General features: G+C 46.5%; 1 protein-coding gene across 1 annotated transcript; it reads right to left on the reverse strand.

Moving 5' to 3' along the window:
• Positions 1-19,627: 19,627 nt before the first annotated feature.
• Positions 19,628-34,199, reverse strand: LOC133044515 (histone-lysine N-methyltransferase PRDM9-like). Its single transcript, XM_061125897.1, has 10 exons — positions 34,131-34,199; positions 33,600-33,723; positions 33,194-33,301; positions 28,993-29,042; positions 27,085-27,241; positions 26,159-26,260; positions 25,674-25,945; positions 24,749-24,816; positions 23,486-23,679; positions 19,628-21,048 (listed from the first exon to the last, which is right to left on the reverse strand). Exons 1-10 carry the CDS (start codon positions 34,197-34,199, stop codon positions 19,628-19,630), a joined length of 2,565 nt encoding a protein of 854 aa, XP_060981880.1.
• Positions 34,200-72,089: the final 37,890 nt, after the last annotated feature.

Below are 72,089 nucleotides of genomic sequence, written 5' to 3' on the forward strand. Positions count from 1 at the left end.
GAAGGTGAAATTGAATGGTTCTATGAAGACCTACGAGACCTTCTATAACTAACACCCCAAAAAGGTGTCCTTTTCATTAAAGGGGACTGGAATGCAAAAGTAGGAAATCAAGAAATACCTGGAGTAACGGGAAAATTTAGCCTTGGAATGAAGCAGGGCAAACCCTGGAGTTTTTGGAATTCCCAAAACCTTGGAATTTAGCCTACAGAATGAAGCAGGGCAAACCCTAATAGAGTTTTGCCAAAAGAATGCATTCATCATAGCAAACACCCTCTTCCAACAACACAAGGGAAGACTCTACACATGAACATCACCAGATGGTCAATACCGAAATCTGGTTGATTATATTCTTTGCAGCCAAAGAAGGAGAAGCTCATTATAGTCAGCAAAAAGAAGACTGGGAGCTGACTGTGGCTCAGACCATGAATTCCTTATTGCCAAATTCAGACTGAAATAGAAGAAAATAAGAAAAACCACTAGACCATCCGGTATGACCCAAATCAAAACCCTTATGACTATATAGTGGAAGTGACAAATAGATTCAAGGGATTATATCTGCTAGACAGAGTGCCTGAATATCTACGGATGGAGCTTTGTGACATTGTACAGGAGGCAGTGATCAAGACCATCCCCAAGAAAAAGAAATGCAAAAAGGCAAAATGGATGTCTGAGGAGGGCTTACAAATAGCTCTGAAAAGAAGAGAAGCGAAAGGCAAAGGAGAAAAAGAAAGATATACCCATTTGAATGCAGAGTTCCAAAGAAGAGCAAGGAGAGATAAGAAAGCCTTTCTCAGTGATCAGTGCAAAGAAATAGAGGAAAACAATAGAATGGGAAAGATTAGAGATCTCTTCAAGAAAATTAGAGATACCAAGGGAACATTTCATGCAAAGATGGGCACAATAAAGGACAGGAATGGTAGGGACCTAACAGAAGCAGAAGATATTAAGAAGAGATGGCAAGAATACACAGAAGAACTGTACAAAAAAGATCTTCATGACCCAGATAATCACGATGGTGTGATCACTCACCTAGAGCCAGACATCCTGGAATGTGAAATCAAGTGGGCCTCAGGAAGCATCACTATGAACAAAGCTAGTGAAGGTGATGAAATTCCAGTTGAGCTATATCAAATCTTAAAAGATGATGCTGTGAAAGTGCTTCACTCAATGTTCCAGCCAATTTATAAAACTTAGGAGTGGCCACAGGACTGGAAAGGTCAGTTTTCATTCCAATCCCAAAGAAAGACAATGCCAAAGAATGCTCAAACTACGGTACAACTGCACTCATCTCGCATGCTGGCAAAGTAATGCTCAAAATTGTCCAAGTCAGGCTTCAACGGAGCATGAACCATGAACTTCCAGATGTTCAAGCTGGATTTAGAAAAGGCAGAGGGACCAGCGATGAAATTGCCAACAACCATTGAATCATCAAAAAAGCAAGAGAATGTCAGAAAAACATTTATTTCTGCTTTACTGACTATGCCAAAACTTTGACTGTTTGGATTACAACAAAGTGTGGAAAATTTTTCAAGAGATGGGAATACCAGACCACCTGACCTGCCTCCTGAGAAAATCTGTATGCAGGTCAGGAAGCAACAGTTATAACTGGACATGGAATAACAGAGTGGTTCCAAAAAGGAAAAGGAGTATGTCATGGCTGTATATTGTCACCCTACTTATTTAACTTATATGCAGAGTACATCATGCAAAATGCTGGACTGGATGAAGCACAAGCTGGAATCGAGATTGCTGGGAGAAATTTCAATAACCTCAGATATGCAGATGACACCACCCTTATGGCAGAAAGTGAAGAAGAATTAAAGAACCTCTTGATGAAAGTGAAAGAGGAGAGTGAAAAAGTTGGCTTAAAAGTCAATATTCAGAAAACTAAGATCATGGCATCTGGTCCCATCACTTCATGGCAAGTAGATGGGGAAACAATGGAAACAGTGGTTGACTTTATATTTTTTGGGCTCCTAAATCACTGTAGATGGTGAGTGCAGCCTTGAAATTCAAAGACGCTTGCTCCTTGGAAGATAAGAAAGGAAAGAAAAGAAGAAAAGAATACCTAAATGGCATATTAAAAAGCAGAGACATTACTGTGCTTACAAAGGTCCGTCTAGTCAAAAGTATGGTTTTTCATCTATATATGGGTGTGGGAGTTGGACTATAGAGTAGTCATGTATGGATGTAAGAATTGGACTATAAAGAAACCTGAGAGCTGAAGAATTGATGCTTTTGAACTGTGGTGTTGGAGAAGACTCTTGAGAGTCCCTTGGAAAGCACTGAGATCCAGTCCATCCTAAAGGAAGTCAGTCCTGAATATCCATTGGAAGGACTGATGCTAAAGCTGAACCTCCAATACTTTGGCCACCTGGTGTGAGGAAGTGACTCATTGGAAAAGACCCTGATGCTGGGAATTATTGAAGGCGGCAGGAGAAAGGGGCGACAGAGGATGAGAGGGTTAGACCGCATCACTGACTCCATGGACATGAGTTTGAGCAAACTCCAGGAGTTGGTGGTGGACACAGAGGCCTGGCGTGCTGCAGTCCATGGGCTCACAAAGAGTCAGATATGACTGAACGACTTAACTGATGGTTTGGGTAGAGGAGTTCATATGGTTAAAGCTAGGCTCAAGGCAAAGATAGGTTCAAGGATCAGTACAGAAACTGAGGATGTGGCTGGTCATAGGGCTTCTTTAATAAATAGTTTGACTGCATCGCCAATAGTTTGGAGTAGGCTGTATGGTCCTACAACATTTGGGCCTTTTCAGAATTGTGTATAGCCTAGAACGTTTCATTTTACTAGTGCTAAGAGTGCTATAGCTAGGAAGATGGGCATAATAACTATTAGAATATTATGAACAGTTTGTTAAGGATAGGATTTAAATCTCTGATCATACAGGTTCAAGTTTTATGGAATTATCAGGTTCTGCCACCTTAAATAAGGCCTGTTTTTGGGTGGAAATGTTTACTTATCCATTAAGATAAAATTATTCATTATTTTAAGGCACTTATTTAACATTGGCCTTATTTCTCTTGTCCTTTCCTACTGGGAAAATTGTATAATAGATGGAAACTGACCTGAATGACTCTGGTCTGAACTCAGATCATGTAGAACTTTAATTGTTGAACAAAACAAAACTTTAATACTGGTCACACCATTCAGGTGTCCTGATCCAACATCAAGGTTGTAAACACTGTTGTTAATATGAACTCTAAAATAGGACTGTGCTATTATCCCTAGCGTTACTTGTCCCATTGATCAATTTCTTGGATCAATAACTGATAATTTGATTTGTCTGGGAGGTCTTGGCTTTAAAAGTCACTTGGAGGATCTTTTGTTCTCCAAGGTCACCCCAATCAAAATCATTATTAGCTCATGAAAAGTTCTGTTATCCCTTAATGGTTTAATTTTATTTGGGGGGCTAATTAATTAAAGTTCCATAGGGTCTTCTCATCTCATTGGTTTTTTCCCCTGACTTTATGGGAAGGTCAGTTTCACTGATGAGAAGTAAGAGTAAAACCCTTGTGTGGCCATTTATACAAGTCCTTATTTACAGAACCAATGATTAGGCTACATTTGCACAGTCAGGGTACCACAGCTCTTTAACGATTGTCACTGGGCACGCAGTGCCTCTAATACTAGTGATGCTAGAGATGATGTTTTTGGTAAACAGGCAGGGTTTATGTTTGCCGAGTTCTTTTTCCTCTTTTCATCTTTGCTTGAGTGGATGCTTCTGTTGGGTTAACAGTGCAATTAATAACCTAATATTAGATTATTTTTATTTACTGTTCACCATCAAGGAGTAATACTAGTTGCTGACACAAAGTTGTGCAGGGAGTCTTAGGGAGTTTTATTGTTTTCCTTTTCAGGTTTACAAGACCAGAAGCATGGGTATACTGCGAAGACTTCGCTTCATTTTAGATTATTTTAGATAATGCTAGCTACTGGCATTGATAGTAGGATAAGGAAAAACATATAATAGATGCTAGTTGTCCAGTGATGATAAAGGGATGTTCTACTGGTTGTCCTCCAATTCATGCAAGTTTTAAGAGGTTCACTACTAGAATTCAGAATAAGCACTGGCTGAATGGTCAGAATGTCATGCATTGTTGTTTGCATGTATGAAGTAATGACATTAATACTCAGATTAGGATAGAAAAGATTTGGGCTAAAATTCTGCCTAGTTTGTTAGGGCTTGATCGTAGGACTGCATATGTGAATAAGAAATACCATTCTGGCTTGATGTGTGAAGGCATGTTGAGAGGTTTGCTGGGGTGTAGCTATCTGGGTCTCCTAGTAGGTCAGGTGAAAATAGGACTAGTATTTTTAACCCCAGAACTAGTAGCAAGGCACCCAAGATGTCTTTAAATATATAATATAGATGGAATGGGATCTTGTCTATATCAGGTGAAATTCCTACTGAGTTATTTGATCCTGTTTCATGGAGAGATAGTAAGTGGACTATAGTAAGTGCTGCAATAAATGAGCTTGTAGAGAAGGGGAACCAACCATGTTACTCGTTGGTCATAATTAATTGTTATTACAGAAATTACTTGTGTAAATTTACATTATGCTGATGAGTAAGGTGATAAGGAAAGAGGAAATACAGTGTGATTAGCCCCTTTTGATCTGATACTAATATAGACATTGTTATTTGATTGAGGGAGGTGGTTTTTGGCAAAATATCCTCTCCTCAGATTCAGTCTAGAAGGGGGATGCAGACTTTTGGCTGGTTAACTTTAAATAAGGGGTCAGGCGGTGTATGATAGTGGAAAAGTATCCTTGAATACATTTGAATAGTTGAACTTCAGATTTTGTGTTACTGCTAGTTTTGAGTGCCAAGATGAAACCTAGAATATTCAGGGCCAGGGCAGTTCTTTTGAGGTAGTAAGGTATGGTTATTTGTGGAACTGTTGTTGGGGGGAATATTGTTGGAGATAATAAAGCCAGCAAAAATACTTCCAACTAGTAGGCATTTAATTGATTAGGAGGGGGTTGTTCTTGTTAATGATAATCAGAGTAGAGAATTGAGGCCATCCTAGTAGGATGAAGAAGATAGTGAGGATGCTGGAGACGGCTGTGAGTGAGGTAGCAGTTTGTGGATGGGATCAGGCATTGGTATAAGGCATATTCACAGTTTCAATATTTAGGTCTTTAGAGTAGAATCCAGTGAGGAAAGGCATTCCTGTCAATGCTAAGCTGCCAATGATAAGGGCGGTTGTAGTAAAAGGCATAGCTTTTAACAGGCCTCCTATTTTTTGAATATCTTGTTCATCATTTAGGTTATGAATAATCTGGGTTACATAAATAGAATGGCTTTGAAAAAGTCAAGAGCATTTTTTTGGAGAAAGAGGAATGCTGGGTAGAGTTGGTTGATGCCAATTGTTACTATCCTGAGGCCTAATTGATTGGAGGTGGAGAAAGCAATGATTTATTTTGATATCATTCTGGGTAATGGCACATATTGCTATAAATGTTCTGATAGCCCCTAGGCATAATGTAACTGATAGGGTACATTTATAGCTGTCTGTCAGAGGCTAGAAGTGGATGAGTAGGAACATATCTGCTACTACTATTGTGCTTGAGTGGAGTAGGGCTGAGACTGATGTGGGCCCTCTATTGCTGAGGGTAATTATGGGTGTAGCCCAAATTGGCAAATTTTCCCATTGCAGCTAATACTAAACCTAATATAGGCAATTTGAATTAAGTTGAGCAAGAGAGTTCCAGAAAAACATCTATTTCTGCTTTATTGATTATACCAAAGCCTTTGACTGTGTGGATCACAATAAACTGTGAACAATTCTGAAAGAGATGGGAATACCAAACCACCTTACCTGCCTGTTGAGAAACCTGTATGCAGGTCAGGATGCAACTTTAAAAGTGGACTTCGAACCACAGACTGGTTCCAAATAGGAAAAGAAGCATGTCAAGGCTGTATATTGTCACCCTGCTTATTTAACTTATATGCAGAGTACATCATGAGAAATGCTGGGCTGGAGGAAGTACAAACTGGAATCAAGATTACCGGGAGAAATATCAATAACCTCAGATATGCAGATGACACCACCTTTATGGCAGAAAGTGAAGTAGAACTAAAGAGCGTGTTGATGAAAATGAAAGAGGAGAGTGAACAAGTTGGCTTAAAACTCAACATTCAGAAAACTAAGATCATGGCATCTGGTCCTATCACTTCATGGCAAATAGTTGGGGAAACAGTGGAAACAGGGCCCCAAAATCACTGCAGATGGTGATTGCAGCCATGAAATTAAGAGACGCTTACTCCTTGGAAGGAAAGTTATCCGCAACCAAGACAGCATATTAAAAAGCAGAGACATTACTTTGCCAACAAAGGTCCGTCTAGACAAGGCTATGGTTTTTTCAGTAGTCATGCATGGATGTGAGAGTTGGACTATAAAGAAAGCTGAGCACCGAAGAATTGATGCTTTTGAACTGTGGTGTTGGAGAAGACTCTTGAGAGTCCCTTGGGCTGCAAGGGGATCCAACCATTCCATCCTGAAGGAAGTAAGCACTGGATGTTCATTTGAAGGACTGATGTTGAAGCTGAAACTCCAATACCCTGGCCACCTGATGGGAAGAGCTAACTCATTGGTAAAGACCCTGATGCTGGGAGGGATTGGGGGCAGGAGGAGAAGGGGACGGCAAAGGATGAGATGGTTGGATGGCATCACCAACTCAATGGACATGAGGTTGGGTAAACTCCGGGAGTTGGTGATGGACGACGAGGCCTGGCGTGCTGAGGTTTTGGGGTCACAAAAAGTTGGACACGACTGAGCAACTGAACTGAACTGAGGATAAAAATTAGTTGTAAGTGTCATGCATTGAAGTTAAGTAAGAATCATGCTGTTGTTTTAATAAAACCTGTATCAGCATAGGGTTTGAGAAGGCAATGGCACCCCAATCTAATACTCTTGCCTGGAAAATCCCATGAATGGAGGAGCCTGGTAGGCTGTGGTCCATGGGGTCGCGAAGAATCAGACACGACGGAGTGACTTCACTTTCACTTTTCTCTTTCACGCATTGGAAAAGGAAATGGCAACCCACTCCAGTGTAGTTGCCCGAAGAATCCCAGGGACGGAAGAGCCTGGTGGGCTGCCATCTATGGGGTTACACAGAGTCGGACACGACTGAAGCGACTTAGCAGCAGCAGCAGCAGCGCAGGGTTATACAAAACAGGTCCACACCCCCCTGGCCCCTCTTTCTCACATCCACGCCCCCGTGCCCTGCATCCCCACATCCATGCAGCACAAGCCAGCCGTCTCCCTCCTCTTTCCAGTCAGTCTTTGGGCTTCGCTGAGGTGTTTTGGCCCTGGGCAAGGAAATGGCAACCCACTCCAGGATTCTTGCCTGGAACATCCCATGGACTGAGGGGCCTGGTGGGCTGCAGTCCATGGGGTCGCAAAGAGTCAGATGCAGCTGAGCGACTGAGGTGTTATACAAAATTGCCTGTAGTGCTGCCGTGTTTGCATCTGCCATCCACACCATCATCCAATGAACAGGAAGAACATAATCCCTGCTCCTTCTCAGCCAGTATGTAATTGGAAGAGATTATTAGTGGTAACAAGAATTAGTATTGTAACAAGGAAAAGGAGTATTTGAAGAATCAGTTAATGTTGGGGTCTGAGTGAATGGATCATATTGAGAAGTCTATAGTTGATCATATGACGAATAGGGCCACCAGCACACATTATTGAGAAATAATCTATTTTAGAACTAAATGATAGCTGAAGGGTTTGTAGTGTGATTCAGTGCCAGTTTGAGATAATTATCTCTTGGTCTGTATACATGAATATTATTGTTGGAGCTAAGCTAATGGTGAAGGCATATGAGATAATCTTACATATAGAGGGTATGTGGTGGTTTTATAAATGTTAGTGCTTGTTATTATGATGGATGATGTAAATAGTGAGGCTAGAGTGAAAGAGGAAATTTAATGTATTACTTTTATTTGGAGTTGCACCAATTATTTGGTTCCTAACACCAATGGAGAGTTTGAAAAAGCCATGCTGTTAGTCATGGGAGTGTGGAATCAGCAATTCTTATATACTTCTGTGGTAAATAAGAAGGTATTGTCTTCTCTTACTAGATTCACAATCAAGTGTTTTTTTCTAAACTATATATACAGTATAGGGGCCTAGAATAATTTTTGGGTTTAAGGATAGGAGTAGAAGAGGTAGGATGGGTAATAATATGAGAGCATTTTCTCAAGTAAAAGATGGAGAGATACAGTTTATGTGGTGTGTGTATTTGCCTCACTGTGTTGTAATGAGTATATATAAAGAGTATAGGGCAGCAATTACTATATGAATTCCTATTAAAATAATTGCAATGTTTGATCATGAGAAGGATATTACTACAATCAAGTAGTAGTAGCTCTCCAATCAAGTTAATAGTTGGGGGTAGAGCTAGGTTTGTTTAACTTGCTGGTAATCATCAGGTTGCTATTAGTAGGAGGGACATTTGTAGGCTTTAGGCTAGGATTATTGTTTGGCAATGGACCTGGTAATTTGAATTTTCCAGGCAGAACAATACAGAGGATGTAAGACTGTGGGCAATTATTAGGGCTGTGGCTCCTATAGAACTTAAAGGTGTTTGGGTAAGGATAGCAAAGTGCTATGTGGCTGACAGAAGAGTATGCAGTGAGTGATTTTAGGTCTGTCTGGCATAAGCAAATTGACCTGGTTATAAGTATGCCTCATAAGGACAATAGAATGAGTGGATACCCTATAAAGTCTGTTAGTGGGTTTCAAATTATTGTAATTCATAATTTGTAGTATACCATAGCATCCAAAGTTTAGTAGTGCTGGCAGCATAGCCAGAACTATGAAGCCTGCAATAGGGGCCTCTTCATGTGCTTTAGGTAGTCAAAGGTGGAGGCCATAAGATTGTATTTTTACTGTAAAGGCAATTATGCATACTAACCATATGAAACAATTGGATCAAGAGTTGGATACTGATTGGGCTCAGCATTAGACTATTTAAAGGTCCTACTATATTTTGAATGTAGACAAGTATTCCTAAGAGGGGGAGAGAACAAACTAGGGTATAAAATGAATAGAGACCTACATTAAGGTGTTCTGCTTGATTTCCTCTTTGGGTAATGATAATGAGTGTTGAAACTAGTGTTGCTCCAAATAGAATATATAAAAGAATGAATTTTATGGCAGTAAATGTTATAATTAAAGTAATTATAGTATGACTAGCAGTGATAATATTTTTTTTCTGATAGAGATTCTTTTAATATGAGGTGTTGACTATTAGTATAAGGGGTCATAACCATGTAGTTAAAATCAGTGATGGTGTCCAAAGGGAGTGGGAGAAAACAATTGAGAAATTGAGGCTGTTATCATTGATTAAGGAGGAGTAGGCTTGTGAGTCTAATTAGTAGGCTATGCATGGTGGTGTTAATTCAGATTAACCTGGTGATCAGGTTACTGGTATTGTTTCTGACCAAAATCTTGGCCTTCTCTGCCCGCTGAGCTGAATAAAAGAACATGGAGACTGAGTCTGGAGGAAATAGAAAGCTGGCTTCAATTCTCAGTCGGCAGAGAGGGGAACCCAGCAGGCTCATACCTCAAGACGTGTGCCTGCCCCCCTTGAGAAGTCTAGGGGCTCATAGAAGGAAGGGCTCACAGTCAGGAGGCAGTATGATAAACAAAAGGGACAGGACTTTGATTTCTTCCTCTTGCATTTATTCACAGTCGCATCAGTTCAGTTCAGTTGCTCAGTCATGTCTGACTGATGATGGGAAAGACTGAAGATGGGAGGAGAAGGGGACGACAGAGGATGAGATGCTTGGATGGCCTCAACGACTCAATGGACATGGGTTTGAGTAAACTCCGGGAGTCGGTGATGTACAGGGAGGCCTGGTGTGCTGCAGTCCATGGGATCGCGGAGAGTCGGACACGACTGAGCGACTGAACTGAACTGAAACCACTCCACTAGATCCTTCCAAGTGTGTAGCCCAGACCGTTCTGCCTGAGGGAGTTGAGATCACACAGGAAAAACGTGTAACAGGTCACAGGTTGCTCAGGACTGTGGAACTGACAGCCCATCCCTGAGCAGCGATGAGACCCTTGCCCCCTCGTGGTCCCCAGGAGAAGGAAGCTGATCGGCCTGCCGGCCGGTCCGAGCCACTGCGGAGAGGTACCTGTCTACCCTGACCACTGGAGTGGCCCAGGGGGCCCACCCTCTCGGGCCCCACTGTGCCCCTGCCCCACACCCATGTGGAGAGCCCTTCCAGGCCGTCGTGAGGGGAATCTGTGGTGGGAACTCAGCAGGAAGGGCGTGAGGGCAGCCAGGACCTTCCTTCACCGAGGACGTGAGATCGCCAGGTACACTGAGGTCACAGAGGTGGCGGGGAGGCCGTTTCAGATGGTGGTCTGTGCTGAGAAGGACACAGGACTCGGGGAGGCAGGGGCTGACGGGCGGCGAGTCCAGAGAGGCGCCTTCTTGTAGGAGGGGGATGCTCAGACAGAACTGCATCTGGGCCCGGAGCTCCAGCAGGGCTGGCCGGTGGGTGAGGAGGGCAAGGCCGGGGCTCGGCAACAGGACCGGTGCATCTGGCCTCTGGTAGAGTTTCTGCTCCCCAAGGACTGGGGTTATTGTCTGTCTCCTCATGGCTGTCCCGTGCCTGGAACACGACCTGGCCAGAGGCAGGTGCTAAGCAAATATCTGTGAATGAGTGGCCGGTCCGAGTGTGGAGATGCGGAGGACAGGCGGCCTCAGGCTGCAGAGTGGAGGTTAAGTAGATTAGGAGGCCGAGATGGGAGAGAGGCGTACAGGGTTTCTGAGTCCGGACTCCCAGCCCCCTTGGGCTCGGCTCCACCCAAGCCCGTCTGTTCCCCAGACACTCTGTTTTCTATGGTACATTCCCTCTGGCCTTCACGCACCTGCATGTCCTGCCCTGCATGACATAAAAGCAGGTCCAAGGCTGTTCCTACCACCTCCTACCACCTTTATGCTTAAGCTGGGGGATTAAGGGCGCCCCCTGAGATGGTGCCCCTTCCCTGCCCATGGATGGGTGCACCTTGTCTGTGCCGTGGACCCTGCTCTCTGCAGTTGTCTGCCTGTTCGGGTCTCTGCCTGACCCAGGGCCGGGAGTGTTCGTGGGTCGGTGTGTCCCCGCTGAGTCTAGCAATCCGCCAGGCTGAGTCCTGCTGGCCTGCATCGTGACACTGCCATTTACTGGTGACACGGGGCCCACACTGGAGCACCGCTGACCACGTGTCCACTGGTCTCAGCTGGACCTCGCTGTTGGGCCGGGAGCCAGATGGTCAGTGCTGCTGGTGCCTGTGGGCATGGCTGCCGTCACAAGCCTTCTCCTTGGGGCTCAGCAGCTGAGGCATCAGGGCCTGTGCAGAACGCTCTGCAGACCGGCACATGGGGCCAGCGCTGGGCCTCAGCTTGAGAGCGGAGGCACCGACGTGGGGCCTGCCCTTCGTTAGAACACTTTCCGGCCTCCTGGGCTCTGTTTTGTCCAATCTTCGAGGAACGGGCGGAGCTGCTGCGCTCATCCTGGCCCACCCGCTCCAGAGCTGCCCTCACAGACCTCCCCTGCATTGGGATCTGACCAGTACATTCCTGGTCCCAGCACCAAGCCAGGGCGTCCCGGGGCCCCTCAGTTAAGGGGTCAGGGGAAGCAGAGCCGCTTTGTTTTGAGCTGGAGGGGGAGTCGTGTGGGTAGAATTCTCATTTCCTCCAGCGACACTTGTGGCTTACGGCGCCCAGGGCTCCTAGCCAGCCTGTGGGCCACCATGGGACCCCCGTCTCCTGTCGGCCCCTCTTCTGACTGCTTGGTCCATGTTCTGACTGCTCGGGACTTGGTGCTCCTGGGTTGAGTGTCTGTTGTAATTGGCTAGTGTCTGTTTTTTTTTTTTTTTTTTTTGATCAGTATTTTTTTTTTTTTTTTTTTTTTGTAGTATAGCTGGTTTACAATGTGTTAATTTCTGCTGCATAGCTCAGGGATACACTTATACACACATATACATTCTTTTTATAAATATTCTTTTATAGTTCATCATTGGATACTGAATATGGTTCTCTGCTATGCAGCAGGGCCTTGTTTATCCATTCTACTTACAAAAGTTACATCTGCTGACCCCAGCCTCCCACTCCATCCCTCCACCGCCCCCTCCTCCTCGGAGAGCGCCAGTCTGTTCCCTCTGACCCTGAGTCCATTTCTGTTTCATGTGTGTGTGCTCAGGCGCTCAGTTGTGTCTGACTCTTTGCGACCCCATGGACTGTAGCCCACCAGGCTCTTCTGTCCATGGGATTCTCCAGTCAAGAATTCACCACTGGGTGAGGGCAGGCTCGCGATCACTCTGACCTGTCTCAGACCTCTCAGAGTCTGTCCTCTATGTGAATGCAGGTTTGTGGTCACTCTGGTCTGTCACAGACCTCTCAGAGGCTATCTGCAGGGTGAGTGCAGGCTTGTGGTCACTCTGACCTGTCACAGACCTCTCAGAGGCCATCATCTGGGTGAATACATGCTTGTGGTCACTCTGGTCTGTCACAGACCTCTCAGAGCCCATCAGCTGGGTGAATGCATGCTTCTGGAAACTCTGGCCTGTCACAGACCTCTCAGAGGCCATCATCTGGGTGAATACATGCTTGTGGTAACTCTGGTCTGTCACAGACCTATCAGAGACTGTCCGGTGGGTGAATACATGCTTGTGGTCACTCTGGTTTGTCACAGACCTCTCAGAGGCTGTCTGCTGTGAGTACAGGCTCATGGTTGCTTTAGTCTGTCACTGACCTCTCAGAAGCCATCTGCAGGGTGAATGTGGGCTCCTGGTCACTCTGGTGCACAGTTTCCACAGGGCTGTCGAGAGGCACCATGTGGCTGCCCCAGCTGGGGGCCACTTATTGCACTCTTGCTGCCCCCAAGCTATGTCTGGAGAAGGCTAATCCCCATGAGAAGCTACTTTCAGACTTCAGCTCACATGCCAGGAACTAGTCTTTCAGCCTAAGCAGGTCACTTGGGGTTTCCTGTGTTAGTGTTCACAGCTCACATTTCCTATAGGGTGGGCCGGATCTGGGGACACATGTCCTCTGCTGCTAAAAGTGACATTAGACTGTGTTCCCATGGATGGACCACAAGGCATGATGGGAGAATGTCTGCCCTACCTGCTTGGAGGCACTGTGCCCCCAGCCCCTGCCTTCTCCCCACTCAGGTATGGAATGTGGGAGAGCAGGAGGGGGAACCTGGGTCCCCAGTGAGACCCTCTCAGCAGAGCTGGGCCTGGGTCAGGCTTGGAGGGTGTGACTGAGAGTTTGCTGGACAGGACGGCACATTAAGAGGGCCTCCTGCAGTGCAGGTTTCAGGGCTAAATAGCAGCTAAGTGCAGGCCATGGTGGCTGAGCTCACGGCTGTGGATCCTGCAGGCTGAACGCTGAGCCCTGAACGTTGGAAGGTTGTCTGGAGTCACAGGACATGCTTGCTCTCTCTGCTGAGATGATCTCAATGGGGACACAGGTTCCCCTCCTACTCTCTAGAAGGTATCAAACTGAAGCCACTCCTCATGGTGAGCTCTGAGGAAACTCAGGAAAGAAAAGAATACCTGCTTTCCAGCAGCCATCAGACTGCAGCCACTCCCCACTGTGATCCCCGAGGAAACTCAGGAAGGAGAAGTCAGGATGCTGCTCCCAGGTGGTAAGGTATGTATCAAAGGGGATGATTTCAGTGAGATGGCTGGTGCATCTTCCCACACACAGAAAAGTGCTAAGTTCCTTAACTTTAGATGCTGCCCCCTGGTTTTGAAATCCTAAAAGATTTGTACTGAATAAAACAACTCTCAACACCTGTATTATAATATTATTATGTCTATCCATATGAAGTAGAGACTTTCCAAAGAACAACAAGAGACAAGTCTCAACATTCAGCACACTGGCACCAGTGGTGGGCACTCCCCAAAAGATGCAACTAGTGGGGCAATTAGAACAATCATCACCCCTTTTCCCATAAGATTGTGGAATGGACGCTGACACTGGGAATTGTTACAGGGAAGAACAAAAACTGACTCCATGTTGAATGTTTTACTCTAACCTTTGCTTCCTGTAGGCCTGTTTGCTACAGGGATACTGTCCATACATAATGGCCTGCCCCAGGAAACCCCGCCCCTCTGCCTCTGTCCAGGACCTGTCCACCTGTGGGTGGCTACAGGAGGGAGAAAGTAACACATCTCCTCCCGAGACTGGCCATTCCAGGAGATATTTGCCAGATTAATGGCCTTTTTACTGTATTTCCTTACCTCCCAGCTCTGTGTTCTATAAAACACACTGGCATCCAGACCCTGACAAGATGGTTTCTTGGAGATATTAGTCTGCTATCTTCTCAATCTGCTGGCTTTCCAAGTAAAGTCATATTCTTTGCCTCAGCATCTCGGCTCTGATTAATCGGCCTGTTGTGAGGTGTGCAGAACAAGCTTGGACTTGGTAACAGTCCCACATGCCTTGCAGTCAAAAAATCAAAACATAAAATGGAAGCAATATTGTTACAGATTCAATAAAGACTCTGAAAATGGACCATATAAAAAGATCTGAAACCAAAAACCAAAAGGAACTTAGTGGTTGTCTGAAATATTTAGAAAGGAGTTAGTGCCCCTCTTGCCTGTACCCCCTGAAGCCACACTGGACAGTTAGGCCCTGTCCATTCAGGACACACTCTCCAGACCCCGGTGGAGGTGCTCTGCCCTCAGTGCCCACCTGGGTCTCATGTGTAGAAGAGACACAGCCTGGGGGGTCTCCGCTCTGGTCCAGGGGAGCATCACACCAGCCACCCTGTCTCCCTGCCCATAATAAATGAGGAGGGTTCAGCACCTGGGCAAGTGATGCTGTCGGCACCTGGACTGCCTCGTCCTTGTGAGATTTGGTGTTTAGACAACACAGAAGGAGGACCAGCCCTAAGAAGGATCCAGGGAGCAGTGAACCCCTCTTCACAGGGTCCCTGTGAGACCCAAGACTCACTCTGCCCACCCTGTTCTGACTTTTGGGAACTGGCCTTTGTCATTCTCTGGGCAGGAGGTGGGAAGGACAACCCGGTCTCTCTTCCACCTCCTAAGACCCAGGTGGGCCCTGGGGGCAGCATCACCTCCACCTGGGGTCCAGAGAGCGTGTCCTGAATGCACAGGGCCTAACCGTTCAGTGAGGCCATCCCTCATCCACAGTGCACTGACCTGCTGCAGGGTCTCGGGTTCCCTGGCATCCAGCTCCCCCATCGCCAACCCCAGCTTGGTGTCTTGGGAGCCCCTCACTGGCGGGCACCCAGCAGGTGAAAGCTGCATGCCCAGCTAGAAGGAGGAGAAGCCGGTGGAGCAGGTGTCCAGCATGGAGTGTCCAAGGCCCCTCTGCTCCCCCAGGAACACCCAGCCCCGCCTGCCGTGGCCTTGCTCCTCTTTAGTATGTGTCTTTGTGGCTGATGTTGCCAAACACCTTCCCCTGGAAGAGAAGGCTCCATGACCGTGGAAGGGGTGGAGGTGAGGAGGTGCTGTAGCCCTAAACCCAGAGAGCTTCAGAACTAACTCCCCTGAGCCCTGAACGTACTGCCTGTTACATCTGTACCAACCGAGGCCAAGATCCAGGCAGATTCTCTGTGGAAACACTTTTCTGTCCAACAAGAGAGGACTTGTTAACCCACAGCTGAACCCCGAGACGTGGGACGTGCTGTAACTGTGGAGACTGCAGGGAAGGTGTTTGAGAGGCTTCTTCCCGGGCGGCTCCCCGAGGCTCCTGGAGTTACTGGACCCAGAGGTGGAGCACTCGCGCTTCTCTCCTCACTGTAGGCCAGATGGTGCCCCCAACCACACAGCCCTAATCCACCACCTCCCTGAGTTCAACAGAACCCCCCCCCCCCCCCCCCCCGCCCCGGTCATGAGGCCAAAGTGCAGTCTTCTTGGTGAGCAGAGCAGAGGCCGGTGGGAAGAGGGGTGGAGGCTGAAATCTTCTTTGTAGAAGAAAAACACGGACGTGTGTTCCCATGTGTGGTGGCCGGATGCTGCAGTAATTGATGCTCCCCACCCATTTATGGGTGGATTTTAGTTTCTGTATTTTCTAAATTTCTTTTTTTTTTTAAACAGCTGCATATTATGAGAAAATTTTTGCAATCAACATGAGCACTTGCAAAATAAGATCTTTTGTTTTTTCTTTTCCTAAAATGTTGCAGTTTTCTATGGTGACCGATGAACAGCCGCCTACTTTTAAGTATTCATTTAATTGGCTGTGCTGTGTCTTAGCTGTGGCATGCAGGGCCTTCAGTTGCAGCATGTGGGATCTAGTGCCCTGACCAGGGATTGAACGTGGCCCCCTCTGTTGGGAGCTGAGTCCTAGGCTCTGGTCAGCAGAGAATGATGCGATCTCCTACTTAAAGCAAGGTTATTTATTTATTTTCGGCTTGCTGGGTCTTCGCTGCTGTGTGGGCTTTTCTCTGGCTGTCGGGCGTGGGGGCTGCTCTCTCGTTTCTGCGCTGAACTTCTCCCTGTGGTGGCTGCTCTGTTTGGGAAGCAGGGGCTCTAGGCTCTTGGACTGCAGTAGTTGTGAACGGACTTAGTTACTTCACGGCACGTGGGGTCTTCCCAGATCAGGGATTGAACCCGTGTCTCCTGCATTGGCAGGTGGATTCTTAACCACAGCACCACCAAGGGAGTCATTCCCCTCCCCGCTTCCTGCCAACATCCTATTTAAAAAAAGACTATAAATAATCTGTTTAGTAAGTTTTCAGGAGTCTGAGCTCTGAGGTCAGCGTCTGGGTGTCATTCTCCCAAAGGCATCTTGGCTTCAGATACTGGCTGGGCTCATGAGTCCAGTAAGCAGGGCAGGTCTGGTGGCTGAAGACAGGCTTGGCCTCTGGAGCTCTGCCCTCACCGACTCACCCAGGGTCCCCGAGCCCAGGCAGCCAAGCAGAGCCGCGCGCAGGCGGGGCTGGTACAGCCACGGGGCCGCCGTGGTCAGGGTGGAGTGTGCGGCGGAGGCAGCTGGCTGTCCGTCCCGTGACTGCTGGTGTCCTGTGTGACCGTGCAGGGCAGTGCCGGTGTCAGGTGGGACCTGGCCGCTGTCCTGGGGACAGGATGGGACCTCAGAGAGCTCGCATCCCCACTCCCCATCTCCCAGCTCTGGTTCAGATCGTGGATTGTGGCTGCTGGCAGCTCCCTGGGCTGGGAGGCTGTGTAAAGCATCAACCCCCTTGCTCAAGGTCAGCTGAGACCCCCAGCTCTGGGGTCACACACCATCTGTGCCACCATCCAGGTCATCCCACATCTGTGAGGGAGGGCCTGTGTGGGGCTTGGGTGATGGGGGATTTGGGGGTGTTTTGGGCTGGCCCCAGGAGTCAGCTTTTTGAGGGGAGGGGAGCGGAGGGGATGGGAGGGAGAAGGTTTGACCTGCTCAGCCTTCCAGGGGATTCCAGGCGCAGCTCTGGTGGGAGGTGCAGGTGAGAAGCCCCTGCAGGTTTCTGGATCCCCACTGTTCTTCAGTTGAAGCCCCTCTGCCTACACCACCCCTAACTCTCCCTCCCGTTGCCCCGGCCTGAAGCCACAGAAGACGGGGAGTTTACGTGGCTTCCCTTCCTGTAGGGAAACCAAGCCACAGACAAACACGTTCCTTTAAGAAAGCATAGAAACCGGAAAATAATAGTGGGTGGTTATTACTGACACGGTTCATGTAGAGACGCTTCACAAGCCTGGCACACGGAGGGAACTGAGGGCCGTTGCCCCAAGTCCTGGACTTCGCATCCTCCCCCCCCCCTCCCCGTGGCCCACTCTCCCCTTGGTGTCTTCTGGTGACCGGGCGGACTTCAGCCTCCTGAACCCCTTCTGGAAGGATCAGGCCAGGGCAGAGGTCATTCACAGAGGGGAGGGTGTGGTCGACCTTAAGAACCCCATTACCTCCACTCTGTGTCAGAGCTCGGTTCCCGTTCTAAGTAAGCGTGGCTTCCTGGTGCTGTCCCCACCCTCACTCACCCAGGGTGAATGGGCTTTGTGTCCACTTTGTCCCCTTGTGCAGCCTGGTCACCCCAGGACCTGTGCTGTGTGTGCATCTGCCCTGCTCATAGCTCACCCCGGGGCCCATCAGACTTCGCTCATGAAAGGGAAGTGTAAGGATGAAGTATTCCATGGTTAAGAATTTCAGGGTCGTGACAGCGTTGCCCAGAGCGCACGGGCACAGGTACGAGGCCCATGCAGAGAGAAGCCGCGGTGTGGTCTTCAAGGACCCTCCGTGTGGGGGTAGGATGGGGGACGGTCAGGGATTTCATGCAAACGCGGCTCCAGGCTCTGTTCTCGGCAGGGGGATGAATGTGGGGACTGCCTGTCTGTGGACGGGCTCTGGGGCTGCCCAGCTCAGCAGGAACAGCAGCGGTTGGAAGGGAGGTCGCCCTCCCTTAGCACCCCTGACCTCACACCCCCTCATCAGGGCGTCCTAGTGCCTGAATGGCCCCTTCCTCGTCTAGCTGTGAAGACCTGGAAGTTGTGGGGGCTGGGGGACATGCAGAAAACAAATTCTGCAATGCAATTATCCTTGTATTAAAAAAATAAAAAATATTAAAAAAAAAAAAAAAAAAAAACACAAAAGACAGCAAAGGTGGGGTTTGCGTTCTCAGCTAGCCTCTGCCAGATTCCGCCTGTGCTTACGCATCAGACCAAAATGCTGGTGCTCCCACCTTGTATCACAGTGAGATTAGAGACACAGAGAGGTTCAGCATCTTGCCCCAGCTCACGCAGCTGCTGGGGGCAGGGCTGAGAACTGGACCCCTGTGGTCGCATCTGGAGTCCAGATGCTGTGATGACCCCGAAGGAGCGGCAGAGACCAGACGGACCATGCTGAGTCAGGCGAGCGCGCTCACACACACACGTGCACGTGGCCTTCACCTTTGCAGCTACAGAAGTCAGAGGGACCCAGAGGGTTACCAGGAGAGGCCAAAGGAGAGTCGAGGTCTATAAGGAGGAGAGGCCACACTTCCCAGGAGGCCAGGGAATTCCCTTCTCTGGTGAGTCTGACTCCACTGTGCATTCCTCTCCCTGGACCCAGGATTGACTGTCCAGTGACCTAACTGACTTGGCTCCAGAATTATGCCTTCCCCGGGGTTCAGCTACAACTGGACCCCACTACTGTCAGTGATAAGGGGGGAATGAGTACATAGTCTGGGCTTCAGATTTGTTTGGAGACAAAATTTATTAGAAAAGGAGACCTAAAATACCACGAAGGCAATTGGCATGAACATCTCCAGAACACTTAAGAAACCCTCTGCTGTTTATCTACCTCCTCTGCTGTCACGAAAGTGGAAGGTCTATTTAAAAAGTAATTCTGTGCTTATCACACTCTTTCTTTACAATGTTTATCATATATTTATTTATTCGGCTGTGCTGTGTCTTAGTTGCAGCCTGTGAGAGCTAGTTCCCCAATCAGGTATTGAACGTGGGTCTCTGCATTGGAGTCTTGGCCACTGGGCCACCTGGGAAGTCTCTCTTCATACTCCTGGGGACAGTAACGGGTCACAAGCCTCCTCTGAGGCCCCCTTAGAGCTGAGGCATGGGGTGGCTGCAGTAATCCTCCTGTGGCTAAGGTGTGGTTTGTTGGTCATGACTCACTCACACTCCCTGCAAACATAGGGCTACTCCCCTGTGTGTGTCCTCTGGTGTCTGATGAGGACGGACTTCTGACTGAAGCTTCGCCCACAGTCCCCACAAACATAGGGCTTCTCCCCTGTGTGTGTCCTCTTGTGGGAGATGAGATGGGACTTCTGACTGAAGCTTCGCCCACACTCCCTGCAAACATGGGGCTTCTCCCCTGTGTGTGTCCTCTGGTGGGTGATGAGGAGGTACTTCCGACTGAAGCTTCGCCCACACTCCCTGCAAACATAGGGCTTCTCCCCTGTGTGTGTCCTCTGATGTGTGATGAGGTTGAAGTTCTTACTGAAGCTTTGCCCACACTCCCCACAAACATAGGGCTTCTCCCCTGTGTGTGTCCTCTCGTGTGTGATGAGGGCTGACTTCTGACGGAAGCTTCGCCCACACTCCCCGCAAACATAGGGCTTCTCCCCTGTGTGTGTCCTCTGGTGGATGATGAAATCTGACTTCTGAATGAAGCTTCGCCCACACTCCCCACAAACATAGGGCTTCTCCCCTGTGTGTGTCCTCTGGTGGATGATGAGATGGGCCTTCTGACTGAATCTTCGCCCACAGTCCCTGCAAACATGGGGCTTCTCCCCTGTGTGTGTCCTCTCGTGTGAGATGAGATTTGACTTATCATTGAAGCTTCGCCCACAGTCCCTGCAAACATAGGGCTTCTCCCCTGTGTGTGTCCTCTGGTGTATGATGAGGACGGACTTCTGACTGAAGCTTCGCCTACACTCCCTGCAAACATAGGGCTTCTCCCCTGTGTGTGTCCTCTGGTGTCTGACGAGGACGGACTTCTGACTGAATCTTCGCCCACACTCCCCGCAAACATAGGGCTTCTCCCCTGTGTGTGTCCTGTGGTGTGTGATGAGGTTGAAGTTCTTACTGAAGCTTCGTCCACACTCGCCACAAACATAGGGCTTCTCCCCTGTGTGTGTCCTCTCGTGTGTGGTGAGACTTGACCTGTCCTTGGAGCCTTGCCCACACTCTCCGTACGTGAACCTCATAATCCCTGAGACCCCTGCCCCCGTGAGAAATGTGCCTGTGTCCTCTGGATTCAGTTTCTGGCTTGTGCTGGGCTCGTCTTTCATTCTCTCATGCACCCCAGAACCCCCCATTTGTCCTCTGCATGAGTAGGAAGAGGCCCTTGAAATCCTCTTCAGCCTTACGCTTTTAAGCAAAGGTTGGGGCCTGTCCTTGGCCTCCCGGCCCTCAGGTTTTTCGCTTGGGCTGTGTGGATCTGAATATCGCTGATTTTGATTGCCTGGGCAGGGATCCTCTGGTTGAAGGAGGTCTCTTTCAGATGGTCTCAGGAGGGTCTGAGAGGGGTGACTGCGTTGGATGTGTTGGCTGAGGAATTTCTGACTGGAGAAGGCCAGAGAGCAGGAGGCACATGGGTGGATCTTGGGCTTCGGTTCTGCTGAAAGAGGAAGCTTTTGGTCAGGTAGCTGGTTTGCCATGGTCAGGCCCTCCCCAGTAATCATCTAAGTGTTGACAGGGCAGGATTTGTCTCCCATTGAGTGTGTCTTTACAGTCCACTTTTCCATTCCACTCTTATTCTCTACATCTACAGAAATCCAGGAAGCTGATGTCAAGGGCCTTTTCTACATATCACCCAGATAGGGACCTTCCAGCAGCATCAGAGGCAGTGTCTCTCCATCAGGAGATGGATCGCAGGGACTTTCCCTGCGTGTAGTTATCTGAAAAGTTACGTCACAGTGGCCACAGGTATTTACCCTACTGAGAGATAAGACTTGATGACTTAGGTGGAATCTCCTGAGAGGCTTCCTGTGAGGGTAAAGGGTCTGTTAAGTTAGGGGTGCCTGGCCTGGAGCTCTCTGCATATGGGAGGCAGCACAGGGGGTGGTTAGAGCAGGTGAGTAAAGCTGAATTTGAGGCTCCTTGTTCAAAGAGCAGCCTTTGTGCCGATCTCTGCAGGAAGTGGGTTTGAGACTGGATGAGACCGAGCGGCCCAGGTCCCACTGACCATAGGTCTCTGGCTCCTGCTGCCCCAATTGGTTCACAAATTGCTCCTCTCTCAGTTTCCCATAAATCATAAAATAAATGCATATCCTTTCTCAAGCCTCAGCAGTATTCATACCGCATTTATTTCATTCAGGCTTAGTCCACTTAGCATGCACTAGGAAGCCCTATTTAAAAATACATCTCCAGCCAGATTCTTCACACCCTCATTCCCAAGCATCTTCAGCCAGCCCAGTCTCCCCTCATGTCTGGCAAGGAACTGACCTCTGAGGGGACTCCCCGCTGCTGTCTCTTCCCAAAAGTGAACCAAAGCATCGTCTTAGCACAGAGAACATGCCGCTTGCAGCTGAAAGCCTCGCGGTTGTTCTGTGTCACCCAGGAAGGCCCCTGGGGCCTGCACGTGGACACAGGCCCTGAAGCTTCCGTGTCCCGTCCAGCCTCCTTCCTCTCCCCCTGTGCTTACTCCTGCGACCCCTGGCATGGCCTCTCTTCCTGGCCCTGGGTCTGAGGCACTGGCTGCTCCCCTGCCTGGAATCCTTTCCCGCAGGTGTTATCTCTGCAGAGACCCTGCCCCACCGTCCTGCACCACACCCCACCCTCTGCTCACGCTGACCCGAGGTACGCTCCCTGCGCTGGTTTTCCTCAGAGCACCAGCCCCTGTCTGGTATGAAGCCCCTGCTGCCCCAGGGCAGTGGTTCTGTCTGTTTTGGTGCGTGGAGCCCCATCTGGCACAGAGTGTGAACTCACATGACAACAGACTGGAACAGTAACTGAATGCACATCACTGCACATGTGTGCACCCCAATGTTCATCACAGCACTGTTTATAATGGCCAGGACATGGAAGCAACCTAGATGCCCATCAGCAGACGAATGGATAAGGAAGCTGTGGTACATATACACCATGGAATGTTACTCAGCCATTAAAAAGAATTCCTCTGAATCAGTTCTAATGAGACGGATGAAACTGGAACCCATTATACAGAGTGAAGTAAGCCAGAAAGATAAAGGCCATTACAGTATACTAACACATATATATGGAATTTAGGAAGATGGTAATGATAACCCTATATGCAAAATAGAAAAAGAGTCAGATGTACAGAACAGACTTTTGGACTCTGTGGGAGAAGGCGAGGGTGGGATGTTTCAAGAGAACAGCATTGAGACATGTATATTATCTAGGGTGAAACAGATCACCAGCCCAGGCTGGATGCATGAGACAAGTGCTCAGGCCGGGTGCAATGGGAAGACCCAGAGGGATCTGGTTGAGAGGGAGGTGGGAGGGGGGATCGTGATGGGGAATACATGTAAATTCATGGCTAATTCATGTCAATGTATGACAAAAACCACTATAATATTGTAAAGTAATTAGCCTCCAACTAATAAAAATAAATGAAATAAATAAATTAATTAATTAATTAAAAAAATACTGATGACTAAGGAATTCCACTTACTTTCTTTAAATTGGCAGATGTCATTCATAAATTTCCTAGTGTGACTCTTAAAATATCTTTGCCCTATAAATATTTTAAAATAAAATGTCTTTATTTTAGTTTAAAAAAAAATAATGGGAGAAATTAAGGAAGAAAGAGATAAAGGGCAGAGAGCTGGTAGGTGCTAGAAAACTTGCCTTTTGCTCCTAAGCCTTTCAGCAGAAGGAGATGTTACATATTATTTTACATGAAATATTAAAAATTAGAACTAGCATTTTTAATATAAAAATTTTTCCTAACAATCATATGAAAAGAATCAAATACTGAGGCATTTTATTTGCAACTCAACTGACTTTGGACTGGATTGTCCTTTGCTTCTAAATCGGACCATGGAGGCTCCCAGGATGGGGTGGGGTGCTGGAAGAGGGCTGACACTCACCTCTCCTGATCGCGAGCTCACTCTTCCCCCTGCTGTTCCGCTTGATGCCAAGGTCCTGAGCATACTCGTCCCCGTACCAGACCAGCAGCTCACAGCCCGGCCTGACCACCTGGCAGGTTCGGTAGAAGATCTGCCCGTGATACTGGAAGGCCACCAGGTTCTGCTCCTCATCGTCCCGGGCACAGTTCACATACCTGGGGGCGAGGCCGGGAAAGGGAAAGAAACCTCAAGAGATGAGTGCCCTCCACTCTCCGACCATGCCCAGCTCCTTGCCTTCCGCCTCTGAGGCCGCCCCTCATGTGGACCTTCTGTTCACACCTTCAACCAGGCCATGTGAATTCCCATGCCTTTCTCTCCTTACCTAATTAGCCATTTTCCGGAGCCCAGTTCCAGACTCGTCTCCACCTGGACTGTGCGTGAGGCTGGTGACCTCCAGCTCCTCTAAACTCTGAATTAAGTTCTCTTCCATCCACAGGACTTGGTGCTCCTTGGCTAACACGCAGCCCTCAGCACTCACCCCAGCCTGCCTTCTCTCCCGAGGCTTTCTCCCATCTCCCCACGTGTATCCAGGGTCCTATTCGCTTGCCTACCCTCTCCCACGGACACTTGGAGAGAGCTCTGATATAGCTTGAGACACGGAACAGTAATTGTTTGTTCACTGTCTGCCTGCCCTGATGAAAGGAGAGGCCCTCAGAGAATGGCCCCACTCAGAGCCATCCTGCCCCCCATTCCTTCTGAGGCCTCAGGGCCCACTTCTCACTGGAACCAAGCCTGAGGAGGTTGTTGCTCACATAGAGTCAAGGTCTCCTGTATTAGGTTTTCCTGGCGCTGTGTAGTTACTCAAAGAGAAAAAAATAAGGTTACTGTTCCTAAAATCAATTGGCTAATGTCTGTTTGCAGTCTGTTCTCCAAAAGGACATGGGTTGTGTGATCTGCTTCAGTAACGAAGTTCACTGTCTAAACTGAAACATAAAGTGCGTGGTAAGTGTCCATTAAGTGAGTTAAAGTGTTCCTGGTGAATCTAGACTCCTCAAGTTGTTTTCAAGTCCACCAGTTTTGTTCAGCATATAGACTTGTATCTTGACGGCACATGCCATATTTTTATTTCCCTCTTTCTAGTGTCTTTTGAAATGAAAGAACATGATATGGAGGGAAAAGAGGAAAGAAGATGTGAAAGCTGTTGAGGGAGCCGGGTTGAGAAGGAAAGGGGCGGGGGATGGAAGGAATCTTGATGTCTACACACTGCAGACTCACTGCACTCACCTCATCCAGTTGGCCCAAGACGTGTCCTTTCCATCCACATACTCGTAGCAGTTCCTCCCTTTGGTTATCTGAGTGTCAGAAAAAGAGTTACAAGATGTCTTTTTTTTTTTTTTTTAATCGGTAGGAAGCAATAGAAGAGCTATTTCCCTCTGTAGTCATTGATGCTTTTGAGCCTGATTGGATTCAACTGCCAGTCGGACCACACGGTAAGCCCTTACTCATCATTCCAAGTCTGAGTCTCTTGGTTCATTGAAGGCAAGGGCTCCACAAGGGAGGAGTCACTTCTGTGTGCCTGGACCACTGTGTTCACACCTCTCTTCTGACCTTTAGATACAGGTCCTGAGTGTCTGTGCACTGTGGTTCCACCTCTCCTCTGACCTTTAGATAGAGGTCCTGAGTGTCTGTACACTGTGTTCCCACCTCTCCTCTGACCTTTAGATAGAGGTCCTAGGTGTCTGTACACTGTGGTCCCACCTCTCCTCTGACCTTTGGATAGAGGTCCTGTGTGTCTGTACACTCTGGTCCCACATCTGCAGTAACCTTTAATAGAGCTCCTGAGTGTCTGTACACTGTGTTCCCACCTCTCCTCTGACTTTTAGATAGAAGTCCTGTGAGTGTGTACCAAGGTGTTCCCATCTCTCTTCTGACCTTTAGATGGAAGTCCAGAGTGTCTGTACACTGTGGTCCCACCTCTCCTCTGACCTTTAGATGGAACTCCTGTGTGTCTGTACACTGTGGTCCCACCTCTCCTCTGACCTTTAGAGGGAAGTCCTGTGTTCACGCCCAGGGCACACAGTACACAGGACTGACTGTGTCATTGCCATCCATGTTATCACCATGTGCGTCCTCGCATGTAGACATGAAGTACCCCCCACCACACACAAGCGGTTAGAGGCCAGAGGACAGGGAAACAGGTGCTTCTCACCTGCCAAGCATATCCACTCTTGGCGGCCTCTTCATTGTCTGTGATCTTGCCCTCATAGGGGCCAAAGTGCAGGCCCAGCGGCAGATCGGACGCCTCGTTCCACACTCCAAGCCCAGCGTCAGGGATGCCCGACAGTCTGATGCTTAACCCAGGGGGCAGAGTGAGGGCTGAGCGGTTGGCATGCCCCTTTTCCACTGCACAGTCCTTTACAAAGCTTGGGGGCCCATGGGCAGCACAGCTGTCGATGAAGAAGTTCTGACACTCCTCACAATCTGGAGGTGAGAACAGGGATGAGAGGAGGTATCGTGATGTTGCTGGTCGTAACGCCCTTCAGAAAAAACTGGGGCATTCATGGCATTTGGCCTTGATCCTGCACCCCAAGTCATAGAGGAAGGGGATGGCCGGGGGACCAAATGGTGAGGTGAGGTTAGTGGACCAAGGCCTCGTAGCCCCTTCTCCGTGAGTGGGCCAACAGGGTCACTCACAGAGGTAGTCGTCATCCTGGGGCTCGCTGACCTCTTGGTACACGTGGCCCTTTCTTTCTCGTAGACTGTACCTCTTCACTCCAGTCTCCTTTCTTCTGAGTTCTAAGATGGAGAACAGAAGCTAAGCAAGGCCGGTGGGGTCTGGGGAGTTAGTCCCTGTTTTATCACAAACTGTGAGATCTCCTACCTGTCCATCTATACACTTTGTTAAAACTTTCTCACATGTAGTTTTCAAACTTTTACTTTTGTAATTTTATGTTTTCATGTTACATTATTTATTTCTTGGCCACACTGCATGGCTTGTGGGATCATAGTTTCTTGACCAGGAATGGAACCCATACCTCCTGCAGTGGAAGTGGGGAGCCTTAAGCACTTCACCCCCAGGAAGTCCATTCTCTATACTTTGTTTCTTCTCCCTTTAACTACTGGTTCAGGATACTGAGGCTCCACTGACCAGAGATGCCCAGTTCAGTGATAGCATCCTGCACTTCCCGTTAGTAGGTTTAACTTCCCAACCATCCTACTTAGGAAATAGTTCACCAACACATCTACTCAGAAAAGATATGCTAAGGGCACATGACATGTAAGGCACTGAGCAGAGATCTGGGCATAAACACTAACAAAGCACAGTTCCCATCATCACAGATGGGTTTATTGAACTACTTGTAGGTGTCAGACTTTTGCATTTAATGTAAGGCTTTCGAGCACTATGAGTTATGTATCCTTATCTTCACTTTACAGATAGCAATCGGGACCTCAGAAAATGAATAAGATTTTCCCAAGGCCCCAGTGCTAACTTCATGTCTCAGATCAGTCCACCTTAAACCCATGCCTACCGAAAGTCCATGCCACACACCTAGGCCATACTTAGTTTTTCTACAGGGATTAGAGCAACTAATTAGAGGAGCTCCCCAAATTTCTCTTACCGACTTTTTGTCTGGGGTGCTGTCCAGGGGTCCTTGCTTTTCTGTGATGGGGCACTGGTTTCTGAGCCTGCTTGGAGCCACTTGTTTTCAGCAATTTTGCTACTCCAGGCAATTCCTTCAAACTAGATTCCTTACTTAATGGTGCCCTGGACATTCTCTTCCATGTGAGTAAAAGACAACAGGCATTTCTTTAGTTCTTTAGGACTTTATGAAGTGTTTTCACATGCATGACTTTAGTTAATACTTTGACAATTATTGGAAATACCTGATTTGGGGGCGGGGCGGGGGGGGGCCTGAACACTGGAATGTAACAAAAGGACCTAGGTGGATAGTGAATCAAAACTAGAATTCATATCTTAAGGTTCTTCCCCTTCAACTTTCTGCATAAAAATGAGAGCAAGGCAGGGAGAATAGCTGGAGGTCAGGGAAAGAAGAGGGTAAGTGCTCGTAGAGAGATCTGGGGGGGTTGTATTAATTAGTGGCCCTTTGATGGATGAGGAAGTATGGAAAATTACAGAGGGGACAAAACACATCTGGAAAATAAGGTGACAAAGCAGTGAGATTAAGAAGAGAAAAGACGATCGGCAGAAACACATTTAGACAATAAAGAAAATGAGATGAAAGTTGCAGGTTGCCATATCCTAGAGACAATGTTTGGAATTAAAGTACCTGGTCACATCAGTTCTTCTTGAACAAGGCTGTATGACTAGCTGATTCTCCTCAGTTTCCTGATCCATGAATTGGTATTCAGGCTAATTCTTAATGTTATAGTGGACATGAAATTTAATAACCTTCAACAAATTGTTGTGTGAGCTATTTAATACAGTAAGAACGTGAGCGTACATCCCTGATATCAATTTATTCCCTAAACTGCATCTATATTTGAAGTCTAGCTCACAGACACTATCTTCAGCAATCTTTGACCTTTCTACTCCTAGATGAATGCTTAAATGTGGAGTCACTCATTCACAAAACATTCAGGGGGCCCTCAGGGGCTTTGAGCTGGGCCTGGACTTCTGAGAATGAATGGGTGTGGGCTAGCTTCCCAAAGCTCACAACACAGGGGCAGGCTAAACAAATGATTCCAAACAGGAGAGTTGCCTATTAGAGCTCAGAGGAGGAGCTGTTACTCCTCCTGCAAGAAGGAGCATTTGAAATGATGCCCAGATGGTGAGTTTCTACTCAAAAGTGGGTAATCTATGTGATGTCCTTCTGTTATTTTCTTATTTGTTGCTTTTCAGTCATAAACCTGAGGCTTCTCAGGGTGGCGAGCTGCTTCCTCTTCTTGGAGTGGGAGGCTCTGAGGTAGGGATCCTGTCTCCTTCTTCATCTTGGACCATCCACTCTACAAACTGCCCAGCATGTCCTTAGCTTCCCTTAGTCAGATGTCTTAGCATATCCCTGCCTAGCACAGCACAAAAGAACTGAGGTTGAAAACATCTCTCAGATGAATGATATAAAAATGTATGAATAAGCTTCATAGAACTATGGAAGTTTTAATCAGTTTGTAAGGGGTTTAGAGAATGTGCATTGGTTTAGATTGCACTACCAGTGATACTGTGATCTCAGGCATATAATCAAATGTTTTTTACCTCATTTTTGGGATCTATAATGGTGATAGCTATATACCTACTTATAGGTACTGTAGGATTGATTTAAGGTTTAGGTAAGTTTATTCACATAAAATGCTTAAAGTCTGAAATATTATGAAAATAGTGTAACAACAGAACTGCCTACTACTGCTGTTGTTCTTACTAACTGTAAAGGTGGTGATGATATCAGACAGTGTGCTAAAGATCCAGGGCAGGAAGGCAGCCGTCTCCAGGATCTCTGTGTTTTCTCCTATTCTCACCTGTGACTGGATCCATGAGGAGGACATTTTGGCAACAGGATTTGGGAAATACTCACCTTCTGGTGTTTACTGTGCTCCACTCTGAAGGGCATCGAAGAAGGTTTACCTAAAAAATGGTGAGAATCAGTGTTTTGGTTGGTAAATATTTCCAAACTCTGGGTATTCTAACTAAGGAGACATAAATCTAAGCCAGAGAGTGACAAAGACAATGATTACCAAAGGAGGAATGGAAGATGATTTCTGTATCATCAACTTCTGTGCTTCCACTGGGAGCATTACATAATTTTCTTAAAATTAAAAAAAAAAAAAATGAAACTTCATCTGTGCCTCATCTGATGTTCATAAAGTATCTAATAAATTTAGTAGCCTTTCATGACAAAAGTACTCATCAATGTAGAAATACGAGGAAGTTACTGCAATATAATAAAGGTCATATATTGAAAGTCTATCTCCAACATCCTAGTCATCAGTGAAAAGCTGAAAACTTCTACGATCAAGAAAAAAAGGCAAGGATGCCTGATATCTACATTTCTGTTCGCCATAATATTAGAACTGCTAGCCAGGGCTTTAGGTTAGAAATGGAAACAAAAGACTTCCATTTGGAAAGAAAGAAGTAAAATTATGTCTGTTCACAGGGGCATGGTTTTATGTGCAGAAATATCTTTAAATCCACAAACACAAAAATCCTGCACAGAAAGTTGCACGGTACAAAATCAACATTCAAATATCTTTCCATGCATGAAGAATGACCATTCCAGAAAGTAAGAAAACAATCCTATTTATTTTTTATTTTTTTAAAGCTATACTGAACAGCTAAATTAAAAAACAATATATTTATTTTTATTTATTTGTTTGTGCCAGGTCTTTGTTGCAGCATGTGGGATCTAATTCCCTGACTAGGGACTGAACCCATGTTCTCTGCATTGGGAGTGTGGAGTCTTAACCACTGGACAAATAATCTTATTTATAATAGCATTGAAAAGAATGAAGTAATTAGGAGTAAACTTAAGGAGATGAAAGACTTATATGTTGAAAACTACAAAATATTGCTGAAAGGAATCTGACATAAATAAATAGATAGGTGTCTCATGTTTATGGATTTGGAGGCTTAATATTATTAAGCTGTTCATACTACCCAAAGCAATTTAAAGATTCAATGCAATTCCTATTAAAATCCCAATGGAATTTTTTTCAGATATAGAAAATCCATCCAACAGTTAACACAGAATCTCAGAGCACCCCAAATAGGCAAAGCAATCTTAGAAAGAACAGCAAAGCTGGAAGCCTCTGATTTCCGAATATACTACAAAGGTACTGGAACCAAAAGAGTGTAGATTTGGCAAAAAATGTATCCTTAGTCGCTGAGTCTTCTTGACTTTTTGTGACCTTTTGGACTGTAGCCCACCAGGCTTCTCTGTCCAGGGGATTTCTCAGGCAAGAACACTGGACAGGGTTGCCATTTCCTTCTCCAGGGGATCTTCTTAACCCATGGAGTGAACCCGCATCTCCTGTGTCTCCTGCACTGAAGGCAGATTGTTCACCTGCTGAGCCACTGAGGAAGCTGGCTGGCATAAAGACAGATATGTCAATCAATGGAACAGTATAGACAGCCAGAAATAAACTCTTGGATACATGGTCTAATGATCTTCATCTAGGATGTCAGGATAATGAGGAAAGTTTAATCCCTGTAATGAATGGTGCTGGGGAAACAAAATAACCATATTCAAAATAATGAACATCTTACATCTTGAAGAAAAATCAATTCAGAATGGATTGAAGACCTAAATGCAAGACTTGATAAGACTCTTAGAAGACAACAAGGGTGAAGCTTCAGGACGCTGAAACAGCAATGATTTCTTAGATATGGTGCCAAGTGCACAAGTATTAGTAACAAAGTAAAAATAGACAAATGAGATTAATCTTAAAACCTCTGTGCAGAAAAGGACACTGAACAGAGTTGAAAAGGCCACCTATAGGATGGTAGAAAATATTTGTAAAATATGCATCTGGTAAGGAGTTACTAATCATACACCAGTATGAAGGCTACCTATAAGCCAGGAAGAGACCCTAATTGACCATGATGGCACCTTGATATCAAATTTCCACACTCCAGCCTTGTAAGAAAACAAATTTCTGTGGTTTAAGGAATGCAGTCTGCTTTGTTATGGCAGTCTGAGCTGACTAACAGTGAGAGAAGGGATTGAATAGACATTTCTCCAGAGAAAATACACAAATGGCCAACAAACATATGAAAAGATGCTCAATATTACTAATCAAAAGGGAAATACAAATTGAAACCTTCTGTGATGGGCAATATCTATAAGAAGACAATAGCAAGCTTGGTAAGGATACGGAGAAATTGGAACACTTATACACTATTGTTGGCAATGTAAAATGTTGCAAGCTTTCTAGAAAACAGTATGGAGTTTCCACAGAAAATTAGAACTGCTGTATGATCTAGGAATCCCACTAAAAAGTGTATTTCCATAAAAAGTTGAAAGCAAGTTATTGAATAAGTAGTGGGCACATGTATGGTCATTTCCGCATTATTCCCAATGGGCAAGATGTGTAAGCAACCTAAATGTTCATTGGTGCATAAAAGATAAAGATTATATATAAGATATATGTTATAGCTCTTATATCCACATGCACACAATGGAATGTTTTGAAGCCTTAAAAAAGATTTCTGTCATATGCTCCATCATGGATGGGCCTTGATGATATTATACTAAGTGAAATGAAACAATCAAAAAAGACAAATATTGCCTGATTCCACGTCTATGAGGTATCTAAATTAATCAAATCCATGGAAACAGAAAATATAATCGTGGTTGCCAAGGACTGTGAGGAGGAAGGATTGGAGAATTGTTACTCAGTGGGTTAGGGCTTCAGTCACGCAAGATGTAACATTTCTACAGATTTGTTGTACAGCAATGTGTATATATCCCCTGTGGCTCAGCGGTAAAAAATCCACCTGCAATGCAGGAGATGCAACAGATGCAGGCCCAGTTCCTGGGTTGGGAAGATCACCTGGAGCAGGAAATGGCAACCCACTTCAGGATTCTTGCCTAGAGAATCCCATGGACAGAGGAGCCTGGTGGGCTACAGTCTATGGGTACGCAGAGTCAGACATGACTGAGCGATTAGCACTATGGCCACTAATACTAACGTGCACATAGTTAGCAACAGTGTACCACACACTCAGAAATTGTTAAAAAGGTAAATAAAGACGTGCAGGTGTATGGTGAGCCAAGGCGTATGTATTCCCTATGAAGAATCTCTCCTTATGTCAAAACCTTTGCAGACAACCAAATGTTCGTTTTCATGTCCCTTTCACTAGTTTTAATAACCTAATGGAACAGAGGGACTTCCCTGGGGCACAGTGGATGAGAATCTGCCTGCCAATGCAGAGGACACAGGTTTGATGGCTGGTCCGGGAAGATTCCACTTTCTGCGGGGCAGCTAAGCCTGTGTGTCACAAGCTACAGAGCCTGCACATGCTCTGCAACGAGAAGACACTCACCACAACCAGAGAAAGCCCATGGACAGCAATGAAGACCGAGTGCAGCCAAAACTAAATAAGTAATTTTTAAAAATCTGGGAGAACAGAAATCCACAGATGGAGAATCACAGAAATATCTAATTTGTTTTCTGCAGTCTAGGCAGATTAACTCTTCTAAACTGAGCAGCAGAAGAGGAAGTGAGCTGCTCACTTCCACTTTATAAAAGAAGTGTACTTCATTTTATTTACCTGATGCCATCTCTGGTCAGTGAAATGTGGGAAATATCATGGAGAATAAATAGTTCTCTCAAACACTTTCCCAGAATCAAAATAAAGAATTAGTTTAACCTTAGGGTAAGAAGATCATGGGTTTTGTTTTATATACATACATAAATAATCTTGACATAATATGATAATCATTTCCTCATCGAAGAGATTTAATCCAATAACCAATGAGATTAGTATTAAATCTGTTTGGTGAATTTATTTCTAAGGTTTCTTTAACTGCCTTTCACTAAGAATGTTTAGCAAAAATAATTCTTTGTAAAAAGAATGATAAATTTTAACCATAAAACTTTTGAGAATTACACTGGAAAACCTATACATTCATCTTCATTCAGACTTATGTAAATATTCAGCCACAACCACTTCAGAATGCTGAAAATTATGTTTTCTTTGCTAATGGCTGAGATGTAGTGAGACCTAAGCCCAGGCTGGTTTCAGGAAGACACCTCCAAATCCTCCTGGCCTCTCACCTTGCTGCCTTGGTGTCCATTCTTCATCAGAATCCTCAGGGTCATCTACCTGGGGTTTGATGACCTGCCTGCGGTGATGCATGAAATCCGGTCGAGTGGCTCTGAAACCTGGAAAGAAGCAAAATATTTGTCCTAAGAAGGAGAAACAAAGCATAGAAGCAATGGGAAGTGTCACAAAGTCAGGGAATCAGTGGGACGGGCTGGGGGAATCTAGAATAAGGCAAGAGGTGAGCTCTGCACTGCAGGGTCAACCTCCCTTTGGTACAAAACTGTCCACATTTCCTCCAGGTTAGTCTCCACACAAAAGGGAACTGTGAGCAGATGAAGCCACCTAAGAGCCGGCAAGTGAACACTGAGGGTGAAGACCTGTTTCATGGGCTCACAGGCGCCCAGGACTTCCTGTTACCTATAGCAATCAGCGCTTCGTAGTTTCTTTTCACATTCCTATATCGGATTTTTTCCCATTCTCCCATCTCTTCCCATTCTTCCTTGGAGAAGTATACGGAGATGTCTTTGAAAGCATCTTTGTCCTAAGGAAAATAATAGATTTCATCAGTGATTTACTAATCTAAGTCAGACCTTAGAGCTGAGCCTTCTCCTCCACCTTTTGTGCAGGGAGTAGCCTGAAGCTACTGGATGGTCTTTGTGAGACCCGGGATGAAGGCTTTCCTTCCCGACTGTGTCCTGCCTAACTGAACAAACACTGAGCATTTTCCTAACTCTCCCTGGACACAGGGCAGTTGACGAAGCTACTGTCCTGTTTTGTCCCACTCCACCCCACCATCTCAGACAGGATCAGGCATTCCCAACCTATGTACAGTCACAGGGGAGTTCACTCAGTTGCCTGGGCAACCAGTCTGTGGTGCTTCAGGGACCAGCGCCGTGTCCTTCCTATAGAGCTGGCTTAGAGCCCAGGTTTGCCGCCTCCAACTCTCACCGTGGGCTTCCGCTCTGTTCTCCCGGAATCTCCCTCAGTGCTCTCCTCTGGAGACCTGTTCGGCCTCATGACCATTGGAGTGCTCAAGGCCAAGGTGCCTGTGGAAGAAGAAGGTGCTGAGATAGCCCAGACCAGTGTCGAGGGCCTGGTCTTTCTTCCTTGGGTGGAGTGTCCAGGGCAGGAAGGTGAGGGGAAAGTCAGGGTGAGGGTATTCGTGGGATGGACGGATCCTGACTAGATATGACAGACCAGCCTAATGTGAACTAGATTTGGTTTCTTTCGTTCCCCTACAATTCAGCCCCTCTGAGGGAAGGCACTGGGAGGGATGTGTCTGTGGGTGATGGAGGGATTTTTGAGGAGACCCGGAAACCCCTAACTGCTGGACTGGGGTCAGGCTGAAATCAGGGCTCTGTTCCAGTACAGCAGAGGGAATGTTTCTCCACGAAGGGTTTTGAGGATCTCCTCCTGGACACTCAGAAAAATCTGGGCATAACGTAGCTTCTAAGTCTAAGGGACAAGTCGCTCGGCTTGAGGAGATCTGGGTCCCAAGGGCTGAAGTAACTAGGGTCCTCAGACAGAGGGGACTGGGGATCTTTTGGCTGATGTAGAATGCGCAGGGTGAGAAAACTTGGGATCTGTGAGGCTGAGGAAATCGGGGGTTTCTTATTAAGGGACTTTAGGTCTCCGACAGGCAGGACACTTAGGGTCTTGAGGAGGAAGAGTTTTAAGAGCTCCCAGGCGGAGGGATTCAGGGTCTGCGAGGTTGAGGAAATTTGGTCTCTCTGCGGGTGCTATTTTTAGGGTGCCTCAGGCTGAGGGGAACTGGGGTTAATCTAGGTATTTGAGAGTCGCAGCACTAAGGGGTTTGGTGTTTCTGTGGGTGAAGGGACTTGTAATCCCTGAAGCTTATGAGACGCAAGTCCCCTTCTGATTAGGACTCAGGTTACTCAAAGTTGACGGGATTCCGGGCCTCCGAAATTTGAAGCCGTCATGCTAAGGGTTTACGAGGGCTGCGCAGGATGCGTTCCCGTCACCCTCCCCGCTGTCCTGCCGCGCTGCCTACCCTGTCCCCAGGAGCGCTAGAGGTTCAGCGAAGTTCAGTCCTTCCGCGCTGAGGTGAATGAAGAGCCAGCAGCCTGCCTGTACCCTGTCAGGCACAAGCGACCAATCGGCGTTGTGACTGAGGCAGTCTGGCCAATAGGCGGCCGTAGGTTGCAGAGCGCGATGGAGGCCCCGCCCCACCGCTCGGGGACTGGCTGCTCTGTGGGCTTGTCTGTCAAGCCTCCAGCGCGCATGGGCATCTTGGCTGGTTTCTTTGTTTTCAGGCATGGCCTCTTAGGCCTGGATCCTCAAGTGGGCGGGTTGTCCTCAGGCTGAATGTTTCTTTCCAGTGCCCTCAACTGGTATATCGGCTCCACCAGACTGTAACCGTGCTCCCGGAGTGTATCCGAAGCCCCCCTGTGCCCTACCTTGTCAAATCCAGTTTTGGCAAGAACTCTTATGTGGTGAGTACTGCATTATTCAAGGGAAAACGGTGTAATTAAATACATTCTGATGAGACACAAGATAAACGCCGTATGGTCAAAGATTTAAACACAACGCATGGAATAAGTGTGTTAGAAAAAACTTGGAGGATTTTTAACCTGAAAGTGGAAGTGGCGCTGATGAGCCATCTGTATATTTAATGTAGGTATGAAAAGCCTTCAGAAATGAGGTATAAGTAAAACCTCAAAGCCTTGCAAGTGTTTTCTGTAAGCCGAGGCATCGATCTGGAGGACTGTGGATCCACTTAGCTGAGTTTGCCTTACGGCTACTGGCTTCACAAGATAAAATAGGGACACTGTTTCTGGCCCTTAGGTAGCTTTGCTCACAGAAAATTAATGAGACTTCCATGTATTGGAAGCAAAGCGACTGACTGTAGAATTAGTATCGAGTGGTGGTTGGGAGTCTGGATGGAGAAATGTTACCAGAAAAGCGAGTTTACCTCTTGGTGGGTGTAGAGCCAGAAGGTAAAACCCAGCAAAAGCTCATGGGAAGGAAATGTGTATTACTTGTAGAACTATGGAAAACACCATGGAGCTTTCCAGAGCAGTGTCTCTGTAAACCACAAAGTTGGGTAAGCTTTAATCTATGAGTACAGGCATGTTCTGGCTTCTGTGGTGACTCAGATGGTAAACAATCTCTGCATAGCAGAAGACCCGGGTTCAACCCCTAAGTGAGGAAGATTCTAAGAGGAGGGCAGGGCAGTCCACTCCAGTCTTCTTGCCTGGAGAATCCCATGGACAGAGGAGGCTGGTGGTTCATGGGGTTGCAAAGAGTCAGACATGACTGAGTGACTAACACTTTAACTTTACAGGCATGTTCATTAAGGTTCTTGGGCTGTGGGAGACTCCAAGCTTCAGTTGATTGTAGGCTTGAGAGTCAGAACCAGTCACCATCAGCATGCCTTACATTCCAGCTGGTCTGGTATACATATAGCTATCTATTCTTGATATAGATATAGATATAGATACCTATTCTTCATGTTCTTTCCCCTTATCAGTTCAATTCAGTCACTCAGTCATGTCTCACTCTTTGCATCCCCATGTTCTGTAGCATGCCAGGCCTCCCTGTCTATCAGTAACTCCCGGAGTTTACCCAAACTCGTGTCCATTGAGTCGGTGATGCCATCCAACCTTCTCATCCTCTGTCATCCCCTTCTCCTCCTGCCCTTAATCTTTCTCAGCATCAGGGTCTTTTCAAATGAGGCAGTTCTTCATATCAGGTGACCAAAGCATTGGAGTTTCAGCTTCAACATCAGTCTTCCCAATGAACACTCAGCTCTGATCTTGTTTAGAATGGACTGGTTGGATCCCCTTGCAGTCCAAGGGACTCTCGAGTCTTCTCCAACACCACAGTTCAAAAACATCCATTCTTCAGCAGTCAGCTTTCTTCACAGTCCAACTCTCCCATCCATACATGACCACTGGAAAAACCATAGCCTTGACTAGGCAAACCTTTGTTAGCAAAGTAACATCTCTGCGTTTTAAAATATTCTCTAGGTTGGTAATAACTTTTCTTCCAAGGAGTAAGTGTCTTTAAATTTCATGGCTGCAGTCACCATCTGCAGTGATTTTGGAGCCCCCAAAATAGTGTCTGCCACTGTTTCCCCATCTATTTTCCATGAAGTGATGGGACCAGATGCCATGATCTTAGTTTTCTGAATGTTGAGCTTTAAGCCAACATTTTCACTCTCATCTTTCACTTTCAACAGGAGGATCTTTAGTTCTTCTTCACTTTCTGCCATAAGGGTTGTGCCATCTGCATTGCTGATATTTCTCCCAGCAATCTTGAATCTAGCTTGTGTTTCATCCAGTGCGGTATTTCTCATGATGTACTCTGCATAGAAGTTAAATAAGCAGGGTGACAATATATAGCTTTGATATGCTCCTTTCCCGATTTGGAACCAGTCTGCTGTTCCATGTGTGGTTCTGACTGTTGCTTCTTGACCTGCATACAGATTTCTCAAGAGGCAGGTCAGGTGGTCTGGTATTCCCATCATTTGGGAATTTTCACAGTTTATTGTGCCCCACACAGTCAAAGGCTTTGGCATAGTCAATAAAGCGGAGATAGATTTTTTTCTGGAACTATCTTGGTTTTTCGATGATCCAGTGGATGTTGGCAATTTGATCTATGGTTTCTCTGCCTTTTCTAAAACCAGCTTGAAGATCTGGAAGTTCACAGTTCACGTGTTGCTCAAGCCTGGCATGGAGAATTTTGAGCATCATTTTGCTAGTGTATGAGATGAGTGCAATTGTGCAGTAGTTTGAGCATTCTTTGGCATTACCTTTCTTTGGGATTGGAATGAAAACTGACCTTTTCCAGTCCTGTGGCCACTGCTGAGTTTTCCAAATTTGCTGACAGATTGAGTGTAGCACTTTCACAGCATCATCTTTTAGGATCTGAAGTAGCTCAACTGGAATTCCATCACCTCTACTAGCTTTGTTTGTAGTGATGTCTCCTAAGGCCCACTTGACTTCACATTCCAGGATGTCTGGCTCTAGATGAGTGATCACAACATTGTGACTGTCTGGTTCATGAAGATCTTTTTTGTACAGTTCTTCTGTGTTTTCTTTCCACCCCTACTTAATATCTTCTGCTTCTGTTAGGTCCATACCATTTCTGTCCTTTACTGAGCCCATCTTTGTGTGAAATGGTCTCATAAGCCTAAGTTTTAAGGTTGCTATTGCAGGGAATGGCCACAAGGCGTCAGGAGTTTTTCATGCCCAGTTGTGATTACCTTGAAAGTGAAAACTTTCAAGTTTTAACTCAAGACTGTAATTCAATATGGAAAATACCTGAAGAAACACCGAAAAGCTTGTGTGTTCTTTCTGAACATTCTTATTTATTTATTTTAATAATTTTTAAATTTACTGGCAGTGCCATGTGGCATGTGGGGTTTTTAGTTCCCCGACCAAGTGTCGAACCCTCGCCCCCTGCATTTGAAGCACAGAATCTTCACCACTGGACTGCAGGGAAGTCCCCCTAAGCATTATTTTTTTAAAGTAACCTTTATTTCATATTGTAGTAATATAGATATACCATGTGTTGTTGGTGGCAGGTGAATCGAATGTATTTTCTATTTTATTTTTGTCCAGTTGCAGAGTCAGATCTTTTTGTAGGAGCGTTCCTTTTTCTACAGGCCCTGTTATACTGGTAAGACATCTATTTGTATATACAGAAGTGTACATAAATATAAATATCTAGGTACATAGATATGTAAAAGTCCAGAGAGAGATATAAATGTCTACGTATGTAGATATACAAATGTCTATATGCATAGAAATATACATTCTAGGTACATAGATGTATAAATACCCAAGTTCATAGAGGCATAAATATCTATACACATAGACATATAAATATATATGTACATATAGACATAACTATCTATGCAAAACAGAAAAAGAGACACAGATGTACAGAACAGTCTTTTGGACTCTGTGGGAGAAGGCGAGGGTGGGATGTTTCAAGAGAACAGCATCAAAACATGTATATTATCTAGGGTGAAACAGATCACCAGCCCAGGTTGGATGCATGAGACAAGTGCTCGGGCCTGGCGCACTGGGAAGACCCAGAGGGAGCGGGTAGAGAGGGAGGTAGGAGGGGGGATCGGGATGGGGAATACATGTAAATCCATGGCTGATTCATGTCAATGTATGACAAAAACCACTACAATATTGTAGAGTAATAGCCTCCAACTAATTAAAAAAAAAAAAAAAAAGAATTCAATTTGTTGTAAACCATAGGCCCCACCCAAACCCAATGAATCAGAAAATTTTGAAGTGGGGCCCTGCAATTCATGTTTTCTAAGCAAGATTTTCAGTTGATTGTGATGCACATGAAATTTTAGAACCTCAGTGGCTGTTTTTTAAAGTCACCTTGGAAAGGGAACCCTCTTACACTGTTGGTGGGAATGCAAACTAGTATAGCCGCTATGGAGAACAGTGTGGAGATTTCTTAAAAAACTGGAATTAGAACTGCCATATGACCCAGCAATCCCACGTCTGGGCATACACACTGAGGAAACCAGATCTGAAAGAGACATGTGCAACCCAATGTTCATCACAGCATGGTTTACAATAGCCAGGACATGGAAGCAACCTAGATGCCCATCAGCAGATGAATGGATAAGGAAGCTGTGGTACATATACACCATGGAATATTACTCTGCCGTTAAAAAGAATTCATTTGAATCAGTTCTAATGAGATGGATGAAACTGGAGCCCATCATACAGAGTGAAGTAAGCCAGAAAGATAAAGACCAATACAATATACTAATGCATATATATGGAATTTAGAAAGATGGTAATGATAACCCTATATGCAAAACAGAAAAAGAGACACAGATGTACAGAGCAGAATTTTGGACTCTGTGGGAGAAGGCGAGGGTGGGATGTTTCGAGAGAACAGCATCAAAATACGTATATTATCTAGGGTGAAAGAGATCACCAGCCCAGGTTGGATGCATGAGACAAGTGCTCGGGCCTGGTGCACTGGGAAGACCCAGAGGAATTGGGTGGAGAGGGAGGTGAGAGGGGGGATCGGGATGGGGAACACATGTAAATCCATGGCTGATTCATGTCAATGTATGACAAAACCCACTACAATATTGTAAAGTAATTAGCCTCCAACTAATAAAAATAAATGGAAAAAAAAAAGAAATATACATTCTAGGTACATAGATGTATAAATACCTAGGTTCATAGAGACATAAATATCTATACACATAGACATATAAATACATATGTTCATATAAACATAACTATCTATGTATATACAGATATAAATATCTATTATAGATACATATAGGCATAGATATCTATATACATAGACATGTAAATATCTGTATACACGGAGGATGGTTACACAGTGGACAATGAAGGAGACCACCTTATAGACAAAATAAGTGATACAGATAGTGGCATTTATGAGAGCATACTAGGAGAGAGAAACATAAACAATTGCAAACAAAGAGAACACAGCTAAGCAAGATGCATATGACTAGTTTTAATCTGAGGGCACTAAACCAAGAAGTCCACAGGGGGTCAGTAGATGATGGCAAAGTCTGGAAGGGTGAGATAGTGAAAACAAGTTAAATGTTTCACCTTTGTTTACAAAGCATACCTTATAAATTTTTGGATTCATACTTGTTACCTCCTTAAGTATGTATCATCCTATATATCCTCATATGCCCACATGCAAACTGTTTCAACTCAAATCAAGCATAATTCCAACTTGTTGCAACTCTAGTTAGTCAACTGTTGCAATTTCATGAAAAAGACACATTGTGATTCTTTTGTATAGACCAGTAATGGTTAGGATTTCTGTCTAATTTTTTTTTTAAGGGTCCTTAGAGATCATTTAAAATTTCAACTCTTTTCCCGGCTTCACCTTGTTCTGATTCAATTGACATTGGAAAAGTTATGGAAAGAGTGTTTAATATAATCTGAACTGACCAGGTATCTATTGTTTGGTGTACATAAAGATCTGAGACGTAGACTTCAATGGATGTAAAAATAAATATTGTGGATATAGAACATAATTAGAAACTGCGAGAGTCATTTGACCAGAGAGCAATCACAATGGATCCACTTCATCTCCCACACCCATGAGGACAAGTTTATCTTGGTAATAATATCAGCAACTGAAGAGTTAAAGTGTTGAAAGGTTGTTGCTGAACCATAAGATGCTGGAATTCTTGGCCTCCGGAGGAGATGAATTCAATCCAGGGCCAGGCTGGATCACTCAGAACTTTTGTGTAATAAAGTTTTATTAAAGTATAAAGGAGATAGAGATAGCTTCTGACATAGGTATCAGAAGGGGGCAAAAGAGTACACCCCTCCTTGTCTTTAGCTGTATGTTATATAGTCACTCACAGTCTGTTAATGAAAAGAAAGGAGTGTCATAAAATTTAGAATGGCACCAGATAATTCATCCCTGGTCATAAAACGACTGACTTGAATCTTGTAGAAGGGCAGAATACCAACAAATAGTTTCATTTACATAGATTATGGGAACAATACCTGAGTAAGTAGGTTGGGCCATTTGGCAGAACCAACTTGGAGATAAAATCTGGGGTACAGTAACATAGCTTAAGACAACATTTCCATAAGAAAAAGCAATGTACTGGTTAACTCAAGATTTGAGAGTAGTTAGCTTCAGGTGAAACCAGGTGTCATGGCAACACAGCATTTTAAGAGAAACCTCCTTTTAAATTTGTATAGAGAAGAAAAATATCGCTGGTTTTTTTCCTCCTGCCGCTTGAGAGAAATAAAAATGTCTGGCACTTGTAGCCTCTTTCCTCCATTTGGAGACCCCTGGCCTTCCTGCCTGTTACCCTCTCAGTGTTATCACTGAAAAATGATTATGAAAAGAAATCTATGGAATGTTTTCATAGATAATAGGCAACTTTCCAAGAGGCTTTAAATTTTAGGTGAATGTTTTATTATTTGAAATCTTGAGTGGATTACAGACTCTGCAAATTTTACAGACTGTTCAAAGTTACATTCTGTTCCATCCCAGGATGAATCCATTACCTTTTGGTTCATGCACTTGTGACGGACTTAATCAGCTTAGAGACAATCTGTGTTGGAGAGTGTTCTAAACCAATGTGTGCATACCAGCTGCAGGTCTGACAAGAAACATTTATTCTCATGTTGTTGTAGTTGCTGTTCAGTTGCTAAGTTGTGTCTGACTCTTTGTGACCCCATGGACTGCAGCACGCCAGGAATCCCTGCCCATCACCAACTCCCGAAGCTTGCTCAAATTCATGACAGTTGAGTCAGTGATGCCATCCAACCATCTCTTCCTCTGTCATCCCCTTCTCCATTTGCCTTCAGTCTTTCCCAGCATCAGGGTCTTTTCCAGTGGGTCGGCTCTTCACATCAGGGGGCCAAAGGATTGGAGCTTTGGTTTCAGCGTCAGTCCTTCCTATTAATGTTGAGGACTGAGTTCCTTTAGGATTGACTGGTTTAATCTCCTTGCAGACCCAGGGACTCTCAAGTGTCTTCTCTAGCAGCACAGTTCAAAAGCATTAGTTCTTCAGTGCTCTGCCTTCTTTGTGGTCCTACTCTTACATCCGTACATGACTACTGCAAAAACCAGTAGCTTTTAGTCTCACATATGGGATATCAAATTTGTTTTTACATATTGCCTGCTATATTGAGGCTCTTGGTTCATACTTCATGTACCCATGTAGTGTTGTATTTAAATCCAGTTTGAAACAGAGCTTTGTTTGAAGAACGTTTTGCCCACCAGCAGCGTTCTATTCTCACCAGCACCTCTTACCTTGGTGTGACATCTCAAAACTCAGAAACTCTTACATGTTGATATGAATATCAATTTCCTTTTAGGAGAGTTTAAACAGAGAAGTGACAAAATCAGGGTGCCTATTTTATCAGGTTTCTCCAGGCAGAAAATTGAAGCTTGATGTTTTTCAGTTGCTCAGTCATGTCCAACTCTTTGCAACCCCATAGACTGCAGCATGCTGGTCTTCCCTGTCCTTCACCATCTACCAGAGTTTGCTCAAACTCCTGTTCTTTATGTTGGTGATGCTCTCCAAGCATTTCGTCCTCTGTCATCCCCTTCTCCTCCTGCCCTCAGTCTTTGAAATTGAAATTGTTAGAAGGCAGAGTTCATACAGCTTATGGGCTCCTTGACACCATTTTTTCTTGCAAGAATTTTCTTAGGTATTTTTCAAGTGTGACCTTTCATTCATATAATAGCAAATAACAGAATTAGAAGAAACCAATTTGAAACAATGGATTGTTTCTACTCTGACAATCTGAACACAAAGGAACCAGTGGGAACCGCAAAGATCTGGGGGCCAAGCTTTTAAGAATATTTTAGGTTGGCAAATACTAACTAGTATGCTTTCCATTTCAACAATTCTTATTCTGATACAGAATATCCTTTTCTAGAAGGCTTCCAGTGTGGCTGCCTCCTGCTGGAAGCATGGGAGAAGGAATCAGGGCACTGTCTGTCTGTCTTTACAAGACACTGGACTCAACTCTAAGAAATCCCTGGATCTTCCCTGGATCCTGACCACCACATGGCCAAAGATACTGGTAACAGTTTTGTTTTGCCTGTTAAAGTGTTTAATGGCAAAGATTCTTTCGGTTTCCTGATGTGGGTGACATGTGGGAGCCAGTGATGGTTTTTTCTTTAAGAAAGTTACTTGCCAGTTCCCACCTGAGGGTGAGGGCCCTGTCCAATAATGAGAGACCTGTGCCTCCAGGAGAGCAACTTTATGCTAGTTTAAACCTGACCAACTTCTGTCTGCATGGTAGATTTAGACCTCTATGTCTTCTCTAGGGGCTTCCCTGTTGGCTTAGATGGTAAAGAATCTGCATGCAGTGTGGAGAACTGGGTTCATTTCTGGATTGGGAAGATCCCCTGGAGAAGGGAATGGCAACTGAATCCAGTATTCTTGCCTCCAAAATCCCATGGACAGAGGAGGCTGGAGGGTTACAATCCATGTGGTCACAAACAGTCAGACATGTCTGAATGATGAATACTTTGACTTTTCAATCCTGTCTGCACTGATTATGTTTAGACAAGACTGCTTGCTTTCTGCAATGAAAATATTGACACCTGACCATGTTCTGTGTACACGAGGACGTGGAGACCTGGGTGCGGACTGGGCCTGGCCTCCGTCCTGGAAAACTCCGTGCCTGTGCCTGAATGTCAGTGCTCAGAGGCCTGGGGTCTGGAGCTGAGGTGGGCCTCTCTGGGTAATGTGCCCTTCTCTGAGTGGGGTTCCATGGCCCTCCCAGGGGTCAGTGCTGCAGTAGGGCTCTTAGTCTATCCTTCTGCCAGGGTCACCTGCCCTGAGGCTCATGGAGACTCCTCAGGTGGGCTACTTGGTAATTATTCCAATTTTTCAGCACATTCAGTTTGAGTAGGGAGGCAGGTTCACCTGGTTCATTGATTCCAAGGATCAGGCAAAAATCCAACGGGCAGCAGGTGAGGTTGCTATGTGATCACCTTCCTATCGGCCATCCCTGCTCAGCAGACACCAGACCTGCCCCTCGACTTCTAACCCCACGCCTGGTGTGTTTCCTCAACACCTCAGTGGGAAAACAAAGAACGGAGCCCGCTGGAACCAAGGCAGTGTGTTCAACATTATCGTGACAGCTGTCAAAACAGTTAGTATAAGACAGAACGAAAGGGCAGGAGAGGAGGACTTCTCTGGGACGAGAGAAGTTTCGAGGAAAACACTCGTTTCCGCCTTTGGGGCCCACCATCAGCGACCTGGTGTCCTAACCAAGAGTCAGGCGGCCCCAGATGCAGGGTTTGGGGACAGTGTGGGTCTCATCCCGTCCACAGGGGTCCGGATCCTGTGCCCAGAGACCCCGTGTCTGCTCTTCACCTCTGTGTGTCTTACCCCTTGGAGATCCCCAACATCTGAATTGAGGGCGTTGCCCTGATTCATCTGTGGTCTTTCTTTTCTTGATCTTGTGACATTCACATGAGGTCAGGCACCTTTGAATGGGTTGCTGCTCTGTGTTCTTGGGTGAAAACCTTTGGCGGTGTCATATTAATATCATAGTGTATCACAGACCTAATCTGTAGGGTCGCCACTGTCTGGGGTCCCCTAGATGGATTTTCTGTAATTTAATTTTTATTTTCTATTGGAGTCAGGTTGATTTCCATTGTTTTATTAGTTTTAGCTGTACAGGAACTTAATTTGATTTTACATAGAAGTGAATCTATTATTTTTCCAATTTTTTTCCTCATATACATTATTACAGTCTCTTCAGTAGAGTTCCCTGTTCTTTTCACTAGGTCCTATTTGCTTATCAGTTTGTTAGATATTAGTGTGTATATAAATCCTAAACTCTTTATCCCTTCTTTCTTTCTTTTGATACTCATAATTTGATTGTCACAGGCTGTGAAGTCCGTTTTGTACATTAGGTCATTGGTATGAATTTATAGATTGTACCTGTAAGTGATATCTCATGATATTTCTCTTTCTGTCTCTGAGTTCCCTCACCTGGGGTGATGATTTCTTAGCACACCCACGCTGCTGACAGCATCCCTGTTTCACTCTGTTTTACGGTTGAGTGGTGTTCCAATTATAGATGTACTGCCTTGTCTTCACTTTTCTTCCATTGGACCTTTTGGTGGATTCCATGTCTTGTCTATTGAAAGAGTGCTGCCCTGAAAATCAAGGTGCACATGTCATTTTAAATGGTGATTTTCTGTGGACCACGCTTCCCTGATAGCTCAGTTCGTAAAGAAGCCGCCTGCAATGCAGGAGACCCCAGTTCGATTCCTGGGACAGGAAGATCTGCTGGAGAAGGGATGGGCTACCCACTCCAGTATTCTTGGGCTTTCTTTGTGGCTCAGCTGGTAAAGAATCTGCCTGTAATATGGGAGACCTGGGCTTGATCCTTGGGTTGGGAAGATCCCCTGGAAAAGGGAAAGGCTACCCACTGCAGTGTTCAGGCCTAGAGAATTCCATGGACTGTATAGTCCATAGTGTTGCAAAGTGTTGAACACGACTGAGTGAGTTTCACTTCACATTCTCTGGACCTAGGCCCATGAGTGGGATTGCAGGGTCATATGACACTTCTATGTCTTGTATTTCTTGGAAGCTCCATGCTGTTTTCCATAGCGCCTTCAACATTTACATTCCCAAAAAGATTATAGGAGGATTTCATTTTCCGTATATTCTTTGCAGATGTTTTATTTTATTTATTTATTTAATCTTTATTCTTTGTAGATCATTTTGATGATGGCCACCATGACCAGCGTGAGGTGATAGCTTATTGTAGTTTTGATTGGCATTGATTTAATAGTTATTGGTGTGGACTGTCTATCCATGTGCTTTATTATTTTATACTTTGTGAGTACAATTTATCTCTTGAAACTGGCCTCTTGAAACTTGGCCCTGTTTGGAATTCTTTTCTGATGAAATACCCCAGGACATTTCTTGAAAGCAGATGTCATTTAAAGCCCTGTCAAACTTGTGACTGTTTAGAGCCCTTCAGCACCTGTTTTATGGCTTCCCTGCTCACTCGGTGGTAAAAGAATCCACCTGCAATGCAGGAGACTTTGAGGAGACCTGGGCTCCATCCCTGGGTTGGGAAGATTCCCTGAAGAAGGAAATGGCAAACTACTCCAGTATTCTTGCCTGGAGAATCCCATGGGCATCCTTTGTCCTGGCAGGCTACAGTCCATGGGGTTGCAAAGAGTCAGACACGGCTGAGCGACTAAGCCCAGCACACAGTACACTATTAAATTAATTGATGGTGAAGTTTGGTATAGCACAGACATGGGTGCAAGTTTTTGTCATGCTCATAGGATGAAGCCAGATGTTAGTAAAATGTCTTGTATACCTTCTGGTACTCCAATGTGAGATGCAGATATTTCCAGTTTTATTCATAAGGCTATTGTTATTAATATGGATGCTGTTGGATTAAATAGTTTTGTGGCAGTCCATTGGCCTGAGAATAATAAATAATGACAGTTATCATGAGTCATATTGATGTGGTGGATTGTGTCAAGTATTTAGTTGATGCTTCTGTTGCTCCTGGGTTGAATTTATTTATTATGATGGGGATCATGCCTAATATATTTATTTCAAAGCCAAATCAGTTAAGTAATCAATGGAGATAATTATAATGACAATAAATCCTGAGAAAATAGTTGATAGGATAATGATAAAGATGATGGGACTTATTAGTACAGAAAGGATATAAATGAACATTTTTGGGGTACAGTTCCAATAGTTTAAATAGCTGACCTTACTTATAGAATGTGGTGTAATTTGGTAGCACAAAGAACTTTGGATTCTTAGGGGTATGTTCAACTCCTACAATTCTAGATAAGAGGATTTAAAACTCTATTATTTACTCTCTCAAAGTAACTCTAGTCAGACACATTTCTTATGCTTGTGGAAGAGTACTTGATAATAGGATGCATACGGATATGTGTCATATGCATAGGGCTTAGTGTTAGGGATAGAAAATATTTGAGAGTAAATGTATTCATTGGTCATATTGGAATCAGGGGTCTAATGCTCAAATTGATAGGAAGGAGACTGTTAATAATAGTGATTTGGTTCAGTTCAGTTGCTCAGTCCTGTCCGACTCTTTGTGACCCCATGGACTGCAGCATTCCAGGCCTCCCTGTCCATCACCAACTCCTGAAGTCGACCCAAACCCTTGTTCAATGAGTCGGCGATGCCATCTCACCATCTCATCCTCTGTCGTCCCCTTCTCCTCCCGCCTTCAATCTGTCCCAACATCAGGGTCTTTTCAAATAAGTCAAGTCTTCACATCAGGTGGTCAAAGTATTGGAGTTTCAGCTTTAGCATCAGTCCTTCCAATGAACATCCAGGGCTGATCTCCTTTAGTATGGACTGGTTGGATCTCCTTGAAGTCCAAGGGACTGTCAAGTGTCTTCTCCAACACCACAGTTCAAAAGCATCCATTCTTCGGCTCTGAGCTTTCCTTATAGTCCAACTCTCATATCCATACATGACTACTGGAAAAACCATAGCTTTGACTAGACTGACCTTTGTTGACAAAGTAATGTCACTGCTTTTTAATATGCTGTCTAGGTGTGTCATAGTTTTTTTTTTTTTTTTTTCCCCAAATAGTAAGCATCTTTTAATTTCATGGCTGCAGTCACCATCTGTAGTGATTTTGGAGCCCCCCAAAATAGTCTGTCACTGTTTCCAGTGTTTCCCCATCTATTTGCCATGAAGTGATGGGACCAGATGCCATGATCTTAGTTTTCTGAATGTTGAGTTTTAAGCCAACTTTTTCACTCTCCTCTTTCACTTTCATCAAGAGGCTCTTTAGTTCTACTTCACTTTCTGCCATGTGGGTGGTGTCATCTGCATATCTGAAGTTATTGCTCCTGGCAATCTCGATTCCAGCTTGTGCTTCCTCCAGTGCAGGGTTTCTCATGAGGTACTGTGCATATAAGTTAAATAAACAGGGTGATAATATACAGCCTTTACGTACTCCATTTCGTGTTTGGAACCAATCTGTTGTTCTATGTCCAGTTCTAACTGTTGCTTCCTGACCTGCATACAGGTTTCTCAGGAGGCTTGTCAAGTGGTCTGGTATTCCATGTCTTTCAGAATTTTCCATAGTTTATTGTGATCCACAGAGTCAAAGGCTTTGGCATAGTCAATAAAACAGAAATAGACGTTTTTCTGGAACTCTCTTGCTTTTTCGATGATCCAGTGGATGTTGCCAATTTGATCTTTGGTTCTTCTGTCTTTTCTAAAACCAGCTTGAACATCTCGACATTCACAGTTCACATATTGCTGAAGCGTGGCGGACACCTCCCCACCCCCCCACCCCACCCCACAAATAAATTCTGTTACTGTTTCCATTGTTTTCCCATCTATTTGCCATGAAGTGATGGGGCTAGGTGCCACGACCTTAGTTTTCTGATTGTTGAGTTTTAAGTACACTTTTCTCCAAAGAGGGTGTTTGCTTTTACCAGTGCATTCACTTGGCAGAACTCTATTAGCCTTTGCCTTGCTTCATTTTGTACTCCAAGGCCAAATTTGCCTGTTACTCAAGGTGTTTCTTGACTTCCTTCTTTTGCATTCCAGTCTTGCAGGTCTTCATAGAACTGTTCAACTTCAGCTTCTTCAGCAATACTGGTCAGGGCATAGCCTTGGATTACTGTGATATTGAACAGAAATCCTTCTGTTGTTTTTGAGACTGCATCCAAGTACTGCATTTCAGACTCTCTTGTTGACTATGATGGCTACTCCATTTCTCCTAAGGGATTCTTGCCCACATTAGTAGATATAATGGTTTCCATAGTACGTGAACTGTGAACATCGAGATGTTCAAGCTGGTTTTAGAAAAGGCAGAGGAACCAGAGATCAGATTTCCAACATTCACTGGATCATTGAAAACAAGAGAGTTCCAGAAGAAGATCGATTTCTGCTTTATTGACTATGCCAAAGCCTTTGACTGTGGATCACAATAAATTGCGGAAATTTCTGAAAGAGATGGGAATGCCCGACCACCTGACCTGCCTCTTGAGAAACCTGCATGCAGGTCAGGAAGCAACTGTTAAAACTGGACATGGAAAAAGAGACTGGTTCCAAATTCGAAAGGAGCATGTCAAGGCTGTATATTGTCAGCCTGCTTATTTAACTTGTATGCAGAGTACATCTTGTGAAAAGCTGGGCTGAAGGAAGCACAAGCTGGAATCGAGATTGCTGGAAGCATTATCAATAACCTCAGAAATGCGGATGAAACCACCCTTATGGCAGAAAGTGAAGAAGAACTAAAGAGCCTCTTGAGGAAACTGAAAGAGGAGAGTGAAAAAGTTTGCTTTAAGCTCAATATTTAGAGAAGAAGTTAATGGCACCCCACTCCAGTACTCTTACCTGGAAAATCCCATGGTCGGAGGAGCCTGGTAGGCTGCAGTCCATGGGGTTGCGAAGAGTCGGACATGACTGAGTGAATTCACTTTCAGTTTTCACTTTCATTCATTGGAGAAGGAAATGGCAACCCTCTCCAGTGTTCTTGCCTGGAAAATCCCAGGGATGGTGGAGCCTGGTGGGCTTCCATCTATGGGGTTGCACAGAGTTGGACACGACTGAAGCAACTTAGCAGCACCATCAGCAACATTCAGAAAACTAAGATCATGGCATCTGGTCCCATCCCTTCATGGCAAATAGATGGAGAAACAGTGGAAACAGTGGCTGACTTTATTTTCTTGTGCTCCAAAATCACTGCAGATGGTGATTGCAGCCATGAAATAAAATGACACTTACTGCTTTTAAGAAAAGTTATGACCAACCTAGACAGCATGTTAAAAAGCAGAGACATTACTTTGTCAACAAAGATCCGTCTAGTCAAGTGTTTTGTTTTTCCAGTCATCCTGCATGAATGTGAGAGTTCGACTATAATGAAAGCTGAGTACCGAAGAACTGATGCTTTTGAACCGTGGTGTTGGAGAAGACTCTTGAGAGTCACTTGGACTGCAAGGAGATCCAACCAGCCCATCCTAAACATAATCAGTCCTGAATGTTCATTGGAAGGACTGATGTTGAAGCTGAAACTCCAATACTTTGGCCACGTGATGTGAAGAACTGAGTCACTGGAAAAGACCCTGATGCTGGGAAAGATTGAAGGCAGAAGGAGAAGGGGACGACAGAGGCTGAGATGGTTGGATGGCATTACCGACTCAGTGGACATGAATTTGAGTAAACTCCGGAAGTTGGTGATGGACAGGGAGGCCTGTTGTGCTGGAGTCCATGCGGTCGCAAAGAGTTGGACACGACTGAGTGACTGAACTGACTGACTGATGTTTCTATCATATGCTGGAGCAGCAATTGCATCACACTCGAGTGACTCTGAGGAGATACCCCACGTCCAGGGGCAAAAGAGAAGCCCCAGAAAGATGGTATGAGGGGCACAGTCACATTCAGAATCAAACCCCACACCTGCTAGAGACACTCAGAGGGCTCAAACACACCCTGTGCACACCAGGGCCTCAGCCACACAGAGACTGAGACAGAACTGTGTCTGGGTGTGTCCTGAGGAGATACGGGTCAGCAGTGGACTGCCGCAGGAACAGGGACTCTGGGTGCAGTAGACCTGGGTATGGCATAAGCCCTCTGGGAGAAGTTCACCGTTAACCCACCACAGAGCTGCCAGAACGTCCACAGGACTGGGGAAAGAGACTCTTGGAGGGCACAACAGAACCTATTGCACACCAGGACCCAGGAGAAAGGAGCAGTGACCCACAGGACACTGACCAAGACGTGCCCGTGAGTGTGCAGGAGTCCCTGCTGGAGGCGTCGGTTGGTGGCGGCCTCCTGCAGGGTTGGGGACACTGACTGTAGCAGGGCCTGCATGGCATCTTTTGAAGGAGGTCGCCATTATCTTCAACACCTCCACCATAGTTTGGCGTCAGGTCAAAAAACAGAGGGAGCACAACCTCGCCCTTCAACAGAAAATTGGATTTCCATCAGAGGGCAGACAGACTGAAAACCACAATCACAGAAAACTAACCAATCTGATCACATGGACCACAGCCTTGTCTAAGTCAGTGAAACTATGAATCGTGCTGTGTAGAACCAGTCAAGACGAACGGGTCATGGTGGAGATTTCTGACAATACATGGGCCACTGGAGAACAGAATTGCAAACCACTTCAGTATTCTTGCTTTGAGAACCCCATGAGCAGTATGAAAAGGCAAAAAGATAGGACACTGAAAGATAAGCTCCCCAGGTCGGTAGGTGCCCAATATGCTCCTGGAGATCAGTGGAGAAATAACTCCAGAAAGAATGAAGAGACAGAGCCAAAGCAATAGCAACACCCAGTTGTGGATGTGACTGGTGATGGAAGTAAAGTCCGATGCTTAAGGAGCAATATAGCATAGGAACCTGGAATGTTAGGTCCATGAATCAAGGCAAATTAGAAGTGGTCAAACAGGAGATGGCAAGAGTGAACATTGATATTTCAGGAATCAGTGAAATAAAATGGACTAGAATGGGTGAAGATAATTCAGATGACCATTATGTCTTTTGGGCAAGAATTCCTTAGAAGAAATGAAGTAGCCCTGATAGTCAACAAAAGAATCCGATGGAGTACTTGAATGCAATCTCAAAAATGACAGAATGATCTCTCTGCATTTCCAAGGCGAACCATTCAATATCACAGTAATCCAAGTCTATGCCCTGACCAATAAGGCTGAAGAAGCTGAAATTGAATGGTTCTATGAAGGCCTACAAGACCTTCAAGAACTAACACCCAAAAAGGGTCCTTTTCATTAAAGGGGACTGGAATGCAAAAGTAGGAAATCAAGAAATACCTGGAGTAACGGGCAAATTTGGCCTTGGAGTACAGAATGAAGCAGGGTAAACCCTAATAGAGTTTTGCCAAAAGAATGCATTCATCATAGCAAACACCCTCTTCCAACAACACAAGAGAAGACTCTACACATGGACATCACCAGATGGTCAATACCGAAATCAGGTTGATTATATTCTTTGCAGCCAAAGATGGAGAAACTCTATACAGTCAGCAAAAAGAAGACTGGGAGCTGACTGTGGCTCAGACCATGAACTCCTTATTGCCAAATTCAGACTTAAATAGAAGAAAATAGGAAAAACCACGAGACCATTCAGGTATGACCCAAATCAAAATCCTTATTACTATATAGTGGAAGTGACAAATAGATTCAAGGATTATATCTGCTAGACAGAGTGCCTGAATAACTATGGATTGAGCTTTGTGACATTGTAGAGGAGGCAGTGATCAAGACCATCCCCAAGAAAAAGAAATGCAAAAAGGCAAAATGGATGTCTGAGGAGGCCTTACAAATAGCTCTGAAAAGAAGAGAAGCAAAAGGCAAAGGAGAAAAAGAAAGAGATACTCTGCATTTGAATGCAGAGTTCCAAAAAAGAGCCAGGAGAGATAAGAAAGCCTTTCTCAGTGATCAGTGCAAAGAAATAGAGGAAAACAATAGAATGGGAAAGCCTAGAGATCTCTTCAAGAAAATCAGAGATACCAAGGGAATATTTCATGTAAAAATTGTCACAGTAAAGGACAGGAATGGTAGGGACCTACGAGAAGGAGAAGATATTAAGAAGAGATGGCAAGAATACACAGAGGAACTGGACACAAAAGATCTTCCCGGCCCAGATAATCACGATGGTGTGATCACTCACCTGGAGCCAGACATCCTGGAATGTGAAATCAAGTGGGCCTTAGGAAGCATCACTATGAACAAAGCTAGTGAAGATGATGAAATTCCAGTTGAGCTATTTCAAGTCTTAAAAGATGATGCTGTGAAAGTGCTTCACTCAATGTTCCAGCCAATTTATAAAACGTAGGAGTGGCCACAGGACTGGAAATGTCAGTTTTCATTCCAATCCCAAAGAAAGACAATGCCAGAGAATGCACAAACTACGGTACAACTGCACTCATCCACATTCTGGCAAATTAATGCTCAAAATTCTCCAAGTCAGGTTTCAATGGAGCATGAACCATGAACTTCCAGATGTTCAAGCTGGATTTACAAAAGGCAGAGGAACCAGAGATGAAATTGCCAACACCATTGGATCATCGAAAAAGCAATAGAATTTCAGAAAAACATTTACTTCTGCTTTATTGACTATGCCAAAACTTTTGACTGTTTGGATTACAACAAAGTGTGGAATATTCTTCAAGAGATGGGAATACCAGGCCACCTGACCTGCCTCCTGAGAAATCTGTATGCAGGTCAGAAAGCAACAGTTATAACTGGACATGGAATAACAGACTGGTTTCAAATAGGAAAAGGAGTATATCAAGGCTGTATATTATCACCCTGCTTATTTAACTTATATGCAGAGTACATCATGAGAAATGCTGGACTGGATGAAGCACAAGCTGGAATCGAGATTGCTGGGAGAAATTTCAGTAACTTCAGATATGCAGATGACACCACCCTTATGGCCAAAAGTGAAGAAGAACTAAAGAACCTCTTGATGAAAGTGAAAGAGGAGAGAGAAAAAGCTGGCTTTAAACTCAACATTCAGAAAACTAATATCATGGCATCTGGTCCCATCACTTCATGGCAAGTAAATGGGAAACAGTGGAAACAGTGGCTGACTTCATATTTTTGGGCTCCTAAATCACTGCAGATGGTGAGTGCAGCCATGAAATTCAAAGACGCTTGCTCCTTGGAAGATAAGAAAGGAAAGAAAAGAAGAAAAGAATACCTAAATGGCATATTAAAAAGCAGAGACATTACTTTGCTAACAAAGGTCTGTCTAGTCAAAACTATGTTTTTTCAGGTATTATGGCTGTGCAAGTTGGACTATAGAGTAGTCATGTGTGGGTGTAAGAATTGGACTATAAAGAAAGCTGAGAGCTGAAGAATTGATGCTTTTGAACTGTGGTGTTGGAGAAGACTCTTGAGAGTCCCTTGGGCAGCACTGAGATCCAACCAGTCCATCCTAAAAGAAATCAGTCCTGAATATCCATTGGAAGGACTGATGCTAAAGCTGAAACTCCCATACTTTGGCCACCTGATGTGAGGAAGTGACTCATTGGAAAAGACCCTGATGCTGGGAATGATTGAAGGTGGGAGGAGAAAGGGGTGACAGAGGATGAGATGGTTGGATGGCATCACTGACTCCATGGACATGAGTTTGAGCAAACTCCAGGAGTTGGTGGTGGACAGGGAGGCCTGATATGCTGCAGTCCATGGGGTCACATAGAGTCAGATGTGACTGAACGACTTAACTGATGGTTTGGGTAGAGGAATTCATATGGTTAAAGTTAGGCTCAAGGCAAAGATAGGTTCAAGGATAAGTACAGAACCTGAGGATGTGGCTGGTCATAGGGCTTCTTTAATAAATAGTTTGAGTGCATCGCCAATAGTTTGGAGTAGGCTGTATGGCCCTACAATGTTTGGGCCTTTTCAGAATTGTGTATAGCCTAGAACTTTTCATTCTACTAGTGGTAAGAATGCTATAACTAGAAGGATGGGCTTCACTTTCACTTTTCACTTTCATGCATTGGAGAAGGAAATGGCAACCCACTCCTGTGTTGTTGCCGAAGCATCCCAGGAATGGAGGAGCCAGGTGGGCTGCTGTCTATGGGGTTGGACAGAGTTGGACACGACTGAAGAGACTTAGCAGCAGCAGCAGCAGCACAGAGTTATACAAAACAGGTCCACGGCCCCCCGGCCCCACTTTCTCACATCCACGCCCCCGTGCCCTGCATCCCCACATGCACCCAGCACAAGCCAGCAGTATGCCTCCTCTTTCCAGTCAGTCTTTGGGCTTCACTGAGGTGTTTTGGCCCTGGGGAAGGAAATGGCAACCCGCTCCAGGATTCTTGCCTGGAAAATCCCATGGACTGAGGGGCCTGGTGGACTACAGTCCATGGGGTCGCAAAGAGTCGGACACAGCTGAGCGACTGAGGTGTTATACAAAATTGCCTGTAGTGCTGCCGTGTTTGCATCTGCCATCCACACCATCATCCAATGAGCAGGAAGGATATAGTCCCACTCCTTCTCAGCCAGTAAGTAATTGGAAGAGATTATTAGTGGTAACAAGAATTAGTATTGTAACAAGGAAAAGGAGTGTTTGAAGAATCAGTTAATGTTGGGGTCTGAGTGAATGGATCATATTGAGAAGTCTATAGTTGATCATATGACAAATAGGGCCACCAGCACACATTATTGAGAAATAATCTATTTTAGAACTGAATGATAGCTTAAGGGTTTGTAGTGTGATTCAGTGCCAGTTTGAGATAATTATCTCTTGGTCTGTATACATGAATATTATTGCTGGAACTAAGCTAATGGTGAAGGCATATGAGATAATCTTACATATAGAGGGTATGTGGTGGTTTTATAAATGTTAGTGCTTGTTATTATGATGGATGATGTAAATAGTGAGGCTAGAGTGAAAGAGGAAATTTAATTTATTACTTTTATTTGGAGTTGCACCAAATATGTGGTTCCTAACACCAATGGATAAAAGTTTGAAAAAGCCATGCTGTTAATCATGGGAGTATAGAGCCAGCAATTCTTATCTACTTCTGTGGTAAATAAGAATGTATTGTCTTCTGTTCCTAGATTCACAATCAAGTTTTTCTTCTAAACTATATATACAGTATAAGGGGCCTAGAATGATTTTTGGGTTTAAGGATAGGAGTAGAAGAGGTAGGATGGGTAATGATATGAGAGCATTTTCTCAAGTAAAAGATGGAGAGATACTGTTTATGTGGTGTGTGTATTTGCCTCACTGTGTTGAAATAAGTATATATAAAGAGTGTAGGGCAGCAATTACCATATGAATTCCTATTAAAATAATTGCAATGTTTGATCACGAGAAGGATATTACTACAAATAGCTCTCCAATCAAGTTAATAGTTGGGGGTAGAGCTAGGTTTGTTTAACTTGCTGGTAATCATCAGGTTGCTGTTATTGGAGGAACATTTGTAGGCTTTAGGCTAGGATTATTGTTTGGCGATGGACCTGGTAATTTGAATTTTCCAGGCAGAACAATACAGAGGATGTAAGACTATGGGCAATTATTAGGGCTGTGGCTCCTATACCACTTCAAGGTGTTCGGGTAAGGATAGCAAAGTGCTATGTGGCTGACAGAAGAGTATGCAGAGAGTGATTTTAGGTCTGTCTGGCATAAGCAAATTGAGCTGGTTATAAGTATGCCTCATAAGAACAATAGAATGAGTGGATACCCTATGAAGTCTGATAGTGGGTTTCAAATTATTGTAATTCGTAATTCATAGTATCCCACAGCATCCAAATTTTAGTAGTGCTGGCAGCATAGCCAGAACTATGAAGCCTGCAATAGGGGCCTCTTCATGTGCTTTAGGTAGTCAAAGGTGGAGACCATAAGATTGTATTTTTACTGTAAAGGCAATTATGCATACTAACCGTATGAAACCATTGGATCAAGAGTTGGACACTGATTGGGCTCAGCATTAGAATATTTTAAGGTCCTACTGTATTTTGAATGTAGACAAGTATTCCTAAGGAGGGAGAGAACTTACTAGGGTATAAAATGAATAGAGACCTGCATTAAGGTGTTCTGCTTGATTTCTTCTTTGGGTAATGATAATGAGTGTTGAAACTAGTGTTGCTCCAAATAGAATATATAAAAGAATGAATTTTATGGCAGTAAATGTTATAACTAAAGTAATTATAATATGACTAGCAGTGATAATATTTTTTTTCTGGTAGAGATTCTTTTAATATGAGGTGTTGACTGTTAGTATAAGGGGTCATAACCATGTAGTTAAAATCAGTGGTGGCGTCCATAGGGAGTGGGAGAAAACAATTGAGAAATTGAGGCTGTTATCATTGATTAAGGAGGAGTAGGCTTGTGAGTCTAATTAGTAGGCTATGCGTGGTGGTGCTAATTCAGATTAACCTGGTGATCAGGTTACTGGTATTGTTGCTGACCAAAATCGTGGCCTTCTCTGCCCGCCGAGCTGAATAAAAGAACATGGAGACTGAGTCTGGAGGAAATAGAAAGCTGGCTTCAATTCTCAGTCGGCAGAGAGGGGAACCCAGCAGGCTCATGCCTCAAGACGTGTGCCTGCCCCCCTTGAGGAGTCTAGGGGCTCATAGAAGGAAGGGCTCACAGTCAGGAGGCAGTATGATAAACAAAGGGGATGGGACTTTGATTTCTTCCTCTTGCATTTATTCACAGTCGCATCAGTTCAGTTCAGTTGCTCAGTCATGTTTGACTGATGATGGGAAAGACTGAAGGCGGGAGGAGAAGGGGACGACAGAGGATGAGATGCTTGGATGGCCTCACAGACTCAATGGACATGGGTTTGAGTAAACTCCAGGAGTTGGTGATGGACAGGGAGGCCTGGTGTGCTGCAGTCCATGGGGTAGTGAAGAGTCGGACACGACTGAGCGACTGAACTGAACTGAAACCACTGCAGTAGATTGTTCCAAGTGTGTAGCCCAGAGCGTTGTAGCCCAGAGGGAGTTGAGATCACACAGGTAAAACATGTAACAGGTCACAGGTTGCTCAGGACTGTGGAACTGACAGCCCATCCCTGAGCAGCGATGAGAGCCTCGCCCCCTCGTGGTCCCAGGGAGAAGGAAGCTGATCAGCCTGCCGGCCAGTCCGAGCCACTGCTGGGAGGTCCCTGTCTACCCTGACCACTGGAGCGGCCCAAGGGCCCAACCTCTCGGACCCCCCGAGCCCCTGCTCCACACCCATGTGGAGAGCCCTTCCAGGCCGTCGTGAGGGGAATCTGTGATGGGAACTCAGCAGAAAGTGCGGGAGGGCAGCTGGGGCCTTCCTTCACCGAGGACGTGACATCGCCAGGTACACTGAGGTCACACAGGTGGCGGGGAGGCCGTTTCAGATGGTGGTCTGTGCTGAGAAGGACACAGGACTCGGGGAGGCAGGGGCTGACGGGCGGCGAGCCCAGAGAGGCGCCTTCTTGGAGGAGGGGGGGATGCTCAGACAGAACTGCATCTGGGCCCGGAGCTCCAGCAGGGCTGGCCGGTGGCTGAGGAGGGCAAGTCCGGGGCTCGGCCCCAGGAGCGGTGCATCTGGCCTCTGGTAGAGATTCTGCTCCCCAAGGACTGGGGTTATTGTCTGTCTCCTCATGGCTGTCCCGTGCCTGGAACACGACCTGGCCAGAGGCAGGTGCTACGCAAATATCTGTGAATGAGTGGCCAGTCCGAGAGTGGAGATGCGCAGGACAGGCGGCCTCAGGCTGCAGAGTGGGGGTTAAGTAGATTAGGAGGCCGAGCCGGGAGAGAGACATACAGGGTTTCTAAACCCGGACTCTCAGCCCCCTTGTGCTCAGCTCCACCCAAGCCCGTCTGTTCCCCAGACACTCTGTTTTCTATGGTACATTCCCTCTGGCCTTCACTCACCTGCGTGTCCTGCCCTGCATGACTTAAAAGCAGCTCCAAGTCTGTTCCTCCCACCTGTGCCTGAAGCCTCTTTATGCTTAAGCTAGGGGATCCCAAGGGCACCCCCTGAGATGGGGCCCCTTCCCTGCCCAGGGACGGGTGCTCCTTGTCTGTTCCATGGACTCAGCTCTCTGCAGTTGTCTGCCTGTTCTGGTCTCTGCCTGACCCAGGGCCGGGAGTGTTCATGGGACGGTGTGTCCCCTCTGAGTCTAGCCATCCACCAGGCTGAGTCCTGCTGGCCTGCATCGTGACACTGCCATTTACTGGTGACACGGGGCCCACACTGGAGCACCGCTGACAAGGTGCCCACTGGTCTCAGCTGGACCTCGCTGTTGGGCCGGGAGCCAGATGGTCAGTGCTGCTGGTGCCTGTGGGCATGGCTGCCATCACAAGCCTTCTCCTCGGGGCTCAGCAGCTGAGCCGTCAGGGCGTGTGCAGAACCCGCTGCAGACCGGCACAGGGGGTCAGCGCTGGGACTCAGCCAGAGAGCGGAGGCTCCGACATGGGGGCCTGCCCTCCATTAGGACACTTTCCGGCCTCCTGGGCTCTGTTTTGTCCGACCTTCGAGGAATGGGCAGAGCTGCTGCGCTCATCCTGGCCCACCCGCTCCAGAGCTGCCCTCACAGACCTCCCCTGCACTGGGGTCTGACCAGTACATTCCTGGTCCCAGCACCAAGCCAGGGCGTCCTGGGGCCCCTTCAGTTAAGGGGTCAGGGGAAGCAGAGCCACTTTGTTTAGAGCTGGAGGGGGAGTCGTGTGGGTAGAGTTCTCATTTCCTCCAGCGACACTTGAGGCTTACGGTGCCCAGGGCTCCCAGCCAGCCTGTGGGCCGCCGTGGGACCCCGTCTCCTGTCGGCCCCTCTTCTGACTGGTTGGTCCATGTTCTGACTGCTCGGGACTTGGTGCTCCTGGGTTGAGTGTCTATTGTAATTGGCTAGGGTCTGTTCTTTTTTTTTTTTTTTTTTATCAGTATTTTTTTTTTTTTTTTTTGAAGTATAGCTGGTTTACAATGTGTTAATTTCTGCTCATAGCTCAGAGATACACTTATACACACATATACATTCTTTTTAAAAATATTCTTTTATAGTTTATCATTGGATACTGAATATTGTTCTCTGCTATGCAGCAGCGCCGTCTTTAACCATTCTACTTACAAAAGCTACATCTGCTGACCCCAGCCTCCCACTCTGGCCCTCCACCGCCCCCTCCTCCTCGGAGAGCGCCAGTCTGTTCCCTCTGTCCCTGAGTCCATTTCTGTTTCATGTGTGTGTGCTCATGTGTTCAGTTGTGTCTGATTCTTTGTGACCCCATGGACTGTAGCCCACCAACTCTTCTGTCCATGGGATTCTCCAAGCAAGAATTCTCCGCTGGGTGCGTGCAGGCTTGTGGTCACTCTGACCTGTCACAGACCTCTCAGAGGCTGTCCGCTGGGTGAGTGCAGTCTCATGGTCACTCTGACCTGTCACAGAACTCTCAGAGGCTGTCTGCTGTGAGTACAGGCTCATGGTTGCTTTAATCTGTCACTGACCTCTCAGAAGCCATCTGCAGGGTGAATGTGGGCTCCTGGTCACTCTGGTGCACAGTTTCCACAGGGCTGTCGAGAGGCACTGTGTGGCTGCCCCAGCTGCCGGCCACTTATTGCACTCTTGCTGCCCCCAAGCTACATCTAGAGAAGGCTAATCCCAATGAGAAGCTACTTTCAGACTTCAGCTCACATCCTAGGAAATAGTCTTCCAGCCTAAGCAGGTCACTTGGGGTTTCCTGTGTTAGTGCTCATAGCTCACATCCCCTAGAGAGTGGGCCAGGTCTGGGGACACATGTCCTCTGCTGCTAAAAGTGACATTAGACTGTGTTCCCAGGGATGGACCATAAGGGGTGATTGGAGAACGTCTGCCCTACCTGCTTGGAGGACTGTGCCCCCAGCCCCTGCCTTCTCCCCACTCAGGTACAGAATGTGGGAGAGCAGGAGGGGAACCTCGGTCCCAGTGAGACCCTCTCAGCAGAGCTGGGCCTGGGTCAGGCTTGGAGGGTATGACCGAGAGTTTGCTGGACAGGACACCACATTTAGAGGGCCTCCTGTAGTGTAAGTTTCAGGGCTAGATAGCAACTAAGTGCAGGCCATGGTGGCTGAGCTGACGGCTGTGGACCCTGCAGGCTGAACGCTGAGCCCTGAACGTTGGAAGGTTGTCTGGAGTCACAGGACCTGCTTGCTCTCTCTGCTGAGATGACCTCAATGGGGACAGAGGTTCCCCCTCCTACTCTCTAGAAGCTATCAAACTGAAGCCACTCCTCATGGTGAGCTCTGAGGAAACTCAGGAAAGGAAAGAATACCTGCTTTCCAGCAGCCATCAGACTGCAGCCACTACCCACTGTGAGCCCTGGGGAAATTCAGGAAGGAGAAGACAGGATGCTGGTCCCAGGTGGTAAGATGTGTATCAAAGGGGATGATTTCAGTGAGACGGCTGGTGCATCTTCCCACACATAGAAAAGTACTAAGTTCCTTAACTTTAGATGCTGCCCCCTGGTTTTGAAGTCCTAAAAGATTTGTACTGTATAAAACAACTCTCAACACCTGTATTATAATATTATTATGTCTATCCATATGAAGTAGAGACTTTACAAAGAACAACAAGAGACAAATCTGAACATTCAGTACACTGGCACCAGTGGTGGGCACTCCCCAAAAGATGCAACTAGTGGGGCAATTAGAAACCTCATCACCCCTTTTCCCATAAGATTGTGGAATGGATGCTGACACTGGGGAATTGTTACAGGGAAGAACAAAATCTGACTCCATGTTGAATGTTTTAATTTAACCTTTGCTTCCTGTTGGCCTGTTTACTACAGGGATACTGTCCATACATAATGGCCTGCCCCAGGAAACCCCACCCCTCTGCCTCTGTCCAGGACCTGTCCACCTGTGGATGGCTACCAGAGGGAGAACGTAACACATCTCCTACCGAGACTGGCCATTCCAGGAGATGTTTGCCAGATTAATGGCCTTTTTACTGTATTTCTTCACCTCCCAACTCTGCGTTCTATAAAAGACACTGACATCCAGAACCTGACAAGATGGTTTCTTCAAGATATTAGTCTGCTATCTTCTCAATCTGCTGGCTTTCCAAGTAAAGTTATATTCCTTGCCTCAGTACCTCGCCTCTGATTTATCGGCCTGTTGTGAGGCATACAGAGTGAGCTTGGACTTGGTAACAATCCCACATGCATTGCAGTAAAAAAATCAAAACATAAAATGAAAGCAATAGTGTAAGAGATTCAATAAAGACTCTGAAAATGGACCATATAAAAAGATTTGAAACCAAAAACCAAAAGGAACTCAGTGGTTGTCTGAAATATTTAGAAAGGATTTAGTACCCCTCTTGCCCATATCCCCTGAAGCCATGGTGGACAGTTAGGCCCTGTCCATTCAGGACACACTCTCCAGACCCCAGCTGGAGGTGCTCTGCCCCCAGTGCCCACCTGGGTCTCAGGAGTCGAAGAAACACAACCTAGGCGGTCTCCTCTCTGGTCCAGGGGAGCATCACACCAGCCACCCTGTCTCCCTGCCCATAATAAATAAGGAGGTTTGTCAGCACCTGGGTGAGTGATGCTGTCGGCACCTGGCATGCCTTGTCCTTGTGAGATTTGGTATGAAGATCACACAGAAGGGGAACCAGCAAAGAAGGTTCCAGGGAGCAGTGAACCCCCTTCACAGGGACCCTGTGAGACCCAAGACTCACTCTGCCTACCCTGTTCTGAGTTTTGGGAACTGGCCTTTGTCATTCTCTGGGCAGGAGGTGGGAAGGACAACCCAGTCTCTCTTCCACCTCCTGAGACCCAGGTGAGCTCTGGGGGCAGCAGCACCTCCACCTGGGTTCCAGAGAGGGTGTCCTGAATGCACAGGGCCTAACCGGTCAGTGAGGCAAGCCCTCGTCACAGTGCACTGACCTGCTGCAGGGTCTCGGGTTCCCTGGCATCCAGCTCGCCCATTGCCAACTCCAGCTTTGTGTCTTGGGAGCCCCTCACTGGCGGGCACCCAGCACGTGAAAGCTGCATGCCCAGCGAGAAGGAGGAGAAGCTGGTGGAGCAGGGGTCCAGCATGGAGTGTCCAAGGCCCCTCTGCTCCCCCAGGAACACCCAGCCCCGCCTGCCGTGGCCTTGCTCCTCTTTAGTATGTGTCTTTGTGGCTGATGTTGCCAAACACCTTCCTCTGGAAGAGAAGGCCCCATGACCGTGGAAGGGGTGGAGGTGAGGAGGTGATGTAGTCCTAAACCCAGAGAGCTTCAGAACTAACTTCCCTGAGCCCTGAACGTACTGCCTGTTACATCTGTACCAACCGTGGCCAAGATCCAGGTAGATTCTCTGTGGAACACTTTCCATGTCCAACAAGAGAACCAAACTAGGCCAAGATCCAGGAAGATTCTCTGTGGAAACACTTTTCTGTCCAACAAGAGAGGTCTTGTTAACCCACAGCCTAATCCCGAGACGTGGGATGTGCTGTAACTGTGGAGATGCAGGGAAGGTGTTTGAGAGTCTTCTTCCCGGGCGGCTCCCCGAGGTCCCTGGAGTTACTGGACCCAGAGGGGGAGCAGTCGCGCTTCTCTCCTCACTGCAGGCCAGACGGTGCCCCCAACCACACAGCCCTAATCCACCACCTCCCTGAGTTCAACAGAACCCCCCCCAGTCATGAGGCCAAAGTGCAGTCTTCTTGGTGAGCAGACCAGAGGCCGGTGGGAAGGTGGGTGGAGGCTGAAAGCTTCTTTGTAGAAGAAAAACATGGACGTGTGTTCCCATGTGTGGTGGCCGGATGCTGCAGTAATTGATGTTCCCCACACATTTATGGGTGGATTTTAGTTTCTGTATTTTCTAAATTTCTTTTTTTTTAAACAGCTGCATATTATGAGAAAATTTTTGCAATCAACCATGAGCACTTGCAAAATAAGCTCTTATTTTTTTTTTCCTTTTCCTAAAATGTCGCAGTTTTCTATGGTGACAGATGAACCGCCTCCTACTTTTAAGTATTCATTTAATTGGCTGCGCTGGGTCTTAGCTGTGGCATGCAGGGCCTTCAGTTGCAGCATGTGGGATCTAGTGCCCTGGCCAGGGATTGAACGTGGCCCCATGTGTTGGGAGCTCAGAGTCCTAGGCTCTGGTCAGCAGAGAATGCTGCGATCTCCTACTTAAAGCAAGGTTATTTATTTATTTTCGGCTTGCTGGGTCTTCGCTGCTGTGTGGGCTTTTCTCTGGCTGTCGGGCATGGGGGCTGCTCTCTCGTTTCTGCGCTGAACTTCTCCCAGTGGCGGCTGCTCTGTTTGGGAAGCAGGGGCTCTAGGCTCTTGGGCTTCAGTAGTTGTGAACGGACTTAGTTGCTCCACGGCACGTGGGGTCTTCCCAGATCAGGGATTGAACCCGCGTCTCCTGCATTGGTAGGTGGATTATTAACCACAGCACCACCAAGCGAGTCATTCCCCTCCCTGCTTCCTGCCAACATCCCCCTTTAAAAAAAGGCTAAAAATAATCTGTTTAGTAAGTTTTCAGGAGTCTGAGCTCTGGGGTCAGCGTCTGTGGAGTCATTCTCCCAAAGGCATCTTGGCTTCAGATACTGGCTGGGCGCATGAGTCCAGTCAGCAGGGCAGGTCTGGTGGCTGAAGACAGGCTTGGCCTCTGGAGCTCTGCCCTCACCGACTCACCCAGGGTCCCCGAGCCCCGGCAGCCAAGCAGAGCCGCGCGCAGGCGGGGCTGGTACAGCCACGGGGCCGCCGTGGTCAGGGTGGAGTGTGCGGCGGAGGCAGCTGGCTGTCCGTCCCGTGACTGCTGGTGTCCTGTGTGCCCGTGCAGGGCAGTCACAGTGTTAGGTGGGGCCTGGCCGCTGTCCTGGGGACAGGATGGGACCTCAGAGAGCTCGCATCCCCACTCCCCATCTCCCAGCTCTGGTTCAGATCATGGCTTGTGGCTGCTGGCAGCTCCCTGGGCTGGGAGGCTGTGTAAAGCATCAACCCCCTTGCTCAAGGTCAGCTGAGACCCCCAGCTCTGGGGTCACACACCATCTGTGCCACCATCCAGGTCATCCCACATCTGTGAGGGAGGGCCTGTGTGGGGCTGTGGGTGATGGGGGAATTGGGGGTGTTGTGGGCTGGCCCCAGGAGTCAGCTTTTTGAGGGGAGGGGAGGGAGAAGTTTTGACCTGCTCAGGGTTCCAGGGGATTCCAGGCCCAGCTCTGGTGGGAGGTGCAGGTGAGAAGCCCCTGCAGGTTTCTGGATCCCCACCGTTTTCAGTTGAAACCCCTCTGCCTGCACCACCCCTAACTCTCCCTCCCGTGGCCCCAGCCTGAAGCCACAGAAGACGGGGAGTTTACGTGGCTTCCCTTCCTGTAGGGAAACCAAGCCACAGACAAACACGTTCCTTTAAGAAAGCATAGACATCGGAAAATAATAGTGGGTGGTTATTACTGTCGCGGTTCATGTAGAGACGCTTCACAAGCCTGGCACATGGAGGGAACTGAGGGCCGTTGCCCCGAGTCCTGGACTTCACACCCTCCGCCCCCCGCCCCATGGCCCACTCTCCCCTTGGTGTCTTCTGGTGGCCGGGCGGACTTCAGCCTCCTGAACCCCTTCTGAAAGGATCAGGCCAGGGCAGAGGTCATTCACAGAGGGGAGGGTGTGGTCGACCTTAAGAACCCCATTGCCCCCACTCTGTGTTGGAGCTCAGTTCCGGGTCTAGGCAAGCGTGGCTTCCTGGTGCTGTCCCCACCCTCACTCACCCAGGGTGGGGGGGCTTTGTGTCCACCTTGTCCCCTCGTGCAGCCTGGTCACCCCGGGACCCGTGCTGTGTGTGCATCTGCCCTGCTCACAGCGCACCCCGGGGCCCATCAGACTTCACTCATGAAAGGGAGGTGTAAGGACGAACTATTCCATGGTTAAGAATTTCAAGGTCGCGACCGCGTTGCCCAGAGCGAACGGGCACAGGTACGAGGCCCATGCAGAGAGAAGCCACGGTGTGGTCTTCAAGGACCCTCCGTGTGGGGGTGGGATGGGGGCGGACAGGGATTTCCTGCAAACGCGGCTCCAGGCTCTGTTCCCGGCAGGGTGACGAATGTGGGGACTGCCTGTCTGTGGAGGGGCCCTGGGGCTGCCCAGCTCAGCAGGAACGGCAGGGGTGGGAAGGGAGGTCGGCCTCCCTTAGCACCCCTGACCTCACACCCCCTCGTCAGGGCGTCCTAGTGCCTAAACGGACCCTTCCTCGTCTAGCTCTGAAGACCTGGATGTTGTGGGGGCTGAGGGACATGCAGAAAACAAAATTCTGTAAAGCAATTATCCTTCTATTAAAAAATAAAAAAGATTAAAGAAAAAACACACAGGACAGCAAAGGTGGGGATTGCATTCTCAGCCAGCCTCTGGCAGATTCCGCCTGTGCTTACGCATCAGACCAAAAAGCTGGTGCTCCCACCTCGTATCACAGATGAATAGAGAGAGAATAGAGAGAATAGAGACACAGAGAGGTTGAGCATCTTGCCCCAGCTCACAAAGCTGCTGAGGGCAGGGCTTAAAACTGGACCCCTGTGGTCGAATCTGAAGTCCAGATGCTGTGATGACCCTGAGCGAGCGGCAGAGACCAGATGGCCCATGCTGCGCCAGGCGCGTGTGCACACACACACACACACGTGCACGTGGACTTCACGTTTGTGGCTACAGAAGTCAGAGGGAACCAGAGGGCCACCAGGAGAGGCATAAGGAGAGTTGGAGTCTATAAGGAGGAGAAGCCACACTTCCCAGGAGGCCGGGGAATCCCTTTCCTCATGAGTCTGTCTCAAACCCTAGATTCCTCTCCCTGGACCCAGGAACTGACTGTCCAGTGACCTAACAGTTGGCTCCAGAATTATGCCTTCCCAGGGGTTCAGCTATGACTGGACTCCACTACTGTCAGTGATAAGGGGGGAATGAGTACATAGTCTGGGATTCAGATTTGTTTGGAGACAAAATTTATTAGAAGAGGAGACCTAAAAAACCACGAAGGCAATTGGCATGAACATCTCCAGAACACTTAAGAAACCCTCTGCTGTTTATCTACCTCCTCTCCTGTCACGAAAGTGGAAGGTCTATTTAACAAGTAATTCTGTGCTTATCACACTCTTTCTTTACAATATTTATCATATATTTATTTATTCGGCTGTGCTGTGTCTTAGTTGCAGCCTGTGGGAGCTAGTTCCCCAATCAGGTATTGAACGTGGGTCTCTGCATTGGAGTCTTGGCAACTAGACCACATGGGAAGTCTCTTCTCTTACTCTTGTGGACAGTAACGGGCCTTAGACCTCCTCTGAGGCCCCCTTAGAGCTGAGGCATGGGGTGGCTGCAGTAATCCTCCTGTGGCTAAGGTGTGGTTTCTTGGTCATGACTCACTCACACTCCCTACAAACATAGGGCTACTTCCCTGTGTGTGTCCTCTGGTGTCCGATGAGGGCTGACTTCTGACGGAAGCTTCACCCACACTCTCCGCAAACATAGGGCTTCTCCCCTGCGTGTGTCCTCTCGTGTGTGCTGAGACTTGACCTGTCCTTGGAGCCTTGCCCACACTCTCCGTACGTGACCCTCATAATCCCTGAGACCCCTGCCCCCGTGAGCAATGTGCCTGTGTCCTCTGGATTCAGTTTCTGGCTTGTGCTGGGCTCGTCTTTCATTCTCTCATGCGCCCCGGGACCCACCATTTGTCCTCTGGGTGAGTAGGAAGAGGCCCTTGAAATCCTCTTCAGCCTTATGCTTTTAAACAAAGGTTGGGGCCTGTCCTTGGCCTCCTGACCCTCAGGTTTGTCGCTCGGGCTGTGTGGATCTGAATATCGCTGATTTTGATTGCCTGGGCAGGGATCCTCTGGTTGGAGGAGGTCTCTTTCAGATGGTCTCAGGAGGGTCGGAGAGGGGTGACTGCGTTGGGTGTGTTGGCTGAGGAATTTCTGACTGGAGAAGGCCAGAGAGCAGGAGGCACATGGGTGGATCTTGGGCTTCGGTTCTGCTGAAAGAGGAAGGTCTTGGTCAGGTAGCTGGTTTGCCATGGTCAGGCCTGCCTCACTAATTATCTAAGTGTTGATAGTGCACGATTTGTCTCCCATCAAGTGTCTTTAATGTCCACTTTTCCATTCCACTCTTATTCTCTACATCTACAGAAATCCAGGAAGCTTGTGTCAAGGGCCTTTTCTACATATCACCCAGATAGGGACCTTCGCAGCAGCATCAGAGGCAGCGTCTCTCCTGATAGAGGTGGATCTGCAGGGACTTTGCCTGCATGTAAGTATCGGAAAAGTCACATCACAGTGGCCACAGGTATTTACCCTACTGATGGATAATACTTGATGACTTAGGTGAAATCTCCTGAGAGGCTCACTGTGAGGGGAAAGGGTCTATTAAGTTAGGGGCGCCTGGCCTGGAGTTCTCTGCATATGGGAGGCAGCACAGGGGGTGGTTACAGCAGGTGTGGGTAAATCTGACTTTGTGGCTCCTTGTTCAAAGAGCAGCCTTTGTGCCGATCTCTGCAGGAAGTGGGTTTGAGACTGGATGAGAAAGAGCGGCCCAGGTCCCACTGACTACAGGTCTGGCTCCTGCTGCCCAAACTGGTTCACAAATTGCTCCTGTCTCCATTTCCCATAAATCATAAAATAAAGGCAGATCCTTTCTCAAGCCTCACCAGTACTCATACCTCATTTATTTCATTCAGGCTTAGTCCACTTAACATGCACTAGGAAGCCCTGTTTAAAAATACATCTCCAGTCAGACTCTTCACATCCACACTCCCAAGCATCTTTAGCCAGCCCACTCTCCCCTCATGTCTGACAATGAACTGACCTCTGAGGGGACTCCCCGCTGCTGTCTCTTCCCAAAAATGAACCAAAGCATCGTCTTAGCACAGAGAACATGCTGCTTGCAGCTGAAACCCTCGCGGTTGTTCTGTGTTACCCAGGAAGGCCCCTGGGGCCTGCACGTGGACACAGGCCCTGAGGCTTCCGTGTCCCATCCAGCCTCCTTCCTCTCCATCTGTGCTTCCTCCCGCGACCCCTGGCCTGGCCTCTCTTCCCGGCTCTGGGGCTGCGGCACTGTCTGCTCCCCTGCCTGGAATCCTTCCCCACAGGTGTTATCTCTGCACAGACCCTGCCCCACCATCCTGCACCACACCCCACCCTCTGCTCACGCTGACCCGAAGCACGTTCCTTGCGCTGGTTTCCCTCAGAGCACCAGCCCCTGTCTGGTACGAAGCCCCTGCTGCCCCAGGGCAGTGGTTCTGTCTGTTTCGGTGCGTGGAGCCCTGTCTGGCATAGAGTATGAACTCACATGACAACAAACTGGAACAGTAACTGAATGCACATCACTGTACATGTGTTGCTTAGAAATGGGAGGAAATGAGGAAGAAACAGGTAAAGGGCAGAGAGCTGGTAGGTGCTAGAAATGTTGCTTTTTGCTTCTCAGCCTTTGAGCAGAAGGTGATGTTATGCGGGGAGCGGCTTGAAAGAGCTGACTCTGGGAGCTGCCTTGATTGATTATCAAGGGTCTGCTCGCAGACATAGCTCTCTGTCCCGCCACCTCTCTGGAATTTACTATCCAAGTTAACTCCTAACAGAACATTAGTGAGCCTTGAATGCACACAAGGCACAGATAGATAGCTTTGCACGACTGCCCTTAAGATAAGTAGGATGCCTTTAGCGCCATGAGAGAGCTCTGGTGATTGTTATCTTAAAGATGATGTACATGGGGAAGAATTTTCTTTGGGATGCCTCTCTTCTTGGTTTAGTATATATGTAACCCTGAGAAATAAAGAATCATCGTTGACTGCAGCGATCCTCTCAATCCCATCTGTTCTGTCTCTTTATTTCTTAGCCTAAAGGAACGTTTCGTGTTGCTCGCTGAAATCTTCCAGCTGGCCCGGCAAGTGGCGCCCAACGTGGGGCTCGACGAAAGTTCCTTGTGGCCACTGCCCGTTGAAACTATTAAGGTAAGTAAGAGTGAGTGTACTTGTATATTGAGGGGCAGGAAGGAATATTGTCGAGAGTATAAACCATGGGACAAGATCATAGTCGTCAGTTGTTTGTGCATATGTTACAGATAATGTTGAAGGATTGGGGAATGCAGGTTACTAAAACAGAATTGCAGACTTTTCTTAGTTTTGTTGAGGAAGTATATCCCTGGTTTCTGCAGGAAGGGACTATGAGTTTAGAGATATGGAAAAAGATAGGAAAACAGATTCAAACATATTATACTCTCCACGGACCTAATAAGGTTCCTGTGGAAACATTTTCATTATGGTCTTTAATAAGAGACTGCCTTGATTTTGAACATGAGGAAGGGAGTAAATTAAAACACATGCTCCCACCCGAAGAACCAATTTATGCTACTCCTAAAGTTTATGCTACTCCTAAAGGGAAAGGACCCACAACCTTTGAATTAGAATCTGCAAAACCTTTGAAGGAAAATGAGGGAATGCTGACTCCAGAGGATGAGGAAAGTTTAGAGGATCAGGCAGCTGCTTACCATAAGGATGATCATTGGGAATTACTTGTAACTGATGATTCGAATGTGCAGGCAGCAGCTGCCCCTCCGACAAAGGGTCTGGAGGCACTCATGCAGAAATTATTAATAACAATAAAGGAAGAAATAAAGAGGGAAGGTAGGAATGAAGGTGCTGGTGCAATCTCTACTGCGCCTCCTGCTTATGCACCCTCAACTATTGCTGGATTAGATCCTCCACCTATTTCCAAACCTGAAAATTCATTGAATATAACTCATGAATCACACAGTTTGTCCCCCTTGCAAAAGGCTATGCAACAGGCCCAAAGAGCTGGAGAAACTGTTCAGGGATTCTCCACTGCTTTCCTGGTATTCGAGCATGAAAACCAAGGGTACTATGAGTCCCTACCTTTCAAAAAACTAAAGGAATTAAAAATTGCCTGTGCCCAATATGGACCTACGGCTCCTTTTACCCAGACCATGATAGAGAGTCTAGGAGGTCAAAATTTGCCACCTAGTGATTGGAAACAAATTGCAAGAGCTTGCTTATCAGGAGGGGACTATTTATTATGGAAATCAGAATTTACAGAACAATGTGGTCATATAGCTGAACTAAACCAGTGACAAGGGATCAATACTACATATGAAATGTTGGTAGGGGAAGGGGCCTACCAAAATACCAATGCTCAATTGAACTATTTGCCTGGAGCTTATGCTCAAATGTCTAATGCTGCCCGACAGGCTTGGAAAAAGCTCCCTTGCTCTAGTAATAAGACTGAGGATCTTTCAAAAATTCATCAGGGGCCTGATGAACCATATCAAGATTTTGTGGCTCGTCTTCTTGAAGCAGTAGGTAAGATTATAGCTGATGAGCAGGCTGGAATGGTGCTTACTAAACAATTAGCCTATGAAAATGCAAATTCTGCCTGTCAGGCTGTGCTTAGACTGTACAGAAAAAAAGGGGGTTCTATCAGATTACATTCATATATGTGCTGATATCGGACCTTCCTATATGCAGGGTATTACCCTGGCTGCAGCTTTACAAGGTAAAAGCATAAAAGAAGTATTATATCAACAGCAAATGAAAAATAAACGAGGATTACCTAGTAGGGGAAATGCTGGCTGTTTTGTTTGTGGCCAGCCCAGACATCGTGCCGCCTTTTGCCCCCAACGAGCCAATTCGGGGAATATTAAAACTCCTAATTTATGCCCTAGATGTAAAAAAGGAAGACATTGGGCAAAAGATTGTAAATCCAAAATTGATGTCCAGGGCAACCCACTTCCCTCGCAGTCGGGAAACTGGGTGAGGGGCCAGTCCCTGGCCCCGAAACAATGTTATGGGGCAGTGAAGGGAAATCAGATGGTAGAAGGCGAGTCACAGACTTGTTCAGAGCCACCTCAGGGAGCGCAGGCTTGGACTTCTGTTCCTTCTCCTACACAGTACTGACTCTCGAAATGGGAATGCAGGCTCTGCCCACTGGGGTATACGGCCCTTTGCCTGATGGAACCGTGGGCCTTTTGCTCGGATGCAGTA

The sequence above is a fragment of the Dama dama genome, chromosome 23 (genome assembly GCF_033118175.1).
Source record: "Dama dama isolate Ldn47 chromosome 23, ASM3311817v1, whole genome shotgun sequence".
Lineage (NCBI taxonomy): Eukaryota > Metazoa > Chordata > Mammalia > Artiodactyla > Cervidae > Dama > Dama dama.

Excerpts from the sequence above, each read along its gene's own strand:
- LOC133044515 (XM_061125897.1), bottom strand. The coding sequence starts at position 34,199 with ATGAGGCCGAACAGGTCTCCAGAGGAGAGCACTGAGGGAGATTCCGGG. Across the intron at positions 27,242-28,992 it reads AGCACAGTAAACACCAGAAG|AGAATGTCCAGGGCACCATT; the intron begins GTGAGTATTTCC and ends CTCACATGGAAG. Across the intron at positions 24,817-25,673 it reads AGAGTGGATATGCTTGGCAG|ATAACCAAAGGGAGGAACTG; the intron begins GTGAGAAGCACC and ends TCTGACACTCAG.